General features: G+C 40.3%; 1 protein-coding gene across 8 annotated transcripts; it reads right to left on the bottom strand.

Moving 5' to 3' along the window:
* Positions 1–4315: 4315 nt before the first annotated feature.
* ENPP2 (ectonucleotide pyrophosphatase/phosphodiesterase 2) lies at positions 4316–59401 on the bottom strand. Of its 8 annotated transcripts, none has more exons than XM_030445398.1 (26): positions 59281–59401; positions 58721–58823; positions 54068–54223; positions 51909–52034; positions 49859–49919; positions 48533–48630; positions 47365–47444; positions 46093–46212; positions 37074–37129; positions 34796–34861; positions 33993–34065; positions 29369–29521; positions 26029–26140; positions 24730–24855; positions 22324–22355; positions 20427–20554; positions 18246–18333; positions 18020–18107; positions 16948–17120; positions 16641–16692; positions 14111–14247; positions 13494–13629; positions 12377–12454; positions 9611–9743; positions 8836–8992; positions 4316–4927 (listed from the first exon to the last, which is right to left on the bottom strand). In XM_030445398.1, exons 1-26 carry the CDS (start codon positions 59329–59331, stop codon positions 4757–4759), a joined length of 2754 nt encoding a protein of 917 aa, XP_030301258.1. In that variant the 5' UTR covers positions 59332–59401; the 3' UTR covers positions 4316–4756. The 8 variants fall into 8 exon arrangements, with proteins under 8 accessions (XP_030301258.1, XP_008503565.1, XP_030301259.1 ...); XM_008505343.2 differs by having other exon boundaries at positions 16641–16689; positions 59139–59333; XM_030445399.1 differs by having other exon boundaries at positions 59139–59333.
* Between the last annotated feature and the right edge of the window lie 12688 nt (positions 59402–72089).

The raw sequence follows: 72089 nt of genomic DNA on the forward strand, positions 1-72089 counted from the left end.
ACTACAGACAGGATAGACAGACGCACAGATAGTATGGCACCCCTTTGGAGACAAGGGAGGACTGTGCTAAAGAATGAGGCTTGTCACAGCATTTTGGTGGATGGGATTGATTGATTGATTGATTGAAAACTAATTCATCAGGATTTAATGTCCTCAAATGAAAGGTGTTTTGTTTTTTTCTTATATATAGCTCTGTATTCAAATTTCATTTCAGCCACATGATTCTGAGGCTGCTGCTTTACAAAACATACCTTGTGCTCTCCTACCCATAGCAGCCCTACTAGAAGTGCTTTAAAAATACATTTCAACCCCCCTGCTAGAATTCTGTGACCAGCTTGGCTGGGCTTACTCCATGCATGTCCTTAAACATATTATTCAGCCTCTCCATGCCAAAGTTTCACGCATGCCTGTGAGAACAGCCACTTCCCAGGAAGGCTGTGAAGTTTGATTTGTCTTTCCATGACAAAACAGCACAATAAACTCCACTGCCATGAGTGCAAAATGTGTTTGGAAAAAACCATACTGGAGCAGAGGAGAGGTGGCAGGGCTACACCATTCACACTTACCTGCCTTGACAAAACCTCATTTTCTTTTTGTCCCATCTTTCTCATGAGGCAGAACAGTGCATTTGCCCTTGCACTTAAAAAAAGAAAAAAAAAAAAAAAAAAAAAAAAAAAGGAAACAACAACAACAAAAAAACAATCTGCAATATCTCCTTTGACTCCTGCAGAGAACAGCTGAGGTAAGCTGCACAACTCTGTCATGTTCATTAAAGTTGTTTGAGGTGGACATGAGACTGAAGGAAACTGCTGCAACAGCAGCTTCAGCTGCTACAAATTTATTTCCCTCAGGTCAGACCCTGCACTCTGTCCTCACTGTACAGGCCCTCAGACTTCTAGAGTTCACGTGTTGCTCCTGCAACCAACAACACATCCGAAGGGGAACTCTTTCCTGAGAAATTTTGTGCTTCCTGTCTATATACAGAAAGCAGGGAGCTATTTCACCTGCTGTACATGAAGAATTCATCTATCGGAGAAGGCCGGATGCAGAGGGAGCAGAGACTTCATAAATCTGCCAAATAAATCTTCTGCAGCTCCAGTTCCTTTCTGGCAGCATCTCCTAGACCTTCAACCTGTTCAGCGTCTTCTGTCTCCTGAAGTGGGAGATTTCCTCTCTTATCTCTTTACCACTGTTTTTGTTTGCTGGCCTCTCCTACAAAAAGCACATGTTTTCATTTGCTAAAATCTCCATGCAATCATTTGGCCAGCTGCATATAAAGCACTGAGAGGCTGGGGACCCCAGCAGGATTGCTTTGGAGCAGCCTCCAGGTACACAGCAAGATTGGTCTAACTGAACTCTGGGCATTTAAATTTACTCATGCAATATCCCTGTGAATACTGGAAAACACTCACAGGATGGCAGACATGATGATTATATATTTTAATTTTCTAGTGCATCTGGAACTGAAAGTGCTCTATATAACTATACAAGCTGATGTGCTATTACCAAAACACTCACTGTTTTGAGTGAAGAAACTGTTGGAACACAGCACTTAACACCATCAGGGGACTAAAGGCTGGAAATCTCCAAGTAGCAGTAAGCAGAAAGTATCAATCTAATAAAGCTGCTAGATGACCAGGAGAGGATATAGTAAGTGGCAATTAAGTATGGCAGTCCTGCCAGTATAAAATGGTGACTTTTGCTCTAATTTTGTGTTCATAACTATGCTGCTGGCCAGGTTACTTGACCTGCTTTCAGTACTTACCTATTAAGAATTTTGTTCTGGTATGTGACTATGAAAAAAGGGTTAAAAAAGTAAGTTTCCTGTAGCAGCGATATTTCAGTTGAATAATAACCTCTGGAGGATTTTTCACAGAGCAAAAAGGACTTTGTTAGGTGTGCAGGGAACCTACAGCTTTTGTTACCTTGACAGTTGCTCAACTGAACTGCCTCGAACTCATTAAACATGTCTCAAATTTACATCACCGACTGCAAACAGGAGTTACCCAAACCCTCAAAACTGGTGTTTGCTCGACAGAAAAAGCCAGTGCTTGCTCTCCTCAATGGACCTCTTGCAAAAGTCAGAGTAATAGAAAAAAAAAGGAAACATGTAACAGAAGCAAGGAGCATTTCATCTTTTCAAAATGGTCTAATGGGAAGGGAAAGCAGGGGGGTTACTTCCTACACACTGCCCTAAGCTGACATTCACCCCAAGGAATGAAAGGGAAATTACAAGTTTCCTTAAAAATGGCTGTTGTTCTTGCAGAGCTTGTGTTGCTTAGAGGGATTTATGAGGCTTTAGCTTTGCACTGGAACTTCTGTGTTGATAAAGCATCTTTCACAGGAAAAAGACCCCATGCAGTTTACAGAAGTTACCACAAACATTTCTCAGCACGGCTACCTCTGCCAGTAGGGTAAAATAAAACAGCAATACCATACAAGAGCATGGGGGCAAAGGCTGAAGAGAAATAAGTAGAAAAGAAATAAATTCCTAGTATTTGATCCTACAGTAAGCAACTGAGAAAAAAAAAAATGAATCTGTCTACACACCAATGGCCATTCTTCAGTGAAACTGAGCCAGAGTTCAACTGTTTCTCCCAATAATTGATTTCAAAACTATTTCAAAAGCAAACTTCTCTGAAGACAAGAGGAAGGAAGAGTGTATTTCAGAGCTTAGATGTTCCTTTGGTAGAAATGTCATCTTATTTGGGGAGAAATGAAAAGAGTTACTCATTTGTTAGATTTAATTAAAAAACCAAAGAAAGCAAGACAGCAGTGGTGGTCTTTAGTTTTGTTTATGAACAGCCACATTATTTCATTACTAAAGTCAGTGTTGGAGAACTTAGGTCTTAACTGAAAATTGTTTTAAATCCAGAGGAAATACCCATTGGAGCACATGTAAGAACATAAAGCTTATCATGGCAGGAAGCCCTGCCAAAAGCTTACAGAAAAATATTTCTGTGCTACCAGACAACCACAAGAGACATTTTTAAGTTGCAAGAATAGGATGTTTCTCAGAGCTTTGTGCATTTATTAGAATTTCCATCCTAATATTTTGAGTGGATTTTAAAGCACTCAAGCTTTGTGCTCTTCCAATTTAAACAGAATTTGACACTTTGAATAATAAAATTTTGTCTATTGGTCACAAGAACCTTATAAATGTTAACATAATTAATTACTGTTTACTACTTTGTCTTAGATGAATACTACAGGGATGCAAGTTGCTTAAATCATGGCACATGAATTTTACTTGGGAGACCTGGCTTCTCATCTGTGTACATGGCTGAGATGCTTCCCAGCCCTTCCTGCATTTGCAGTGCTGTGAAGAGAAACCAGACACAAACTGCTTTGTAGAGAGGGAAATCTGTAACCCCAAAGGAGGGTTTCATAATAGTGGCAGTAGTGTGCTCAGCCTCCAAAGGCATTCTAAACAATAAATTATCTTTTACCTCATCTATGTGAATGCTCCATACCTTCTATAAAAACTGTGCAAGCCAATCAGGCCATTAGATAGGTACCAGTATACAGCAGTGTTTCTTCCATTGGCTTAAGGCTGTGCTATCAAAGTCACTCGTAGGAGCTTGCCAGGATTGTGAGTCTGTGACTGCAGAGAAGCAGCAAACCAACTTGAACAGGCAGGTGGTTGCTCTAAATCATGTGCAGTGTATGTGGTTCCCAGTACTGAAGTTACATAGTGCAATCAGGCCAAGGACTTCCCCTGAGAATGATGTCTGGCACTAAGCCTCAACCTCAGTTTAGGGGAAAACTGAAAATTCTGACCATTAGAACGAGATTAGGAAAATCAGTTCTTTTCCTCCCAGGTAAAAGCCCACTGCTGGGTGTTTAACAATGTAACCTCTGTCAACATCTGCCTTAGCTCAGCTTCCCTCAGAGCAAAAGATGATGGAATAGGAATTCCCAGGAACCAGGCCAGAGCAGTGGTGGTTGAGAAGGGATGCAACACAGCCTGACTGGTGACAGCAGATGTTACCTCACAGCCTCCCCATAGCTCCAGAGCAGGGCCAAGTGGCCTCAAGCATAGGACACCCCACATAAGGTGATGAGACCAACCAACCTTCTCTCCCAGCTCTGCCTCTGTGGCAAAACCTGACCAGTACTGACTGCTGTGGGTATCTGCTCTGTGCAATGGGATCACTGGTGAGTGCAGGACACCTGGGCTCCTGACAGTCCTCTTACCAGCAAACCTAAGCTCTTGATAAGGGATCTGCCCAGTGAGTGAGAGATATCTGGAAGCACTGTGCTGCCCGTAAGTCCCTCTGAATGTCCCTGTGGAAGGAAATCAAAACACATTAAAAAAACTGAATGTGTGGTTTATTATAGTTAAGATGCTATTTGTCTATAGGGTTTAAATATGTCTGTCACATAGTTAACAGTAAATGAATGTAATTTTACATGTTCAGTATTTTGATACACAGTACAGGACTACAAGTGTGGTAAAGGAGCACAGGAAATTACGATTTCCTTGATGCATGTATTATATCCTGCAGCACTATTTAACAGCTCGGGGTAAGGACTCAAGCTGCAGTACTACAAGCACTACTTAATAAATGAAGAGACATATCTATGTTAAACATTAGAGAAACAAAACAAATGACACAAGGGTTTAATATTTAAGATTTGATACAGGATTAAAATACTAATATTTTTAATGTCCTGGTTTCAAATTAATAAATATAAAAACAATATAAAAATATACACCAGTTGATAAAAGGATGCACTGAGTAAGGTTAGAAAGCTAAATTTCACTTTCAAACGTATGCAGGTATGTCTTTAGGGAAAGGATTTCTGTGTAGCTGCGACTGGTCTTCCGGAAGAAGTCCAAGCTTGTGAGCTGTTCAATGTCACGCACACGGGCAGTGTGCATCTTCAGAAGGTCTTCAACCCACTTTGATTCATCCTCCAAACTCTGAAACATTAAAAAACCCACAAACTATGGTTTGCATTGGTAGCTGTAAAATCCTGTTATTAGAGTACACGTATTATTCACTGATAGAGAAGATTTTCACTAAGCATTCATGCAAAAAAGTAAGCAGAAGTGTGCTGCTAGATTAGATTTGAGTCAGGTTGCTTGGGTGTAATCTCTCTTAGGGAACTGCTCCTGTTGCACACCTTGTGCCAGCTCCAGCACCTGTTGGAGCCATACACAAACTGATGCAACCCACTAACACATCAGAAAATCAGCCTTGCAAAACACTGCAGTTACTGGATGTCTGAGTGCATTACCCAGCCTGGTGACATGTTCCACGAGCACTGCAGCCAGCCCCAGAGACTGCTGGTCAGGAAGCAGATGTGGGAAAAGGACAGAACAAACAGGACTTTCCCCCCTTTAGCCTCTCAGGCTGGCACATCTACACTACTGTTGGTGAAGCAAGTTAAGAAAGGAGGGTTAAGCCTCTGGATATTTGAATCCCTTGTGTCTTGGGACATCTTGCTATTTCTGGTCTTACTCCTGAAAATGAGCCTCTCAGTTGTCTTAGCAAAGTCCTTCTACAAAGTGGTCCTCTCACTATTCAAGACAAAGCTTTAGCAATGCCAGAGCCTACCCAGCACAGTAGATTTGTCACAGACCAGGCTGTGGGCCAGTTCAGAAAGGCCAAAAGGGTAATTGTCATCATTTGCACAGGGAGGACACAAGGTACCAACTAGATCACAGCTGGCTGCTCTAAAGCAAACATACATGACCCAGTTAGCACTTGACTGTGTTGAAGCTTTTCAGCCCCAAACCAACTTTCAACTTTTCACTAGCAACCTGAGGTCCCAAACCAGGTCTGGAACATGAAAAAAAGGGTGTAAATTAAAAGGGAAGATGGCCTGTAGTGAAAAAAAGGGTGTAAATTAAAAGGGAAGATGGCCTGTAGTGCCCTGCTTCACTGCCTGGCAGCACGCAGCTAAAGGAAGCCTCCTGCTCAGTATTCAGCCTGACGATCATGGTGCCAGTCTGCAAACTGGCCTCAGCAGGGATTTTTGCTGCAAATGTGATCACTGTGATTCTTTTGTTGTCTTCAAGTCTTCCTTCTGTGCAGGCAATCTGCATTTTACAGAGCACAGAGTCCTCCCTACAAAACTCTCTATTTGGAGTTCAAGGAGTATTCCTTAAGATTTGCAAAATGAACAGCAGTATGAATAAATTACAGGACTTAGAACTTGGTTTTAAGCCAAGTCCAGCAAGACAGCATTTGCATGACCTCAGAAAATCAACCACCTGATCTAGGGTTGTTTTTTTTCCTTTCCACAACTGGTCCACGGAACCTCATTTCCAGTAACAAGGATTTTAAACACAACAGAGTGATCAGCTACCTTGGGATTATAGTACTGCAGAACAGTGAATGAGGTGTACACACTTAAACTAATAGTTCTCTCCATATGTGCTGGTTAATCTCACCTCTGCAGTACAGTGAGTCTTAGAAGGAAAAAAGTAGCAATTGACAACATGCAGGTAAATAGAAATAGGCAAATCAGGAGGGTAACCCGAAATCCACTGGAAAAGATTACAGATACTCTGGACAAGATAATCTCTTTGGAATTCAGATTATTACCTGGAAAGCTAAACATGATTCAGAGTGTAGAGTGGTGGGTGAAGAACTCAGTTATTAAAAGAGAAATACATAAGTTTTGCTGAAAGCAAATACTGGCCTGGAGGAAGTTTTTAGTAGGGTTCCTCCAGCTTTGGTCTTGGAAAGGATTTTTTTTGTAATGTTTTCATACATGCTGGAGTACTTTCTTATTCATGTTCCAGAAAAGAAATAAATCAGACTGGAATGGTTGCATAGGAAAGCTACTGAAATAATCACCCTCTCCTACAAGAAGAGCGAAAAAGATCATGGGTCTCCCATGAATAGAGGAAAGTATATGCCTTGAGAATCATCATAAATCATCTCTAGGGTAAATCCCAAAGAAGCCCAGTGAAGGGCTATTTAAGCCATAGAAAAATGTTGACATAAGAATAAATGGATATAACCTCACCATGAATAAACACAGTTTGGAAATGGAAAAAATTCAAATTAGAAGAGAAGTGGTGTTCTCCAATGGCCATGTGAAAAGGGAGAAAGTGTGCACAACAAGAAAAGAGCAGAGGGAAAGTTAATATTTCTTCAGACCTTAAAAGAAAGCTGTGGAGAGGTTAAGGAAAAATTCTTGTATTATACCATGCATCTCAACCATGAAGTATTTGAGCTTCTACACAACCACTTCTTTGAAGAAATCAGATGGAACATCATGTGCAAAAGGAAAGCTGACGCTGTATTAGAATGTCAAAATTTTGCCTGACTGTATTTTCCTTTAAGAGCCACATTTACATACGTTTGCAGTAGTTCTTTGCTATGTAAAAAGCATAGACCAATATCTGCTAATGACCTTGTAGTAGCACTGAAGTTCCTCCCAGAAGAGTAAATACTTACACCACAAGAAGTATGAGCTACAGAGAAGTTGGATATAATACAAGAAATTAAAGTGTAAAAGAGGCCTTTGTTTTAAATAGTTCATAGAAATATCTTGGCAGTTTAATAGGATGATGACACACAATATAGGGAGGAAAAAAATTGACTTTGTCATAAAATTACATATGGGCAGAGATACAAGGACAGAGGCATTAAAAACTGCCAGATTAGTAACTTCCAGTCACTGACTGGATCTTGATTCAGAGGAAATCAGTCCAGAGAAAAACCACAATGAAATATATGTAGGACTTTCCGAGACTTCAGGTGGATGACACACTCTGCCCAAAGTGGTTGAGTCTGAACAGGAGGAAGCCAGACCTGCTCAAGAGAGAGGGACACTGCTCCAAAAGCATGGTTTTAAAAAGAGGGACCTGAAAGCAGGCGATGTTTGATGAATGAGAAAGAGACAGTGTTCCAGGTGAATTGTGTACAGAGTCGGAATGACTATTTCTGCCTGTAGCTGGAATAGGAATCTTAACTTTTTGTGCCAATACAAAATTCATAACATTAATATGTTCATTCAGTAAGCAGTCTCCTGGCAGCCTGTACTGAAGTGTCTGTGTGCAGGAATCCACACAGCTGTGTAATGGGAGAACAAGTTCAGGCGGAAGGACAAGTCTAAATCCAGCTGCCTAAATCTCTGCTGTCCTCACAGAGAGCTGGAACCTGTGGGGACTCGGCTGCTCTCCTGCCACACGTTGAGCTGCCGAGCACGAATTTTACTTTCTGCAGTGCTGAGCAGACTGAAGACTTTGTACTTCACCAAGATTCTTACGCTATAGGATCTTGCACCCTAAAGGAAAATACAAAAGGAACCAGGAGGATGCCTGGTCATTTCTGGTAATGAGAATCCAAACTTATCCCTCAAATCAAGACACGTTCTGGAAACAGGAAGAGCTGGTACTCTTCCCTCAGCAGGTTTTAGCAGAGAGTTGTAATACTGTGTGGGTTGGATGTAATCATGCTTTCTGATGCACTCAGACTGCCATGGCAGACAGACTATGTTGTACTTGCATATGGAAACAGATCTCAATGAAAACATCAGGATGGCTGCCAGCACAATTCACCTATGCACACAGCCTCCCCCCATTCTGCTCTGAGGTTACATTGGCAGTGTCTGTCAAAACACAGAAGCCCAGAGGTTGGTAACTGCCAGCTTACTGTATGTCAGCTCTTCCAGACAATTTCAGATGCAGTAATAGTTCCATATTTCCTCTGATATTGTGAAGAAGAGCTTTTGTCTTACAAGTTGAACATGACAGTTAAGTCCTGCTTTCATTCAAGACATCAGTGAGCACAAGTATCTAAATGTAATGGGGCTTCACATGTCCCAGGGACAGCATTTACCATGAGGCTACAGGAGTGCAGCAGAACTTACATTGCAGCTCTCATCATTGTCAGGCCGGTGGGGAAGGATATATGAGAGAACAGAGAGTGGTCCATCACACTTGTCAGCTGGTTGAGTGAAATCTAAGCAGCTCGTTATGATGGTGTAGTAATGAGTAGGAACAGGGATGGCACTGCCTTCCACAAACCTGGGGGAAATAAAGCAAACATTTATCCACAAAGGATAAACCTGTTTGGAAGGTTGCAGAAACAGCCTGGTATTTCCTCCCCTACGTGTGAGTACACACATACGTTGTTGACATGTGTTTGATTCCTAGGCACAGCCTGAAAATGAGCACTCAATTAGTTAACGTTTTGATATTGTATTCTAGAAATACCACACATCAGTGCTGAAAGGCTTCTTGAGTTCAGTGACACAGAGCAAGCATTACTGAATTAACAAAAGACTTGAGTATGTAACTCAACAGCACTGCTATGGTTTGCTCTTGTATACAGTTATCAACCCTTAAGTTCTGGAGAACTGTATAGAAAGTATTATATGGAAAATAATTCAGCTTTGTCTCAAGGATGAACACATGCTTAATTCTGAAATCAAAGTAAACAGCTACTTGCTGAATTGTTATTCTCTTATTTTTACCACTGTTCTACCTACAGGGGCTTTCAGTCTTGGTGAATGATGATTTTAGAAAGAGCTAGAAAATTTCAGCTTCTCCCCAAAAGTGAATAATTTGCAGATAATGAATGGTTTAGGATAAAGCCATTATAGAGACAAGCAACAGCAAACTAATTTAAAGATGAACACTTACTGTTTTATTTTGTCAGGTGTGTCATGCAAACCATCATAGTCATAGTCAAAGATTGGTCCACTTATAACATTGACTCCATTTCGTTCAGTGGCATATCTCTTCACCAGAACCCTTTGGAAATAGTTCCATACCTCTGCGAAGGAAAAGATAAAAAGAGACAAAACACAAACCACACCAAAATTAGGATAGGCCAAAACATGTCAAAATTATAAATGTTATTATAAACCTTTTTTTTTTCCTGAACATAAAAATCCAGTGGACATCATTCACACTATGGCAGAGGAAATCAAAGACTAAGCATTACAGATTTACTACAGCTTCATTCAGTTTGGTCAATAAAGCCTATTCAGACTTCTTTGTTCTCTATGGATTTTTTTCTCCAGTCAGTGGTAAATGAAATGCATGGTACCACTCCCAGGCTGGCATTGCCATAGGCATTACACAGAGAGCTTGCTGTTCCTTCACCATGCAGTAGAAACAGCTATTCATACACTTTTGCTATCCCTGTAAACACCCTCTTTGTCTTTCTTATCTAGTTACAGGGAAAAGTACTGTTGGTTATTTTCATCCCAGCAAGGAAACAGCACTGAGATTAAAAGAAAAAAAAAACAAAACAAAAAAACCAAAAAAACCCCAACCAAACCAAACCAAACCAAAAAAAAAAAACCCCAAACATTTTAAGAGAAATTGAAGTACAAAGGTTAAATATAAATTCTATTTAGTCTTTCAGTTAAATTCTCCATGCATACAAAATATCTAACTTTCAATTAGGTGGCCTCAAGGATTACCAAGCTATGTCATGGCATTTCATTACAGCCTTTTGGGAAGAGTGTGATCCACTTTCTCCCACCTCACCCTTCTCAACCTTAAGATGCTTGAAGCTACAGGAAACACACTGGAATTACATCCAATCAAATTACATCATTCTTTTCCTTTATATTTTCCCCCTTTTTTATTTTAACACTAACATAAGCATGCAAACAAAACACCTCAAACTTGCAAAAGTTTAATTTTTGTCTTCCTAGCTCTGCCCATTCATTTCACGGCTCCCTGACACTGATGGCAATGCCAGCCTCAGCAAGTTGCCCAGTAAGCCTTGTCCTAAGGCTGCTCAGTGCCACACGAACTCCCTGTTCAGTGTCACACAAACTCCCTGCTCTTTCTGATGCAAAGGGTCCCACAAGCAATGGTCTAACCAGAACCTCAGCTGTGGTAACTGCTTGGCAGCACCACTCCTCCAGCTGCTCTCTCCTCCAATATATCAGCCTTAACAATAAAAATAGCAAAATACCCAAACTTTTTTTTTGCTTTATTTAATTAACAAAAACTGATTCCAGCTGAATCAGTTTCCCACTTGGGTTCCCACTGCAGCCACAGAGACAGCACTGCCAGTGCAATGAAGGGCCAGCCCAGGGACATCATCTTGCAGCTCTAGCAAAGTAGGAGTTGCATAAACCAGACTCACTAGAGAAAAAATGGATACAGAACTATTGCCAGGAGGGATGGGACAGTGAATTAAAAAAACAAAGCAGAGGAGTGGGTCGCTGCAGTCGTCACTGCCACCAAAGCCAACATAGTATAAAATTGCCAGATTGTATTTTTCCTGTTGTGGAAAAAGTTCTAAACAATGAGCTTATAATCGTCTCTCTACGCTGCAACCTGCACTCATGTAGAAAACAGTATCAGTTCCAACATTTGTTTTCAGGGAATCCTTCACCCACCTGTGATGAAGAGGAAAAAGCCACAAGACAAAATGAGCTGCTGATCATGGGTTGTTCTCCTGTGATTTGCATCTTGGAGAATTTGCTTAGACTAACGTTAGCATAAGGAACATTTTTATGAAGTGAGTTGGGAGTGGGAAATCCTCAATAATTTTGCACTCTGTAATCAGTTAAGTGCCTTTGCTCAAATTTCCAGCAACCATTACCACTTGTTCCTACTCAGAGGTTTTTCAGTTAAAACACTCTTTTCTGGTTAAAAAGAAAAAAGCCTCCCATAGGCTTTGATGCCTATCCAAACCTCTCTCGCCTAAAATCTGAATTGGAAATCTCACCAGAACATGCTCTTGAGATTCTTCTAAGGCTTCTCAGTTCCTGCCAAGCCAAAAATGCCACCAGAATAGTCTGATGGTTTTCCTACCTCTTGGCAAAACTAGAGAGAAAAGGGATGTGCAGACAAAAGAAATGTTAATTTACATCCCTGCAGAGCTGAAAGTTTCAGCCAGGTTAAAGTAATTCCTCATTTTCCATAAATTGGTCTCCTCTTCCTTTTTCTTTATAGATAATAAATATGCTTGGTCTCCCTCTAAAGGCATGAATAGAAAACAAAAAATAATTACTTGTCCCTGAAATACAACATGCTATGAAAACACTCCCAGGCTTGGGCACACACTTAAGAGGCTCCAATTGAGAAGTGAAAACATGTTGCCTAATTATATTCTGGACCAGCTTGGGCTACAGAAAAGAAAATCTGAATAGTCTTGCACAAATTGAACTACTGTGGCATGAAGCAAAATTACTGAACTACAGCATATCCTGCCCAGCACCAAAAAAAAAAAAAATTTCTTAAAGCTTAAAACTTTCTTGTGGTATTTTAGCTACTCATGCCTTAAAGTATACAGGTGCCCACATGTACTAAAACTGCTGGCTATAGGTAACAGCTTTATGTTCTGTTCTAAACTTCTATCAGTTCATTCCACAGTCCAACACATATATTAAAAAAAGAAAATATTGGGAAAAAATGTAAAGCCAGGGAAACAGCACTTACTTTTGAAGGCAGGATACATTGGAATGATATTTGTTATTAGAAAAGCATCATATTTTGCTTCTGCAGAGGAACTTAATTCTGAAATCAATAAACCAGAAAAATATTGATAAGATGAAATATCAGAAATTCAAGGAACATAAAAATGTTTTGAAAAAATTGGCTTCAGAGAACAACCAAAGGGAATACTGTCATCAAAACAGCAATCTGAATGCTGTATTCAGAAATGCACGTACAGTGTCATACGGTTTTTCTTTAATGTGACAGCTGGACATGGAAAGTAAGGATTTTATCTTTTTATTTCTTTCTGTCAGCTATTTCAAAATATTTTTATAGCTTTTTTTTTTTTTCTTTTTTCCTTCACTCTCAAAAATCTGAGAGCTGCTGTCCAGGTTTTTACAAAAGAGGTACAAGTGAGAGGTTTGTGGGATTATCTTCTAGTTCTGAGCAAACCTCTGCACCAGTAATTCTGTATCAGAAATCTACCATAAATTATTTCAGCCACTAAGGAAGGAAGGCAGAGCAGTGAAGCTCACTGCTGAGACAGTTATGTCCCTTGACCATTTACTAATTGCAGATCATTCCTCCAAGACTGAACCAATGTAATTACAACAGAAAAGTCCAGGATACTCATTTACACAGGCTTCCCACATGCATGGTTCTATAGGATGGTAGAAATTTTTACAGTATGCAGGAGTTTAATATGGATTTGTAAAATAAATGTTTATTTTTCTGATGTTTGAATTAAAAATTAAAAATTCTGGCAAGGTTCCCAGTTCATACAAACTGGTACCTATTCATTGACTTTACAGTCAACTTTCCAAGTCTTCTAGCTTATCCTTCCAGCAAGTGCAGCAAGAATAATGTCTCCAACCCGCTTAGCCCTATGTGCAACAACAGTGCAATAGCAGCTTCTCTGAGGAGATCACAGCACATACAGGAAAAAATCACCTGGGAGTTGGGTAAATTAGACCATTCCTATCTATATCCTTTCCTAACAATGTCAGAAAAATCTTAGCTTATTTAGATCCATGGGAAGTTTTTTCATACCTAAGGTTTTCTCTAACAGAAAAAGAAAATCACAAGACCTCTATGTATTAAAAAAGCTATAAAAACTTACGGGGAGGGAAAAGGAAGCCATAGGAGAGCTGTTTGTCTCCTCTGTAGGCTGTGCAGCTCTGGCTGTTTCCAGGAGAAATGCGTAGGTCAGGCCTCACACAGCCAGCCAGGTGCTCTGGGACACCTGACACCTCTGCCTGCATTGAGGAACATCCACAGAAATTACAAGAAAGGTAAATTCAGCATTTATAGCCAAAAGAAAACAATTTTGTGTAGGTGACAGACCAGATGGAAAGCCTTGTGTAAAGTAAAATAAACCACCTCGTTATACCACCAGTCCTGCTCCTGTACCTACCATGAACCTCTCCCCTTCAGGTAGCAGCAGTCACTACAGCAAAAAATTCAAATGAAGTCACTGATTATCCTACCATAATGAAACAAACCTGTATCAAGCAAAACTTTGAAATAAAATGAAAACAGGAACAGAAATATGCAGCCCTTCTGCCTTAAAACTCTTTTCTCCTGAAAAAAAAAGGGATTTTGGTGTTTATTTCAATGGTATTCGATATAATTTCTGGTGGGAAATACTGCTTGCAGAAGGGGAATTTAAGGACTTCAGGAGTAAAACTACCACACAGATTTCCTCAAGATTTTTCCAAAAGAAAAGACAGCACTGACCTGTTTGGAAATAGTGTAGGATGTCCAGAGAGGCATCAGGAATGTTTCACTGTAGCCACTTTCAAAGTCATGGTGATGCAAGATATTGTATTTTGTGCGGTACAGGACTGCAGGGCGCCCATAAAGGAGATGCTTCTCTACAGATCATAAGAAATCACATTTATATTTAATTATGGGACCCTTAAAGATGAAAAAAAGGGGTGGTTTTCCAACACATACTGATTTTAATTATCCTTAACAGGGTACTGACTCCGAATATCTGCTAAGCAAATCTTGTAAAGGAGAGAACAGCAGTTTTTAAACAGTTTTGGATCCCAGTTCCAGTTAACCACTTTCTTCACTTGAAAGCTTTTTGGGGTCAAAGCATGAAGATAGGGTGTTTTTCCAAACACAGGAAACTCCACAAGGACCTATGTCCACATTTCAGTCACCTATGAGGTAAAAAGCACTTCTTTTTGTAGCTTTTAAGCAGCCCCTAGTCTATCACTCCTGCTACTTCAGCCTTTCTCTCCCTCCTATGTTTTTGGTAAAGTCCCTTGCAAAAGGGAGGAATAAGTGCTCACTCTCTAGAAAAATAACTTTTTTTCCATTTGGCTTATACAGACAATGTTCTGAAGACTGATGTGTTACCTTTTGTCAATAATATGAAAGCAAACAAACAAAACAAGCTCTTTTCCTAACTTTGGCTACAACAAGATACCACCAGCTCCAAGAAACTTGCTTTTCTTCTGTCTTGGTGATTTGCTATGGCTAAGTGTCACCAGGTATCTGTGACAAGCTTGATATAAAAGTCAAAAATATCATTGAGAGATACAGAAGAAAAATTCCCTGGCTAATCTTTCACTGTGCTCCATAGTTCATTGATTTTGACAACCATTTGGCAAACACACTTGGCTCACCTTTAGAAACCCAAAAAGAAAAAAATGGCATGTTTTATTAGTGTTGGAGTCCAAATAAAGGCAGAAGAAAGAAAAGAAGAAAAAGCCTTGTCTAAGAACCAATATTATAAACTTTCTGTATTTAATAATAGATGAAGTAATCTTTTACTTCTGTGTGTGAATAAAAACATCAGCTAAATATGCATGGTAGCAAGTGTGGCAGAAGGGAATGACAAACTAACTGCAGGAAGATGCATTAACAGGTGCTACAGACTGTCATAAAATACAACAAAATAACTTGCATGTAACAGAACTCCTTGCTGTTTAAATAAGAGACACTTCATTGCATTTAACAGACAACTTACAAGCAAGTAAGTGAAATTGGTTTAAATGCTTCTATCTTAAAATACATCAAAATAGTATTTTTATGCTACTGAAGTGAAGAAGCATTAAAACCTGAAATCAAAATAAAGACGTTGAGATGCCTAGGAGTACAACAGTGAAGTTGTTCTGTGCTTATGCCAGAAATTCCCACAGCAGGTTGTAGCTCTTCACTAACTGGCAAAATTAGCTTAACAAGATGAAAGCTGCAGGAAGGCAATTTAAATCACAAAGAAAAGGAATAATTTCACCTCTAGAAACTGAAGAATAGGTTGGATTGCCTTCACAACAGAAAAACTGAAGTAGCTTCACAAGGGAATTTTAAAATGAATCTTAGTTATCTGAGGAGTACAAGTTTAAGCATCTCTATCTAAACATTTCAGACTTTGCTAATCTGGACAATTGACTCGGGGAGGTGAAGGATGTGAATTATTATCTGAATCAGATCATGGTTGTGGGAAGAAAAGCTCTGCTTTGGTGTGCCTTTAAGACAGCATTGCTATTCAGGACAGCAGTTCCTATCCCATCCCATCCCCCTCCGGTCTGATTGCTGTGTTTTTACCTGGACCACAGCCCTGAGGCAGCTGCAAGCACAGCCACACAGAAGTCAGCACTGGCAAACAGCAGGGAGGATGCAAGAAGTACTGACCAGGAGAGCAGAGGATGCTTTCTCCTGGAAGTATTATTTTCTTGAACACTGATGAGGGACAGAATTGCAGAGCATACAAGAACTAGCAAAGAATTTCTGCACTTTTTTCAGTGGACAACCTGTACTCTAAAATCCAGGCACTAACAGCCAAATCAGGGACTGTTAAAGCAGCTGTCCCATCTTTTCTATCACTGACCTGGTGACATCTAAGTCTGAACAATACTGGCAAAACACTGTGCAGATGTGGTCTGTTTTTTACACTACTTACTGCTTGTGTTTGAGTGGAACTACCTCTCCTTTCATCATCTCTCTGCTTCTCCAGCAGAGATTAAACACTCCTAACAGTGATGGAAAGGAAGAGCTAAATCTCTATCACTTTGAGTAATACTTTAGTCCTGGTTACAGCAAAAGATAGGGCACAGTTCCTCACATAAGCAGCACTTAATCTTGCCCAGGTATCTCATGTTTGTCCGTGCACTGTTTTGACAGTCATTTGAAAAAACAGTTTACTGTACACTGAATAAAGCAACACAGGAGTTTGTCTGCTATCAGTGATAAAAACTAGCTTGCAAAAAAAAAAATACTAAAAAAAATTTCATTTACTGAGGCACCAAGCTCTTACCTTCTGTTCCCTTAACATGAAACCGCTTGTTGAGCTCATCCAACTTGTTCTTCTCAAGAACAGAAAAAAAGGAACAGTATTAGAACCACTGAAGCATTCGGACATCTTGCTTTTAATAGGCATTTAGCAAAAACTAGTTCTATAAAACCATGATGTTTCCTGCTTTACAAATAGCAAAGGGCACATACATTGCACAGGTAGGATGTGGGAAATTCTCACAGATAAAACCCCCTCAGATTAAATGGCTACAACTTTACTAGGCAACTACTGCTAATAGCAGAAGCATCAGCAGATTCTAAATACCTACCTTGTCATCACATGTACATCCTATATCAAAATCTGATGCAGAAGGTAGAGCAACAGGATAGAGTGGTTTTGCAACTTCATCTGGCACGGTTGGTTTATAAACATTGGCTCTCAGCAGGTGATTTAAGCTTCCATGGGTACCATTATTGGGAGCAGGCTTCAATCCAAGCAGATCTGTGAAAACACCAAAGATAAAGCAGTGATGGGTGAATTGCAAATGTGTATGCAGCAACATCACTACTGAGCTAAGACATCTATTTGCAATACTGTTTACACCCGTCATATGTAATGAATGTTTTTAATGCAATAAAAATACTAACCTTTTGACTAAATCATAAAATTGCAAATAGTGACTGAATAGCATGGTGGTCTTTATACCACGAAGGTTAATTTGCAGCAAGACATTTAAAAACAGTTTCATTATCCCTACTCCTGCAGCTTTCACTGCAAACCTGAAGTCAGTATGTTGACTCACATGAACCACTAGGACAGTGCTATTAGTCACCTGCTTTAGAGATATGGGATAATTACATTTTTGGTATTTCATGGTGGAAAAAAAGAAATTAAATCAGTGAATTACACCTTCAGCTAAGAAGTTTTTTACTCTGGAAAATCAGTATTAAAGAAAAAACTATGATTAATATCTGTATACATCATCAGATTCTGCTTTATGGCTACAGCAGGAGTTTATGAAGCATAACCATACTGGGAGATGTCAGAGAAAACTAAATCATGACCCTAAGCTGCTCCATAAGACATGCAGGTTCAGAAGCTGTCCCTGCAAGGAAACCTCCTTACCAGACTGCTGAGGTATGGACACCATGCACCATACTGGTGCATTTTTGATCTCTGCCAAGCTGCATGAAGCAGAAGTATGGTAACCTTCTTTATTGGCCAGCTGCTACAGTAGAGCAAACTGAGGGCCCTAAGAAGGCCAAAAATAAGTGTTTGGGAAGGGGGAGGGGAAAGTGACACTGTAAGGGAGTCAGGGCAAGAATTCACGGGTGTCTAAATGAAGCCCTGTTAGCTAAACCAGTGTGTTTTTCTTGCAATTTCTCAAGCAAGTGGCTTACCACACATGACGTTGTAAAGTTCAATATTTTCAAAAGGAGGTACTTTGGTCTTGTATTTGAATGTAGGGCCATAACCTATAAAGACAGTCTTAAAAAAAAAAAAAAAAAGAATACAAAAGAAGAGCATTAAAAGGTAGGGCTTTTATTTTTTTCAGTGAATATTTACATTTTAGAGACCTTCAGTTTCTTCTGCCTTCAATAACCCTCCCACAAGGTTGCTGCATACCTGCATGCTGTTTATCTTGTTGTCATAGCCATGGTCTCCATGGAAGAAACATTTTCCTGTTGGTTTCCTGTAAACATCCATAGCTTTCCTAAATTGAAAAAGTATTAGAAAATTTCCTCAAATATGTAGATATGGTGCCTGACAATGTACTTTGGGGGAAGAGGGGCTAAGGTTACAAGGGTACATTGCTCATCTGTTTGAATACTTGTATGGGGACTGCAGGCTCATCCAACAACCCCCTGTACGCTCCCTCTACTCCCACTAAGAGAGTGCCAACCTAAGAGCCAGCTCTTACTCATTGATAAAAACCTCAGCACCTGTTTACCCATTTTCTCAGATTTTCTCATATTACATCAGTGCCTACCAACTGGAGGTGTTTGGACCATACCCTTTCAATCCACAGAAGGCCAATGGAGGGAAAAAAAAAAAAAAAAAGCACTTTTGCAATGCTACAGTGCTGCAAGAGTCAGAGAATTCTATTAAGTGTTTTCACCTGTTTGCCTTCCACCTAGTAAAGAAAAATTGGGAGTAGAAACAAAGCTTCCCAGAAAAAGAAAAAGGATTGTAATGAAAAGAGAAGGATTATAACAAAGAGAAACAGCTGAGAAAATAAGCACTGAATCATAGGAACAGTAATTATCAGCTTGTTCCTGAGGGTTGGTTTTTTTACATAATATGTGGAAGAGTAAGTATTGTGTCATAGGAATTATAATTACCAGCTTGTTCCAGTATACTTTTATACAGCTATATGAGGTCCATGTACAAGCAATACATGCAGTGGACTGGATTATCCTATGAGTTAATTTCTTCATCTGCAATAAAATTATGTTCTGCCAAAGTTTGATTTCATCCTTGTAAATTACTAGTTACAGCAATAGGGTATGCAACTATGATTTTGCTGGTTAAAAAAATACAAGGAATTACAGATACATGAACAAATTAATTATTGGGGAATGAGATTTCTGAAAATCTAATTAATAAATAGGCCAAAGAAAGTGTGCTGAAATTAATAAGAAACAACTAAATATAAATTAACTTAGGCCAACCCGTCAGGTCCTGTAAAACTCTTAAAACTGAGACTTTTATAGGCCTAAAACTCTGAGTGGGATTCTTTGAAATGTACATGAACCCTAACCACAGAAACTGTACAGGGCAGCCAGCCAGGCAGCTAGTGGAGTTATGCAAGAAAGTAATTGGGGTTTCTCATTCAGTGCTGCAGCAGAGCCATCCTTGCATAATGCACAGAAAGATAAGCACAGATGTCAAAAGGCACTTACAACACACCCTGTGTTTGCCTGGCAGCTACATGGGCAAAGAAACTCTACCATAATTTAAAGCTTTTAACAGACTACCATGAGCCAAAAGCTGTGTCATCTTCCAAAAACCACTTAGTCAGCTTTATGCATAAAGACCCAGCCGTTCTCATGCTATACATTACATGTGTCAAAAGATCAAAGCAAAAATATATATTAAACCAGAAAGGGGTGCACAACTCATAAACAAAGGCTACTTGTCACTTTCTAAGTATGTCCCAACTTCATTTCCTCACTCAAGTTTTAGCTAAGAATATTAAAAATTGCCCAAATTTTATAACTGAAAATCCAGATACATATGAGAAAGAACAACCCAAAACAGGGTTTTCTCTGAGCTAAAACTTCCTGGCTTTCTATGGATTGGTTCAGCAACATAATATGCTGCTACCACCTTGGTGACCACTGTGTCATCCCCTTCCACATGTTCTCAGGTATTCACCCACTCATCCAGTATCTCTATTTTCTTTCCATGCACCCATTGCACCCACTCAAGCCTCTTCTTCTTCTGATCATAGATGCCTTGCCTTTCCTCCTGTACTCCCAGCTTCCACATCTCATTATAAAAGCTTATCAGCTCTTATACTTAAGCTAATCAGGCAAAATATACACCATTGCTTGAGGAAATCAAATTTGGGTTTCTGCCCTCCATCCAGCTACTGGTTTCCCCAAGCTTTAAAACAATTTTGTGTGTTCTGAGCCACATCCCCCTGCATCAGCTGTAATCAAACACCTCACCAAGAGGTGTTCCAACCTCCTCTTATTCACCACGGGTAGGACCAAGATGCTGACAGACAGGATAATCCCAGGTGTCTCAGTTCCTCAGAAAAAGAGACTGAAAATCAGGATGGAAGCAAAAGCAGGAGTTTACCTTGCCACATGCCATTTGCGATCCACCAGCAAATGGACATCCTCAATTCTTCGGTTGTAAGCATAGTGCAAGCGCTTGGGCAGGTGCTGTTTCAAGTAAGGCTTGAAGTGCTGGTCTGGCTTTCTACACTGAAAAATAAATGGTTGGAAATTAATCATAGAATGGCTAAGGTTGGAGGGACCTTAATAAATTACACTCTTTTACTTAACTATTATTTTTGCGGTTGCTTAAGACATGATCTTGCTGAACCTGAAATGAACTCTACTGAATCTCAAAACACAAACTACAGGCTTATCAATTGCAAAAGTGTGTCCACAGATCTTGAGTCAGTGTCATCAATGGGAAAACTGAGGAGGAATAATCACCTAATTCAAAGCCCTCTGCATGGGCAGGGACAGCTCCCACCATATCAAGTTGCTCAAAGCTTCATCCAACCTGGCCTTCAACACTTCCAGGGAAGGGGCAGCCACATCTTCCTTGGACAACCTGTTTTAGCTCCTCACCACCCTCACAGGAAATATTTTTTTCCTAATGTCTAGCCTAAATCTCCCCTCTTCAAGTTTTAAAACATTGGCCCTTGCCTTCTCACTACACATCCATGCAAAAAGCCCAACCCCAGCTTTCTTGAAGGCCTCCTTCAGATATTGGAAAGCCACTATAAGGTCACCTTGGAGCCTCCTCTTCTCCAGGCTGAACAGCCTCAAGTTCCTCAGCCTGTCTTCATAGGGGTGGTGCTCCAGCTCTCCTCTGGACACACTCAAGGAGCTTTATGTTCTTGTGCTGTGGACTTCAGAACTGGACACAGTACTCCAGGTGGGGTCTCACAAGAGCAGAGTAGAGGGGGAGAACCACTTCCTTCAACTATCTTTCTATGTTTCTTTTGATGCAGCCCAGGACACAGTTGACTTTCTGTGCTGCAGGTGCATACTGATAGCTCATGCTAAGCTTCTGGTTCAGCATCACCCCCAAGTCCTTCTCCTCAGGGCTGTCCTCAGCCCTTTCTCCTCTCAGCCTGTGCCTGTGCACAGGACTGCCTCAACCCAGGTGCAGAACCTTGCATTTGGCTTCGTTGAACTTCATGCAGTTTGCACAAGCTCACTTCTCAAGACTGCCAAGGTCCCTCTGGATGTCACTGCTCTCACAGTTTAGATGCACAAAACACTGAACTACAGAAACCAAGCTGCTAAGGTCATTATTGATGACGTCTTAAAAATAAGACGTGCAGCCCTTTCTGTGCAGTATTAGGGGATTCGAGGGCCCAAGGAGTCATCCAAAGATGTATTTGGAAAGCTTCATTCACATGACAGTCTTTTAGAAAGCGTCATGCAAAACATTACACTTACTTAGGTCACAGATGAATAATGTTATTCTAAAAGGATGAAAGCTTAAGTTTCAGAGGAAAGCTGAATATTCAAAATACATCTTGTCTGCAGATATATTTAAAGCCACCTGGTTCCAGTATTTGATTATTTTTTTAAATCAGCTTGTATTTAAAATACTTTTTTTTCCCTTAAAAACAAGGTTATAGTTGAAGGCTATCAAATGAACATTTTCAGCGTCTTCAAAGTGCTAGTAAAATATTTACCCTAAAAGATTACTTTCCATTTCTGAAGCAATGAATAAATAGACTCGATTCAGGGAGTCAAGATGGTCAGGATGATTCTGGCTCTGTACTGCCCAAAAAGGTTATAAAAGCTACTACAGTAGCAAACAGTGGAAATTATGACAAACATTAATCTGTACTCATGAAGAGCACCATTTAACATTCTTTATTCATGTTTATGGTTGGGTTTCTTGCCTAAAGATTAAGGAGAGAATGCTGAATAATGCCCCATGTTAAGATGTGAAATGAGCAGTGCAGTATAGACTGAAGTACCTCCCAGTGGTAAATACTTACTGTAAGGTTGGCAACAATCACTTTAGGGTCATCTGTTAAGCAATGGGAGAAAAAAGGTAACAAATAAAAAATATTAACAATTGTCAAAAGAAAACATAAGGTAATAATGTAGTTATATAGAAGTGTTTGTCCTAGAAGCTGGCTGACCTAGAAGTACCTTGTATATATCAGATAAATATCCTGAATATGAACTCACATTTAACTGTATACTCTTTACATAGTGGTATTTAGTTTCTTAGGTAATGTTGCTCACTGTTCATTGGTTCGGTCTTAATATTTAATATTTATTCTATAGTTTAATATTTATTCTATTTTCTGAAAACATAATTTCAAGTCTTTTGACTTCTTTCCCTTAAAATAAAAAAATCCCCAGACATAAAGACTTTCCTCGAAAGATTTTCAAGGCACATCTGAATGCAACTGTGCACTTCCTTGGAAGCAGTAAGATAAATATAGTGCACTTTTTGTCTTTATTTAAACATACTATGTATTTCACAGGCTACTACAGAGTAAGTAAAAAGCCAAAGTAAAATATTCTCAATGTGCCTTTGGACAATTAAAGGGGCATGCAAGATGCAGAAAGCCCAAAACCTGCAACTCTCCACACTAACTCTGCTTTCCTCCAGGAAGGAAGGTGGAGAGGCATGTGGGGGAGGAAAGCATTTTTCAGTCCTGACACAAAAAACAGGCTAAGAGAAAATCTTTTTGAATTACACTCTCTTAACTATTATTGTTTTGGTTGCTTAAGACATGATCTTGCTGTGCTTTAAATGAACTCTACTGAATCTCAAAACACAAGCTACAGGCTTATCAATTGCACAGGTGTGCCCACAGAGCTTGGGATAATGTCATCAATGGGAAAATTGAGGAGGAATAAAAAAGCTGGTAATTTGCCATTTAAGGTGACAAACCTGAGTCCTAAGCCTAAGGAATATGTTTCTTTGTTCTCTGTGCAAACTGTTGATTTAGAAGCAATTGCAAATATTCAAACTAGGAAGCTGTGGAAAGAGACCAAAGGAGGACCAGGGTTCTGTGGGAACACCAGGAGCATGATTCAGAGGTCAGTCAGACCACCTGGGTCTTTTTGGAAGATATGCTCATTCATCCTCCAAAGAGAAGTAATTTTTCTCACCATTTTGGAAATTCAGGGATTGCAAGATCTTAAAAAAAAAACACATTTCCTTGGAAGAACTAAAATATAAGTTTTCAGTAGACTGTGATGTGCAGGAATTCAGTCTTAGTGGTAGTCTGGGAGGTTTTATCAATTTATGAACTATTTTCAATGGACCTTTACATACCCATCCCATATTCCTATAGGAAAAATATCCAGGGAAGTTATTTTACAGTAAAATAAAAAAAAATATATAAACTAGTATCTAAGAAAGTTATTATGATTTATACTTTTAGAAAGCTTCAAAGACAATCTTTATATGAAATTTGTTCTCAGCCAAGTACACCCCAGTTGTTATGAGGGTCAGTTATCTGATCTTCCTGACAAAAAGTAATAATCTTTGAAGCATGCATTGCAAAAAACATAGCTACTTAGATTTAGAGTTTCACAGTTTATAGGGTAGTTTAAACTGCTGGCAAAGCCATGTTTGCCCTGTTACATTGAGCCAGAGCAGCCATGGTGATGGCTCAAGCAGCAGCCCTCAGCTGTTCAGTAAGGTGGCAATTGGGTTTGGAATGCTTTAAATCACAGGGACTCCTGCCCAAGTGTCATCGAAGATCAGCTAATCTCAAACACCAGTCAGGGTGAATTTTTAAGAGCATGCTACAAAAAAGCAGCAAGTTTTACTGTCAACACTGCCCCTGAATACAGCTCCCCTATATCCTTCACCACTCCAAGCCTGTCACTGTTTAGCAACCCATGCTGATTCTCATCTGTGCCAAAAGTATGGAGAAGCTACTAAATTCATAATTAACAATTAATTTCATTTCTACTGGGTCAGAAAAATACCAGTTTTGGGTTTTTTGCTTTGGTTTGTTTTTTATTTGTTTATTTGTTTTTTTTTTTATCCAACCCATGCAGTGCTGAGCTCCCTTAAGTCACATTTTCATTGGGAGGGGAGAAGTGTGTGAATAAACTCATAACATGGATGCTGCCATGCAAATCTAGCTTCAAGAATCCCCACTTCTTGTCATAAAAGGGTGGATTTTAGCCCAGAACATTTCAGCCATGCACCTGACACAGCTCTGCCACATAGGATCTGTGAGCTACAGACTGGGAAAGGAGCAAGGCAGTTGCTCTTACTGAGCATCCCTCTGAATGTTCTGCTGACAAACTTACAAATTTCATATAAATTTCAAACAAATTTCAAACTTACACATTTCATACAACGTCAGCCCAAGGAAAGGATGGAGTTTAGTTCTCAGGACATAAGGGGTGCAGTTAAATTAACTTACATTTTAGGTTATTGCTGGACCTAGGGCGAATTCTCCCTAAAGATCCAGGCAGCAAAATTATATCTTCCACATTAGTCAAATAGTTGCTTAAAAATTCAGTTCTTTCACAAGTAGTGTCTTCCATCCCTGAAGAAGGAAAATGCAAAATTAACCCAGCTTGAAAATAAAGATATTTTCCAAAACAACACAGAAAGAGACCCAAAACAATCTATGTATTCTTTTGTTTTGGATGATTAATTTTACTCTTATTCTTTCTAGTCATATAATTCCAACCAGAGATTGGTAGGAGCCAAACTAGGGGTGATTTTAGCACATGCCTACACAGATAAGTACTAGTTTCAGTGTCACAGAAACAGACACTACACATACCATGTGTGCACTGACATCTCCAAATTAAGCTCATGGAAAAATCAAAGTCTGTTTCTAGTTTAGTGTACTACTTTGGGGATTATTTTTTTTTAAACAGAGGATTTTAAGAGAAGTCACACACAAAAGGTATTGTCTGCTGGTGGTCTGTTCTAAGGCAGCCACAGATTAACAATTCTCTCCTACAGCCATTTGTGGCAGTGAGGAATGTATCACCAGTCACAGGCAGCTCTCAGCACAAAGCCACCTCCCCTAGAAATCCTTCCTAACCCTTCCCTCCCCACAGCAGGAAGGAGGCAAATTCATTTCATTGCTAATGTACCAGTTCTTGGGTGACTTTCATAGATAAAAATATAAGCGAACAAGACCTTTGGTACCATTGCCAAAAAGTTACGTACAGACAAGTTTGTCTCAAACATGGTCACATTTTTCTTCAGCAAAACTTTCTGTCTTTGCTAGTATTTACTATTCCTGTTGTAAGTGTCCTCTGCTGTCCAAAAGAATGAGATTTACCAAACAATAGCTCTGCTTTTGGATTACTCTCCATTTATAATTTTATAATTTTCCTTATTCCTCTGTTATTTTGATGGCACTTTCCATCCAAACTGGATGCAGTCCCTTAGATATTCCAGCAATTCCAGCCTCCCAAGACATGCAAGGAGAGCTGTACTTGGATGTGATATAAAAAATGACAACTTTTGAAAACTCTGAGTGGGGATGTAGATAACCAGAACACTTCTATGCAAGAGAAGAGTCCTCCAATGACAGTTACCAGGTGAGCTGTGTGGCCAATCTACACCATCTGTCAGGGTTTGGGGACTTAAACTGACCAAAAAAAATCAGTACTCCAGTATCTTAAACTGAACTTTCATTTAAGCCACCTGTTACATGCACAAGCTTTTATATACTGACAAAGCAAAGTTTTTGTTTTACCATGATCACCAACAAAGATGACATTGACACATCTATGTAGCTTCAACTGTTTTAGTCCATCCATGAGCTGTCCTACTGTCTTGTCAATCTCTCTCAGGGGATTCACCATCATCTGTATGAATATGTGGAAAGTAAAAAAGTTAATTCTGTCGTTGCACTGTTCTCCCTTCTAAAAATGGAGGTCCTTTGGCAAAAGTCCCCAGAAATTAACCATCCAGGTCAAGAGGCAAAGCCTTGGCTGAGATGTTACACTTACAAATTTCACACCACTTCTTTTCCTGTATACACAGGGTAATTTCATCATGAAAAAGCCCTGCTGAGAGGCTGACACAATACAGCAGCAGATATTTATGGCCTCCTATGGACACATGTATTTATAGTAAAACAAAGTATAGATACTAGAAAAACACATGTGAGCTTGGGGTTCAGTTTTTTTCCTATAGATAAATAGCAGTACTTTTAAAAGGCTATTTTATGTGAATGGTTTGAATGTGTATGAACAGGAAGTTTTGGACTTGGGATTCATATACCAAGTCAATGAAATTCATTTCAGAGAACATCTGATAATAGGATGACAATATGCCAGTCACGAGCACGTGGGACTCAGAGGATTTGGTCTTCAGCTTCAAAGCCAAGAGTTTTGAACATCTCAAATGACAGTTTTGACAAAACTGTCAGCAAGTCCAGAAGACATGGATACCATACTGTGATCTCTTTAAGTTTCCTTTTCATTAAGAAGCAAAAGAAAGTAGACCAAGACATGTTCACAGGATTGTGCTTTCAGCTCTAACATTTTTTTACAAGATGTCACAAAGACAGGAAACATTTTAAAGTAAGATTTTAGGCAGAGGATTCAGATTTTGTTTTGATTTAGAGAAGAAAACATTTCTTGTCACTATATGTAAACTTCTTTCTTATTTGTCTATTTGATTTGGCTGGCCCAAGTATCTGCAACAAAATATCCTCCCAGCAACAAACAAAGCTAAAAAATTTTGGATGAGAAGTAAACTAGATTTTGGCTGAGTTTTCTGAGAACAAAAAATAAACACCGTGTTAGTGTGACCCAGAAAGAGACTGCTCAGAAATTCTCCCTCTGCCTGAGTCACTAAGGGATGAAAGATAAGTAAGACTGAGACTACAGGAAGAGAAAGGAAATGTTATCTTCCATATGGCACTTTAAGTAGATGGGAAAGATGCTACTGATAGGTGGAATTATGGTGGGAAATAGGAAAAACAAGAAAAAGTGGAGGCAAGGGACAACAACTTCCAGGATTCCTGATTGATGACAATTTCATTTAGCTGGCCTCTTCACAATTTCATCTGTACTGATGCAGAGACATTCTGAAGCTGTAATGAAGTTAATATATACAAAGAATCCTGTTTTTAAAAGAGACAAAAAACTCACAAGAAGACTGAAAGAAAGAAGAAGAACATTCTCAAAAAAAGAACCCCAAAACCTTTCAACTTTCTGGTTTTCAGTGCTTGACTGTGTTTGAAGCAGCTCTTAGAAAGACCTTCACCAGTATATCTTTATCTCATTTTATCATCTCTCTTCAATTTTTAGATTCAGTTAGCTTTTATTATTCTATACAGTGCTCAGCTCAAGGTTTTGCCCAAATGGTCTTTACAATGTAAGGCTGGCTGCAGGTCGTATATTCAGGCAAGAATTTTTTGTGTGGCTGTGCCATTCCTCTGTATGTTCTGTCCCAGATGCAACTTCAAAATGCTATTGGTAAAAGAGTGAAACACTTGCATAAAGCTTTCTTCACCTAATATGCTGATATCAAGATCTTGGAAGGCTGTACAGAAATTTTATCTTGCAAGATATGTAGATGCCCAAGATGGTGCAACCATGAAGTGGTACTACTGTGAAAGCTCAGGGTATAGGATCTGAGACATACAGACCACAACTGGATTCTCTCATGAGTTTTCCATTAGAAAAAGCTTGTTTAGAAGCAAAAAAGAATTTCAATGCATTCTTTAAAAATAAATAAAGAAATAAATTGTTATGATCCAGCCTGTACTATTCCATTGCTCTCAAACAGCACCAAAAGATTAATTTGCAGATATGACTGAAACTATCATCTAATATTAGGATGGGGGTTTTTTCTGAAATAATTGTGATAAATTTTAAGAGCTGTCTTATCAGGGAGTGTTCTTTAGGGATAAGTGTGGATGACTTTTTCATCCAGAGAAATAAAGGAAAAAGAAAGAGTCACATATGCTCCCATCAGTAGGAATGCTATAGGCTATTTACTACACCTCATGCCAGAAGGGTATAACTTAGAAAGACAAAATAATAGCAATATCATCAATACTAGTTATCAGTTTTCCTCTTAGATTAATCTGCATTGAAAGTTCTCTGGAAAATCCAGTTTTCTTATATCTGATAATTTTGAGTGTGTCTCTGTCTGCCATGGCTTTACACTTAAAGAATCTGTCTCAAAAGCAACTGGGTTGAGTTGAATCATGAAACAAGTTAAAAAGCACCCCTACAAAAAAGCTACTTAGAACAGTGTTTACATCCTCCTGTAGGATACAGTGGAGTGTCAAGGCTTTAATTTAAAGCCTAAAGGAGAAACATTTGCTTATTTAAAGAGGTTTTTAATTAGTTAATTTCTGAAATGAAAGTAATATTGAAGTGGTCTATAATATCTCCCACTGTATGAGTTAGTGCCAAGTGGGGAAAGACAGTATACTAAGGAATACCCTTTCCCTCAAATTCTATTTGACTTTTCTCCTGAAAACAGACTTATGTAGCACTTCTATTGCAAGTAAAGCATTCAGAAATATGTAATCAGGAATCCTCTACCATCCAAAGTCACAAATCGGTTTTAAAATATATTTTTCTACACAACTTTAAAAAGTTCTTTCCCTTTTATATTTTATGAGTCACATTTTCAGGACTTTTCCACAACCACAATGACTAGATACAGAATTTCAAATAATCACTAGCTTCCCAAGTGCTGGGGAGTCCAAAAGGCTAAAATATACTGCACATTTTGTAGTATCTCTGAAAGGTTAGAAACACTGCTAGAGTCTTTGCAGGGATTTATTGGACATTCCCTCCAGCTGGTGGCTGGATTTAAAAATATAAAGGGATTACAAAAGCAACCTTCCCTAATACAAACAGAGTCTGAAACAAGAAAAACACAGCTCCCAGAACACCTGGTCCAGTTTGGCTGCTCCCCTTCAGATCTTTCAGTACATTTATAGAAGCTTGGTCTGCAAAATCCCAAGACGAAGCTTGGAGTAACTCCCAAGTTGAGAAAAATAAAGCTAGAGCAGTGCCTAAAAAGTGGCACTTCCATCATAAATTTTGGAACATATGCAAACTTACTTTCTTCCGACGAGCTTCCGGAGCATATTGATCCACTCTATGTACTTTTCTTCTTTTCTTTGGAGCTGCAACTGGTCTTTCCTGTCTCCTCTTAGGAGGAAGCTTTCTCTTAGGTCTCTTAGGCGGAGTAAGAGGGGAGCCATAACTACTCTCCTGTGCTGGCGGGGAGAGATGTCTCAGAAAAAAAGCCTGCCTCAACTCACATCGGATAGCAAAGCTACTCATGCCAGCTAATTCTGAAGCATAAGTACCATGGCCATTTGAAAAATTTAGGTATTTGGACAATTTAGGATATTTCTCTCAGGATCCCACCAAACTGTACTGAAAGCAGAGTAGCAGTTACAAGAGTGGACAGCATAAAAGCAAATGAAATTGGTGTTTCAGAAGATAGATGGGGCTTCTGGTTTTGAAAATACATGGTTAGGTGGGCTTTCTAATTAATTCATTATTATCAAAATTTAAGCAACCTTAGTTTAAGTAATTTTTTTCCACACAATTTAATGAGTGTCTGGGGTAGACTGCTGGTGAAAATGCAGCAACTCACTTGGATTATGGTTCAGGTGGCTTTCTGCAAGGTTTCCAGCACATACTTTTCGGCTCACCATGAAAATAGGTACCTTTATCAGTATTAATAGCAGGTGCCAGCAATATGTGCAGGCCATGCACCCCACTGAAATCACCAGAACCCCAGTAGCCACTAACTGGGGGCTGCAGCACAAAGCTAACAAGGCAAGACTCATCATGGAGTCATCCAAATCATCTAGGCAGGGCATGTTAGGGGCAATGCATCAGAAAGCTGCACTGCTACCTGCCTATTACAGCTTTATGGGCAACTTGAGGATTTTATTTCCTAGCACTTCCAGTGCTAGGTATCTTACTGCGTAATGGTATTGTTCATAAACGCACAAATACCTGGGATGGACTTAGAGAAGGGAAAAAAAAAACATTAAGATGGAACTGGAAAAAAATCCTATCCCATTAATCAACTTGCTCATAATTTTAAGCTGTGCCACTCACTGACATTAACACAAGTTGCAGGCTCTGAGCACTGCTTGGGATCACATGTGAAGTGTTCATAGATTTTCCTGCTGTGAGATAGTAACTACGATACACTGTGTATAGTGGAGCATGCTGGGTGGACTTGAGAAGAGTCGGAGATTTATGATGATATTTTACTTCTGTGTACTTAGGCAGCTTCTCACAGTTGTTCCGTTACAGAGTTATGTAAACAGGGGAGGGAAGGAAGGGGATGTTACCATCTGCCATGCTGTTTCATTGCTTCCAAGGCAAGCATCTGGAAAGGAGATTCTAGTCCAGTCTCATTCGTCTCTCTCCAGAAAGGCATTTTAATAAAGCAGCACCAGAGTTTTCTGTTTTTAAAATGCTTCAAGCTTTGTGCAGTCCTGATGAGAGGAGCAGCAAGGAAAGGAAGGATTCTTGTTTTACTGTCTCTGAACCAGCTCACACAGAGCTCCACAATGCCAGAAACACGCGAGCGCAGGAGACCCAAGTCTGAACACTGAAACAGCCGCCTCCAGACAGCGAGTTAGAGGAGCAGCAGAAATGGCTTAGCAGTGCCAGATTTCAATGTGTTTTAGAGCTCTTATGGTAGTATATTTCTACAATATTTTAATTGAAAAAAAAAAAAAAAACCAGTTAGCTAGGAGGAGGAAAAAAAAAAAAAAAAAAAGCCAAGTTCTTATTAACCAGCCAAATCTTAGTCTTGCTTGAGAAGAGTCAGAACAGTTACAGAGGAGGGAAACAAATCCCTCCCTGCTTACAGAAGGGAACTGTAACATCACAAGGGTAACTAGCCAGCCAAAGCTCTGCTTCTTGACCCGGAGGGACCAACCTACCAGAGTTCAACTGCAGAAGCACAGAGGGAAAGAAAAAAAACGCAGAAGTAAATCAAGAGCAAGTTTGATAACTCTCATAACTACTACTGGAAATGTAGTGGAACCCACTACATTATTTCCTAAGAAGTTTATTTATCTCCCACCAAAAAAAGCACCCAAACCCAAAACAAACAAAAATCCCCAAACCAGCTCCAAAATCTAGACAACCAACTCATTTAAATTGAAATTCATAATGTTAGAGGACATAGGAAGTTATACTAGTGGACTCTGGCCATAATCTGTATGCTATATCAGCAACACTAGCAGTTCACCAATAAATTTTGAGTGCATCTAAGTCCCTTCATTTCTAGCTTTTAAGATGTTCTACTCATAGGCTGTTGTGCGTGTCCTGTGAAGCTCTGAGTGCCATCCACTGAAGTCTGGAAGCTGAAAATGATCAGTCATGGACCCCATTAGACCATAAAACACATTTAGAACACTACTTTGCATAAGAAACCCTAGTAAACACCCACTTTACTCTGATATTTTAGTATCTGGAGATATTCAAGTTGTATATACTCAAGCTACTAAATGCAGCGAGAAAAACTCTGCATAAAAACTTAATTCTTCAAAAGAATAAATAAGCCCAGATATGTAACACAGAATAGTTATGAGTTTGTTTTCAAACATTATTGTTTGGCTGATCTGACTTTATATGAAGAAAAATGAAGTTGTCAGAACTACTTCAACCACTTAAGTACTCCCAGCTGTGTACAAGAAAAAAACAGTTTCACAGGGACATTGTCTTGGTATCAAGGAAGCAAATGAAAGGGGTCGTCCCCCCTTTGAGGACTTTCTTCCCAGCTGACTTATGTAAGTTTCATAGCTCCTAAAAATTATATTGAAAACAGTGAAAACAATACTGAGAAACAATATTAAATACTTCCTATTTTTTCTGTCCTGAAACCAGGGCCCTAGCAAATCTCAGCATCTGTATACTTACACAGCTGTATTCATTTATTTAAATTTCCATTCACGAAGTTACAGCCACTGTTTGAACTGCAAACCCATACATGGTATCTGGTAACTTGTCTGTTCTCAATTTGCTAAAAATCTTTTTCATACTCTTGTGTTTAACACAAATGGCATAAATCTATTTGTAAAACTGTCATAAGGTATTAAGTCATGCTTACTACAAACATAAGCTTTTCCTTGCAACTAGAGGTCAACCTTCAGATAGCCATCCAGAAGAACTCAAAAAATAAGTGCCTCTGGGGGGCATTTTGCTTTTATAATGACTTTTTCTACAATGATATTGATACAATTCACTTTTTAGACACTTATAAATAACTTGGAACTAGATTGTCACACTGGACACTAAACTGGTTTGTTAAGAGCTACAGTTTCCAGAACAAATGCTAATCATCATCTTTATATGCTCCCTAAAGTCCACAGAGAGAGCCTCACAACTCTGTTCAGAAGAAGTGGTTGTCTACAGATAAATAAAATTAGAATCATCAATCATAAACCACACATATCACTTGTAAGACTTGAAGTGGATCTCTAAAGCATCATTGAGTACTATATCCTTGAATCAGAGAGCTCTCATTACAATACTTTGCCTCAAACTCACTGCTCTGGGACCATGGCTCTAACTGCTTCAACAAGAGCGCTACCCACAGCAAGTTCTTAAGAGCTGCAAACTCATTTAACAGCTGAAGTAACTCAAGCATAATAAAAACAAATGAAAAAGACCTAATGCTTCTTCTCTTTGATCTTTTCTCTGACAGAGAACAGCCATCAGATGTATATCAAACAAGTAAGAAACTATTGCTGGGTACCTGGCACTGGGGAAATGTGTATTATTTTCCAATGATAGGTATCCGATATACTCCTCAGTTTTCAAATATCTGTTTACTCTTTAAAAAGCATGTATGCAAACTCATCATGTCTTATAATGGTGATGTGCAAGCATACATTCACAATGAAACATTCTTGCCAGATGCCAGTGATCATTGGAGATCAGTGGAGCATTCAACATTGTAGGATATTTGGGTGGAGAATTTGCTTTACCATCACACAAATCCCAGACAAGTGCATAATCCTTATGCTCTTGTCACCCGGACAGTGTGAGCAAGGAATCAGTACCTAAAAGCCCCAGCCAGCTACCCAAAGCTCAAAGAAGGGGTTAAACTACTGTAGTGTTTTGCACATAACTTTTCATTGAAATACCTTGCAGTGCTTCAAAATTTTTTTCCAAACTCAGCAATCCAGCCCTGAAGGAACAGCACTGGCAAAGCTTTCTGAACCCCTGTAGGGCCTGTATGAAACTGGAAATAGCATCTTTTTACAGTTCACAACAAACTAGAATTATTACTTTGGCTACTTCAGGCTGTCAGCTTTAAAGAAAACTTTCTTTGCATTTTTCCTCTATGTTTTCTGCATTATATTTTTATTACTTTGAACAAGGATAAATTTTTTGAGGAAAGTTAAATTATGCTGTTGCACTCAAATATATCCCTGTCTTTCCAAATAAATCTTTCCATTTGCATTATCATATCACAGAAATAAATAGCCTCCTGGAAGGCATGGGCAGTTCTTTCTCTCAGAAGTGAATCTCACATGATAAATCCTTGAGACAGCAACTTTGCTTTCTCTGGTAGAGGGGAAGCATTCTGCAGAAATGGATGAAAAATAAATGCTAAAAATATTACTCCTGAGCAGTGGCAAATATTCCCGCAATGTTTTTGAGCCTTGTGATTTTTCTGCAGAAGAAAATCTATACTAACCTCTGAGTTGAAAGGACCATATCTGTGCCCAGCAGCATCTGGTTGTTCGGAGTAGAATGCATAAACATAAGGCCTGAAAGAAAAAGAAAGGAAGGTCTTGTTCAGGACAGCTTCCACCAAAAAAATCTTCAGACCTGTTAGGTCAAGTCGAATCAAATCAGCCTTTCAATGAGAGCTGGGCTCATGGAAAAAGAACTATTTCTCAGTCATATTTTTCCATGGTATGATTAAGAAATTAGTTCGTCTACAGTTTTATTAAGTCCAAGAACACATGCAGGCACATGGAGTACCTGTACCACCTGAGGACACACGGTCTTTCAAAAGTCTTGGAGGAGAGATCACAACAGCAACTCCCCTGTGTGAGCATGTGGGAACTTAGGTACTAAGAAGTACTCATGATTAAAATCTTAACATTTTCCCAGTCCTCGGGGTCCAGTTGTCCAACTGCCACTGCCTGTAAGGTTGTTAAACCATAACAGACTCAGTAGGATAAGAAAAATCCAAGTTAATCCATGCAAATAAATGCTTCCTGATGAGAAATAAATTCATGCCATGCATTCATTGAGAAGAAGCAAAATGCTGACTGTTAAAAGCCTAGGAAAAACAAGCAAACCAACCAAAACAACAATCAAAAAAAAAAATCCCCCAAAACCCTAACACAAGCCCCAACAAATCCTTAAATCTGTGACAGCGTGTAACAGACAAAAATAATTTTTAGAATTAAATTTCCCCTTGCTCTACCAGCTACTGTTAGGGAAAAGACAAGCTGGAAAATACCCAAGAGGAGATGATAAGTGAATTACCTTTCATTGTCTGGGAGCGTTAGCCACTGCAGTATTGTTAATATTCTGCGCTCGTGGGGGATGACACTGGACCAGAAAACACAAAAATGTCCCTTGTTATCACAGAATACAAAAAAAATCAACCACTGACTTTGACATGATTAATATCAACCATAACAACATCATTTCTTTAAGGATGCTTCTTTCTTGCTTGCTATTTTGTACCAATCTATCAGTTTTCTGTTGTGGCAAATAGATCTCTTCAGATCTCTTGGGTGTCTACACAATTCAAAAGAAAGATGATTAAAAGTTTGTACCTGGAGTCAGAACTCAAAGCAATAAATTTAACTGTTCTAAACATGGATGAATAAAGAGCCATTCTGGTAACTTTAACCTAGGTGAACCTTTTTGTATGCACAATGGTGCTACCATCAGATAGCTGGCATGAATAAAAAATACTAAATTGCTCAGATCAGGAAAGGGTTAAACAGCCACCCTGCTCTGGCAGTCTTGAAGACAAGAAATGTTTCTATTGACTTAACAGTAACCAAGCTGGGGGTTAAGATGGTGTAAATCAAAACAGTCATCTGAAAGACCAGGCCATCAGAACTTGCAAAACTTTGACAGCTTCTCACTCTGCAGAACAGACTTATCCTATTTCACTGCTTGTATCCTGGGACTTCTCACTTGGCTGCTGAAACTACAAGAATGAGTAACCTCAAACAGCTGCTAAACTTCCATATATCTCATCTTAGGAAAGATGTGCAGGTCAGTGACCACACAGTTATTTTAATACAATATCATAGTTAGTCCAGATTCCATTAGATCAATAGCAGAATCCCAAGGCAGGAATCAAATACAACTCTCTGGAATTCACCATGCTGAACTCAATTCAGCTCTCTTTGGAAACATCCAACAGAGAAAGAGAGGTGCCAGCAACAATTCTGAAAGAAGTTCATTTTTAATGCCCTGTATAACAGTGGTCTTCAGTCTACAACTACACAGAGAACTTTCTGTTGTAAAGCAACTATTAAAATGAGAATTTATGCTAAAATTTGCGAGCAAGGCAATATCATGAAGTAGAATAATAATCTTGGGATTTGCTCTATTTTTATATTTTCATTAATTATGAAATATGGAAGAAATCCATTGTTTCAATTAAACCATTTGGGACTAAGATGTTTTAAAAACTGCTGTATTCCTAAGAGGTAGGCTGAAAATTCTCCCAAAAAACATTCTGTGTTCCAAACTAAATAGTATAGTTTTAAGGTATATATATATATTTCCTCCATAAAAAAGTGCCTGTTTCCCTCCTTCACTAGTGCCATTTCTATGGCATATCCTTGGTTACCTTCCGGACTACTTAATATCCTCAAGCATGCATTGACCAAGGTGTTCATGGTGACTACACATATGTAGGGGCTACAAATCAGATTTCTTTGTTTTGTACAGGACCAGATTAAAGCTCTGTCAGGCAACCATCTCGTAAGGCTAAATCTATCATCACTTTTGTAATGGGTATATTTTATTATGCTCTCCATATGCTATATGGTATTTAGAGTAGCAAAGAGCAGCATACCTAATGGAATTACAAAAAAGTAGGCAAGCCCCCTGAATAGTTGAATCTTGACAGTTTGTCTACAGTTTGCCTATTTTTTTTGCTCCTGCAATCCTGCCACGAAATGAGAGATAGGTCCACATGAATTCCTCAGAACTCAGAAATTATCAAAATTCATCCATTTTTAGTTAGGAAGATATTTCTTAGTTGAGACAAAGGAAAATAATTTTGAACCATTAAAAAAAAATTAAACAGCAAAGACCCTCAAGGCTGTCTCAGCAACAATTAATATCTTGCTGAAGGGCCAGACTGGACTGTAAAAGGAGTGGCTCAGTTAGGCTGTTGATATCAGATGACATGAGGACAATGAAAGAGTACCCCATAAACACTCAGAGGACTAGAAAACATTGCTAGCGATACTGAGGAAGCAAAACAACGCACCAAAATATAAAAAAAAGTCACTTTTATATAATCACACATCTTTTCCTCAGATAACTGAAGAAGCAAGTTCATTTTTTAATGCCTTGTAATACAGTGGCTGTCCTCACTGTATGAACTTAAAACAAACTGTAACATCAGCTTCAGTTACCAGAAAAATTGCAGAAATGAAATGAGAGGGCCCTCAAGAGAGGGCTGCAGTTATAAAGTCCAAGCTTCTAAAAAAAACAACTTAATAAACACTTCCATGAAATTAATATTGAATTATTATTTACAAATCTCCAGAAAACATAGGGCACTTACACAGACCAGAAGAACGTGCCAGCTTTCACCCCTTGCTTGGCTGCAGTAATCCAAATCTAATGAGGAAAATATAAGAGGATTAGTATGTATTCAGATCTTTAATGACCCTCTGAAATCAAAAGAAAATGTTTTCAAGACACATTCTTCTATCCTGAGCCTTGACTAAAACTGCAGCCTTCAGCCTGTGTTCCTAATTAGAGCATGTGGAGAGACAAACCTATGCAAATCCTGGAGCATGCTGCTGTGCTGTAGACTTTCACCCCTAAACCTTGTGTTGGTTTTAATGGAAAGCAGCAAGATTCATGGCCAGGAATTCCTGAAGTTATTCCATTTAATTTTCAAAGACCAGCTATTACTTACCTGAGCCTTTTAGTATTCTAGTAAGTATTCCAGTATTGGAGGGCACACAGTTAACAGAACACAGCTTAACACTACCCAGTGTCTGAATAAATGTCCCTTTTCCCCCATATTTCCCATCAATTGACATCAGCATAAGACACCTTTGGAAAGAGTACCTAAAAAAGGGCACAGAAGAACGAGAAGGGGTCTAAAGAAAGCAGAGAGGGACACTTTTCCACCATAGATTTTTAAGAGCATTTTGAACTGACTCTAAATGGTCATTGATGGAAAAGATCAAAACAATCACCACAAATTTTTCAAATCCTTTTTTCAGTCCCTTGAACTCCATATATTTTTCAGGTTAAAACCCAGTCTGTAGCAGTAAGTTCCACTGCATGTGTGTTTTTGTTTGGCTTATATCCACCAATTTCACTGTATTTAGGGTACTGTTCTCACACTAGGATAACAGTTTACTAATTTGTTCTTTTCCTACTTCTATGCAACATTCATGATAATCCCCTCTAATTAGTCCTTTTGAGAAAGAGTAACCTAGGTTTGTTTGATCTGTCAGTATTGAAAGCCATATCATACCCCTGGTTACCTTGCCTCCCTCTCTCTTACCCTCCCTTTGCCCTCTTTGTCTTTTCTATTCTATGAGTTTCTACACAAGGCAGGAAAATGAGGATGACCAAACATCAGAAAGGTCCATAACCAAGGAAAGCAAACAATGTGAGTTTGTAGCTCTACACAAATAAATTCAAACTATCAGAACTACTCAAACCTATCAAAATTGTCTCAAATTACTCATTTCAATAGTAGTAATGGCTTAAAGGCCAGCATTATGTATACAACTAAATTATTTCTTCCCATTATTTATGCATACTGTATTTTTTCCATTTCATAAGATGTTAAGCCACTTCATAGATCCCTTACGTAATTCCAGAATCTTTGGTTTCCTTTAATTATATTTTTGAAGATAAATTCAAGGCCCCTCTGCCTTGCTCAAACAGGCACTTAAAAACTGTTATCTGGGTATGCATTATTCAAATGTCATGTCTGAATTATTCATGCATCAGTCTTAACTGAAATAAATTTGGCAGTCTGATGAAACTCATTTGCACACTGAGGCAATAGTAAACAGTAAATCTTTGCCTTTCAAGTGCCCTGAACACACCTCTCAATTTACCTTTCATTTTCTACTCTTCCAAATCTTACTGGACTCAACCCAATTAAATTAAAATCACAGCTATAAAAAATAATTTGTTTTCATTGTATTCTTTTTGGTAATGTATTTTCTTTTTCAGGAAAGAATACATCCTTGGTAACCTTGTAGAAACGGTGCTTTACTAAATAAATGCAGCAAGAGCAGGAGCAAAATGCCCATGGATTTAAACTGCATCTTTCTCTGTTTTCAGGTACTTCTCAAGAGCCTGATTTCAAGGTTGGTTCATATTATTCTTCACTGCAGTTGCCACCAAACAGGGAGTCCCCAAGCACCTATCTCCCCCAACCTCTGCAGACTTCTTTCCAGCAGCACTGGGGTTTGCACAGGGACAATGACCAAAAGATGATGTGGCTCTGAATTTATATTGGAATTTGGGTTTGAATTGTTGAATATGGATGAATACTGGTTTTGATTATTCACAATATACAAGCCCTGAAAAGATGGGACAGAAGGATGTAGGTGAACAGGAGAGATTAGGAAGTGTGCCTACAACTCCCTGATCACATCACTGAACACATTCACTGCAGCCAAAGGTGTAGCTGCAACACAGGACACATCCACAATCTCATCTGCATCATCTAAAGCAGCACAGGGTATATAACTTACCGTGTGTGTGTGTGTGTGTGTGTGTATATACAACACCCATATTCATTAGTGGTCGAGATTTGCAAGTGAAAAAGGGCCCACACTTAAAGAAAATTTATTTGTCTTTACTCTACAGATTTATTCCTAGAGCAGAACCCTATCACTGCAGAGAAAAGAGGTCAAATACAAATTCAGCATGTGGAGTGTCAGCTCCACTTCTGTTATCCTCTTTGGTCTTGCTGTACTTGGAAAACCATTGTCCCTACAGACCTGCAGCAGATTTATTTTTCTTTGAAAGTGTTTGTATTCCTGCAAAGTTTAAATTATTTTGCAGATATCTTTGGGAAGATACCAACAAACTAAGTCCAGGGAATTCAGTACTTTAATTTTACCATCTGCTAACTCTAGTCTGACTTTCCAGTGCTTCGGCCTGCACAGATCCAAATGGTCCAGCTTGGTCCAAGTGGCCCAGGCCAACCTCCCTGGTTGGCCAAATCAGCCCAGCCAAGTTCCACCCCCAAGAGCTGAAGCTGCCCTATGCTGCATGACTCTTAGCATTGCTGAAACCACCCCTGACCCTGTCTATTTTAGGCAGCAGTTTTTACAATGTGCCAAAAGACTCTCCCTCTGGACAAGCAAGGAAAACAGTAGTGATCTTGGCATTTGAATAAGTAGCCCCTATGTACATTGCCAAGATACCCAGCAAGCCTTCAAGAAGGTAGTAGCTATTTTTTTATTCCTGTCAAGCATAGATTGTGCTTCAGGAGTGTCCCATGAAAACAGCATTAAGATCACTCCTAAATGAGCAGTAAGGGAGAGAAGTCCAAAGCACTTGGAGTGGCTTCAGACTGGGAAAAACTGCATCCTCCTTGCCTGAGGAACACAGCCATTTTACACTGGCGTTAACTGTTAGGATGAGGACTTGTGTCTGCTGCACTTGAAATAAGCTCAACAGCTAAGACAATGATCTGCTCCAGTCACAGAAGCTAATGAGGAGGCACATATCTGACCCCAGCATCTGAGGAGAGAGTCTGAACCATTCCACCCTGACTTTGCTGGGACAGAGCAAGGTTCAACTCAAAGTTACAACAACTTACTACCGGACCCTCCCACTTCCTTCTTAGAAAGGGGTGGGTAAAACAACAAAAAAAACCCCCACGCTTTTGTTTCTTTAAAACAAAAATAAGAAAATTGAACACCATCCAACACTATACCTGGTGGTACTCATAGCAATACATCTGCAGAAACATCTTTAAGTATGCAGAGAAACAGCAGTGGACAAGCTTTAAATCAAATGTTCAGTGTATTTTAGATTTGTGGCAGCTATTGCTGGTGAATCTAGTGGTAGCAGTCTCTACCAGCAGTGTCCCTGGTTAGCCAGACCCTTTGCTGGCTGAGTAAAATTAGACAACAGTCTGGAGGCAGCTGATAGGAGAACGTAAGTTTCCCCACTATCCTCAGCTATAGGACAGTAGCAGAAAAGTAAGGAAACTCTTACTGCAGCTTAATCACCAGCGAACACCTCTAACTGCCTTTAAATTAAATTGTCTTACAAGTCATACCTCTCACAGGCTGACAGGAGCCTGTCAGTCAGTGTAGGATAGAAAAAAGTTAGCTGATGCACTCTCAACCTTGGCCATCAAAACCAGTAAAGTTAAGAAGGACATAAGGGTTATTGTTCCATTTCCTCTCTGTTGGTTGGAGTCAGTCTTTCAGCTAATTAATCCTAGATGTTCCTGTACTGAGCATGCAAATGCAATGTGTTAAATACACTCTATGGCTGATCACATCTGTTCAGGTCACTTACCATAACGTTTGCTGCGTTAGGCACTGCAAGGTCAGTACCATTTGTGAGCTTATGTAATTTATTTGCCATATGTAAATACATTGGTTTTAACTGTTAGGAGTGTTAGACTTCTACAGCCAGATGTTTTAACTATGAAAGATGGGCACCCATGGTTTGCATCTAGGTCAAGCCTCATATTGCAAGCTGTGTAAGGAAATAAGTTATTTCAGAATTAATTTGCTTAAGCAGTGATGAGAGAAATAAATATAAAAAAATACCAACAAAGATTAACTACTCTGTCTTTATAGCATGCCAAAGAAATAAGAGAATATCTGACTTTTCCAGTGCAGAAAGACCTGTTAAACTACAGACATAGAATCAACCTTAGTACACTAGCAAGTGTCCCAAGAAATAATACATTTTCTAGATGTATAAGACATATCCTGTAAGTTAAACAACAATTATTTTTTCCTCTGTATTGAATGACTACAAATCTTCTCTTATTTATGGATAAAAATAGAATGGCTTTTAGGTGGCAATGTCATACAGAACATCAAAGTCTCAAGTTCTCCCTTCTTGAACATGCTTGCACACAAATCCTACATGCAGAGTCATTCAAGAGATGTTGAATTGTCTTTGAAAACCTCCAGAGAAAGTGGGGCCCCACTTCCCTGCTTCTCATCTTCCATGAATAAATAAGAGCTTATTACTTTGCCAAAGCTGCCCTGTGTTTGTTCCCCTGTGAAAGGACTGGCAGCAGCACACTTCAGGTCAGGGCTGATGGAAGGGACAGCTCTGAAGTCCTGCCCATGGCCCAAGTTGTGCAAACATCCTCCCACTTGCCAACCAGGCAAGAACTTTCATGTCAGGAGCAGAATAATCACGTACATCCACTGCAGCAAAGAGCTGGGAATGCATGAATGGGAAATCCCTTCCCACATCCAGGTAAATGTGGGAAAGGGGAAATGACAATATTTCTTAGGTAAAAAAACATGTCCATAATTGGTGCAAGCATGTAGGATTAATACCATGGTGGTGTCAATTGTTACACTCCTGTATTTTACATATATGCAATTTTCTGCCAAGGTAAAATGTTGAGTATTGCTTCCATGCTCCTTACTCTTTAACAGGACACAGATGATCTCACAGCCTTGACAATTAAGCATTGCCATCTTGCTCAGACAGAAGATTTTGACATGGGAAACCCCATTAAATTAATAGAGACTTAAATAGCCCTCCAGCTTTTTCGTGGCTCAAGACAGGGAAAAACACACAAACAAACAAAAAAACCCAAAACTGATAAAAAGACAATTATAGACATGCTCCCTTTTGCTTCCTCAGGCAATCAACAAAGTGATTGCAAAATCACTTTCAGCACAAAAAGATGACAGCTTGCTGCAGAGCCTGGGCTACTATCCTGCAAAGGCTAACCAGGCCTGCTCAGGCTGACCAAGCAAGAAAATTAAAATAAGTTATTTCTGCAATCATTAGATAATCAAAATCAACAAAATCCCAATAAGCAGGAGATCAAAACTGTTTTATCTCAAAGGTTGATACAGAATGTGAAATTCAGATAAAATCAGGACTATGCAGCTAGGATGTGTAGTGATGATGTCTAATGTCTACAGACTGTAAAGACAGCCTTATGACATGCTGACATCTCATCTAGGAATGTCATGGCCCTTTTCAAGGATTATCTTGGCATCTCAAGCTTGGCCCTTTCTGAGGGCTGTATTCTCTTTAAAAGGCTAAGAATGAAAATAAAGCTTCATACATGGTACTCTGACAACCTTCAGTACTTTCCTAATTAAGATATTTCTGAAGAAAGAGGCATGTTTGGAGCCAAAGTCAGATCTAAGCTGGGTTACCTTCTGAAGGAGCCCCTCTGTCCCGGTTAACAACTGATCAGCAGTTTTGTACCTGTGATTTTCTGACTTTGGAAAGGCCAGTGAAGTATTTCTAAGGATCATGAAAGACCACTAAAAAAAACCACAAACATTGTATTGTCTGTAGTGTAGGCTTAAGCTCACTACATCAAATCAAGAAATGGAAAACTACTGACAAAGGAAGCTAGGGCCTAATTTAGTGCTTAAAGTTACTTGGGATGAAAAGAGAATCAGTGTTATGAAAAATGAGCATCAAACTTAGTTTCCCCTTTTGGAGCATGGGCCCTGATGCTCACCATTTCTGTGAGCTGCTGTAGCAATATGAGGAGTGGTTTTACAGCTGTTTCCTGTCAAACACACTTATTTTGAAAACAAGGTGGTTTTAAGCTTATATAATAAATCAAGGTTACATACTAAAAGAGAAGTCTGGATTTCAAAAGGTTCCTCAACCAGCTAGTGCCCCTCAAAACACTTGCAAGCCTTCTCCCCCTTTCTCCTTTTCCTAATGCTTTTAAAATTAATTTATCAGAATTCCTGGTGTAGAAACACATCTGCCAAGTCCCACTGATGTCTATTGTAATGTGTTGCTGTTTCCCAGCAAGATGCTGAGTATTAGAACAAGTAATTACAAAAAAAAAGAAACAAAAAGAAAACAAAAAAACTACCACACACACACACCAAAAAAACCCCTCCACATTAGAGCAGTTTCCAGGAGCAAGAAAGTTTTTCAGAAAGTACATTAAATTACATTTTCTTCTAGCCAATTATAGCCATAATATGAGTTTGGGGGTCCCAGACACTTATTCTTCCTTCCTGGACTTAAAAAAAATAATTCACAATTCTGAGCAAACCAAATACCACTCTGAAGTTGAATATTCCAGATTGAGACCTAATATCTATATTGAGACCTATAAACACCAGATGAATGTGATATGACAGACAAGACTTCTATGATAAACAAATCAGATTTGCCTTCCTCCTCCCCTAATTTTATCTTGTCTTGCAAGACCCAGCTCTTTTTACAGTCTATATGAATGCAATATGTAGAGAAAACTAAAAAATGCATTAGAAAGGGACCACATCTAATCCATATATGGATGGAGATATTTTTTCTCTTATTAAGCACTGCAGTTCTCTTATAAAATATATTCCACATGCAAAGAGTATTGTTTATATCATACTTCTGCAAGAGACCCACTACCTCCTTACCCAGCCACAATGACCACTCCCTATCAGGTTTACCAAACTAACAGGTTTCCTTTGCAATAAGTGGGGAAGGTGAAATTCTATCCCTTATATCCATGCATTTGTTTCCAATTCTCAATAGACATTTCCAGTTTATTATAGTATTTGCATGGTTTTCCCTTTTTAAGGCTTTTTCAGATCCAATGGTTTATCATCCTACCATCCATCATTCTGTCATGTAGAAAACACTCCCCCCAGTCCTCTGAAGACTTCACCCAAGGTGTGCTCATCCATAGCTGAGTAACTTTCTTGAACTCCCCTCAGCTGACATTTTTCATGACTCTTGTTTACAGTCAAAAAAACCTTTTATTCTCTGCAGCAGTAGAGGTGTTCCTAATGGATGGGTCTGAGAATTAACAAAAGGTCCCACTCAACACAGCAGGTGATTACGTCTTTGTAGACTTATACTGTACTTTAAAAATATCATCATTTACAAGTAGAGACATTTGAACAGTCCCCGATAGTTTCCCCCTAATTCCTTCTGAGCTGTGATTAAGGTAAGATGCACAACTAAATTTGCAATGCATAATTCAATTACAGCTGATTAACAAGTTGTCACACAGCAGATGAGCCACACTATTTACTCTGAGCTCGATGCCTGTCTGCAGCAAACAGAGTTTAGTAGCTGTGTGGCTCTGGCTGTAGCTGAGGTGGAAGAAGTTCCTCACTGCCTCTCTTTCACTGCTCCTAATTTTGATCCTGCTTCTCTGCTCACATCTAGGAGGACAATAGCTAGACGTGTTCCTCACCTTCTCCTCTCCACACAAACCATGCTAAAAGCTAACCAAGGTTGTAGTTGGGTGAGGTATTGACTACACTCATAGTTACGCTGACAGATTTTACAAGAGCAAAAATACCTCGTTCTGGCTCAGCCACAGCTGAACACATCTGCCTGCCACACATCTGTCTGCAGCTCTGAACTGTCCTGGCTCACATCTGTTGGAGACTAAAACCACATGTAGACAACTTGCTAACCCTAAAACCATCTGAGTAACTTCCTTTAGTCTCTTGGGATTTTTTCTGTTTTAAGAGATTTAGAGGATGACTCTGATCACTTTATCAAAGAGTAATGACAGATTATGGTGTTTCCAAGCCCTTTGCCATCTCTCTCCCACCTCGATCACCCCACTCTTTTGTGGGTTTAACTGCTCAGGGAGCTCTTAAACTAGAGCTCCCAAAGCAATCTATGCAATTAAATGTATGTGCACCTTGGCTGCTTGCACAACCCCCTTTTGTTGGCAAAGCAAGGCATTAGAGCATGCACTAACAGGGGAAAGCACAGCAGAACCAAGGGGATCTTAACTCTAGTAAAGCAGAATACTTTGAAGGAAGCCATTTCCTTGCCCAGAATAAGGATTTAGAGGCAGAGAAAACAGTAAGTCCAACACTAATGTAAGAGGGAGGATCTTGTTCAGTCACTGCTGCTGTGCTAGAGGCAGAAATTAATTCACAAACTTCTTCAGTCTCTGCAGTAAGTCAGGTAACAGTGATCACTTGTGGACTTAACAAATGATAATTATGAAGTGCCATGCTACATTGACAGAACATTAATTCTGAAACTGCCACAAGAACATTACTAGGATGAAAACCTGAGAAACTCATAATGAAAAGGAAACATTATGCAACTGTGACAAAAATACAGTCATTCACGTTAAACTGCTGCCTGAAGTGAGCTTTTTTCCTGGCCATATCTAATTCATACTTATCAATGCAAGCACCTTTCCATAATCAATGGCTTTATTATTCTGAAAAGCAAAAGCCAACTCAAAACATTACATTAAATTGATAGACACAGGGCCATCTGGGGCACGGGGGAGGTTAGGTACAAATTGTTCACAGATGTATTTTTTAAATTATTATTATTGGCTATGTTCCACAGTACAGGGGGAGGGAGAAGGAGGAAAGAGTGGGGGAGGGAGGGAGAGAGGGAGGAGAAGGGAATCTGAAACTTACTGGTTGACCTCCCCACCATCTGTGATTGAATTTCTCTCGCCCTCGAAGGCTGAAGCTGGCATCAAACACTGGGTCATACATCGAATTGCCAACAATTCCATGTGATTCAGGATAGAGTCCCTTTGTACAGAAGTAAATTAATTAGTAAAACCCTACTGCACATAAATCAAGTTCTTCATAGCTATCTGCAAATACCACTGAATTATTTTAAAATAAGTATCTTTGTAACTGCATACCAGAAAAGGCTTTAACTTAGATAAACACATTTAAAACTGGCTGCAGCAATGAAAGCAATTGGAGATGACTGAATTGCACTAAAAACCACAAAAACTGCTATTCAATACTTCAAAGTATTTCACACTGGTTAAAGCTTAGATGGAAGCCATCAGAAGTAAAATCTGAACTTTAAGTTCCTCTTCATGAATCCCCTGTCCAGAAACAGTAATTTATTCTCTAGTTGCAAGAGTAACACTTAGCATTTCCATTTTGTTTTATCTTCACCAGAGACTCTGTGAGATAAGAGGTATTTCCAAGGAAAAAAAAAATCAGGCAAGTCACACAAAGCCATGGCTTTATATCACTTTGTCCTGAAGTAAGGACAATTTACAAGGTTTCTGCTCTTCTCCCTTTCACTTGGCCTCCTCCCATTCCCATACATCCATTTCTACATCCCCTTTCTTTCTCTTCCCATTCAACATCTGAGGAGAGGCTGCGGGAAAAGGGGAAGGGGGAAAAGGCAGCTGCCTGTAGGAAGTCCCTTAGCCCAGCTTTGGGAGCTCTGTCACACAGGAGCATTTGCATCCCAGGGTGGGGACATCCTGGCTGCCAGCCATGCCACTGGAGTGCACAAGTGATGGTTCCTTTTACTGCAGGGCCAGCACAGCATCCAGACACACTCAGAAGCTGAAAATTGTAAAGTGGTTGCTGAGTCAGCCCCACTGCCTTCGGCTGCTCCAGTGAAGGAACAACTGCTGGTTGTATTCTGGCATTTCAGGGGTGTTTCTTTCCCCCTACAAAAACTGTGACCTGTTAGTTACACAGCAGCACAACTCCAAAAGCAGGCACAGAGCAGCTGTAACAGTGTATAATGGTGAGATACACTTTATCTCAGAACTTCAAAATGATGAAGAAAACACTGAACATAACTGAAGGCTGAAAAGGATGGACAGCAAAGTATCTTTTAAAAAAAAAAAAATAATCTTGTTTCCCATAACCCACATTTCTACTGCAATGCAACATTTTATCATCAAAAAGTCGTTCCCAGGGACTTACAGTAGCAAGGGTGTACAAGTTGGGAAAGGTTTTTGTAGGGTAGACAGGTCTCATGTAGGGAGAATGTGTTCCACAAGATCCTGAAAAATCAACAGGGAATGCAAACATTAGGAAGTGCAGCTCTCAGACACAGAAAACAAAACCAGAGGAAGTTATTTGCTGGGACTCAAAAATGCTGCAGAAACTGGTTAAATTATAACCAATTTAGATGAATGTTGTGCCACAAGACAGTAGTAAATCCACTCACACACTCTTTGTACTTCAAAATAAACAACTGAAATAATGCAGAGGACTACAGAACCAGCTCCATTTCCACAAACTGTTTTCCTTTCTGAGCTAACCTCCTTCCAGAGCCCGGAGACATTGGAAGTATCTTGCTGAGTAAAACAACATGAGAAACTGGAGGCTAATTTTAAGTGACAAACATACTGAGGCTGCAGTTTCACAATGGGTTTTGGCCACAGCTCCCCAGATGGCTACACAAATCCAAGGGCCAGCACACACACACCAAGGAAAAAAAAACCCAAAAAACAGACACACATGTTTCAAAGGTATAGGCACACACACAAACTACCATGCTATACACCAAGAAGGCTCAGTTGTGCTTTGCAGTCAGTGCTCCACAAACCCAGGTGGATACCTGCATTCCCAGAGGTGAGTGCAGGGCTGTTCATTGCTGAAGTGTTGCCATCCCCTTATCATGCACTCACTGCAGCTCCTGCACCCACTTACCCACAAGTTCACCACTCTGAATCAAGTGGAAAATTTTGCAGGCACCTCCCAACTACCCTGTAAGAGTGCATGATACACATCAGGTACTGAAGAAGCATTTCTTTCCTGAAAAAAACATGAAGGTCACTAATTTTGTGCAGGGTTCCCCAAAGCAGCAGCTCTCACCCCTCTCTGATTGCTGTACACTGCTTTAGCCAGGCTGCCTTCAAGCCACCAGCTGATGCCACCTAAACCAAAGAGGACTTCTGTCATTTCATTTTAAAGGAGAAAGCCTAAATCTTCTGTTAGACCTCTCTAACAGTCAGAGAAGCCCTGGGTTTTGTGCAGCCTTTCTACCTGCCAGCTCCATGCTGACTTCTGTTGCTCAATGAACAATGACAACACTGGGCTGCAAGAGACCATCTTTCATTTATTGTAAGAAAATACATGTACTCACTCAGTTTTTCAATATTAGGCATGACCTTGTTCCCTTTCTTCATGTAGGATGCACGGAAACCATCAACAGAGAAGATGATCAAAGGAGGACGGACAAAGCTAAAAGCAAAGGCAGCAGCAGTGTAAATCAGCATTTCAACACGTTTTTTTTTTTCCTTTAATTTCCACTTGCTCATTTAGATTCCAGAGAACCTAAAATACAGTTACCGTCTGTTTGTAAGTCTGGATTTTTTTCTTACTTAGCAGATCAGCACAAACTCATAACCTTCACACTTAGTAGCATTCAGCGTTTGCTCAGTCAATGAAAGGACTGAGCTCCAACATAAAAAAATCTCTTCTCACCTGAGCAACTTAAAGCATACAGCCCAAAAAGGCAGGTGCTTATAGAAGGAGATGAAGAAGGAAGAAAAATATTATTCATGAGTACCCTATCATACAACATATAGTTAAAAAACATGTCTCATGACATCTGGTTTTTTCACCAGGACACCATGTAGCTTATTTTGAGTGAGCTCTGTGAGGCAGATCTCATTTTCACATACTGAAGATTACAATATTTAATTTTATTATACTGGTACCTGACAGGCAGAGATGTGTCCTGGGTAGACACACCTGGACTTTTAATGTAAGTCACCTGCTTCAGGGGTAAGCAGCCATCACTGTCATCAGGAGAAGCAGGGACTCCTATCTCCTCCATTTTATCCTCCTAATAGCACAGACTGAGCTGCAAGTCAGTGCTGTCCCAAAAGAATACCTGACATCACCAGCACCTAAGCAGATGCTCAACTTAAAGCATAATAGTGAGCTGACTTCTTTCAAAAATGTCCCTTTGTCCATGTGATACGTGCTGAAATATCTCACTAAATCAAATCTGTATCCCATTGATTTCGAAATCCTTTCTTTAGAAAGACAACACTAAAAGTCCAAAATTCAATTTTTAAAAAAGGCTTGAACTGTGTTCACATATGGCTCAGCCTGATTTTCATTTAAATCAGGAAGACCTAAACCTTTCTACTGATTTCAAGGGAGTTTGGTTACCTTCACTGTGCAGGTAAGTAAAGCAGTCAAGCCCATCAGCTGGTGACCAAAGACCAAGATGAGTTCAAGCCCTTCTACACCACTATTCATCCCTCATCTCAAAGGTAAATGTGTTACAATATTATCAGCCTAATTATACAAACAGTGAAGAAAAGGAAAACATCCACACACAGCCATTCAGCCTGAGTGAGAGGGATAGTGCAGAAAAGTGGTGTTCAGAGGTCCAGACAGAGCCCGAGACCACTGCCCTTGCTGCATCTGACTTTGCAGTTGCAAGCAAAACACTTACCCTGCTGGACATTCAGGAGCCTTTATCTCTTCACAGTCATCATCCACCCAGTGGGTTTCTCCTACCAGAAAAGTGACAGTGGAGTTGCAAAAAAAAAAAGAAAAAAAAAAAAAGAAAAAGCCTACCCCCAGGTAATGGACTGTTTTGTTGTAGTTCCTAAGAATAAAAAGCAGGTCTTTTCACAAAGCTGAGCGCATGGTACAGTTATATTTTATTCAACAAGAATATCCAAACTAGCACTCCTCAAAGTAGCTCTTAAAACTGGATATAAAAGTGTCCTTTTGACTGCAGGAGATGTTGGTAACACTCTAAGCACAGTGGTCATCTATTTTTTTATTTTCAATCTGTCAAAAAACGGGTACTGCTGCTTCTGGCTCTGAATTCCCACCCTCCTCCTCTCCACATCTGGTGTCTCCATGAGCTGATTCAGCTGGCTAAAGACACAAGACAAAATTCATTCTGGGGAAGAAAAACAACCCTAGATAGTTTCCAGCTGGTTATGAGAGCTGATCAGTTCATGGATCAGGTGAGACTCAGACACAATTTTAAAAAAAAACTAATACATTTTCAGAGCTAAATTAGTTAAAATTACTTTGTGCAAGCTTTCCACTGCTGAATCCTGACTATAGAGTGGTTCATGACTTGCACTCTCAATTCAATTGAAAAACAAATTATTAGGTATTGAGGCTTGATTCCTGAACCTGACACTGTTAAAGGAACTGCAATTCAATTAAAAGAACAAAACAAAAAGCACCACAGAAAAGATCTGCAGGACATTTGTCCTGCAGCAATGCCAGCTGAGCATGACACAAGGTGGAGGGACAATTTCCAAGGAAAAAAAATGAAAACAAAAGCCAACAACCAACAGGCTACCCTCAGATAGGCAAAGATGAACAAAGTGGAAACACTATTCTCTCATCAGGCTTCCTCCTGTCAGAGTGCCAGGGTCATTGAAACTATTTGCTATTAGCAAATTAAACAAAGATTATGTGCATTGAAGCTGGAGATATGCAACTTCCTCTGTCTTGACCCTTGTAAGGTAAAGCTCACAAAAAAAAAGACAAGAACTGAAAACTATAGCACCATTGAGTAGTCTCAGCCTTGAGTTTGAGAAGGGAAAGAATTTTATCTATGGGAACTTGCTGGAAGTTACATACTACATTTGTATTCCCAACAGCAAAACTCAAATAAAGAAGAAAAGAAGTCAAAAAACTATGGATCTGGACTATTATGATTTTCTGAATATATGCAGTTAGCCAAAATAACATGGAAGAAAAAACTCAAACTGTAACTCTACCACCAGTAAAGTTAATGAATGAAAAAAAACATTTAAAAAAGAAAGAAAAAACTATCTGAGATACAATGGCAAGAACCCATAGTAAAGTTGGTTACCAAGAATCAAAAGACCTGCTCTGAATGGAAGGCACATTACACAAGGCAGGACTCACTCCAAGAGATTTGGGTAGAGGATGCAAATTAAGCTTTCACAGCCAACCCACCCACCAATCGGTGCAGGCTATACTGCTCTATGGTGTGTCTAGAAGGTGACACGGTCATCTCCAATGTGTCAGCTGTAGCCCTTTTCACCTTCTGCAAAATACAGCCCTTTTGTCCTCAAAATCCCTCTCCCACAAGAAACAAAGCCTAGAGATGTAAGGCCTAGTATTCTGAGCAGCAGCTTTTGTAGTGGGAGTGGGAAGAGGTTTTTAAGACGGAGATAACATATCTAGGAATGCTCCATTCCTTCTGAGACCATCAGATATCTCTGCTTTCTCTGTGATGCAGTCAATGCATCTGAACAGTTTTATGTTTTGTTTTAAACTCTTCTTTGTCCACCCACACATTCTCTATCAGTATCTCTACAGGCAAAAATATATCAACAAATCTATCCACCTCTGCTAGTGCCCAAAAAATTAGAAATGTACTGGAAAATTAGAAATTCTTACCCCCTCCTCCTAAAAATCAGAACAAAGGGAAGAAAATTCTCTACTCACAGGGCTGCCTTGTATCAGATTTGGAAAGATAAGAGGTAGAAAGACCAAAGTCTTACCTTTGCAAATGACCTGGTAGTTAGTACAACAATCTCCTCTACTTAAGCAGTCTTCAGAGCAGTGACAAGCATTGTCATCATTCCTGGTTTCTCCACAGCGATCTTTGGTGCATTCCCAGCCCCGAGCTAAAATATTCACCAGGTAAACAAGAATGAGATTATAATCAAAACCAAAAGTTCTCACTCAAGCCATAATGACAACACTTCAGTCGTTAAAGTTGGATGTAAAGTTTATGGCCCCCTTTTAGTGATTTCAGAATCTCTGAAGTAGGCATGGCAACCAGGAACAAAACAAGACCCTGGTGGCCTACAGGTGCAGGAGGGATCCTCCACTCTCAGGTGTTGCACTCCAGCCTTTGTACAACCTGCAAGCCAGAAAAAGTGTGGAAAGACAAGAAAGGATCATGGTAGGGTCTAGAGCATAAACTAAGGATTCCAGTGTTTCTTGGGTAATGCATTTTTTTTTCCTCCCAGATAATTGAGTCACTAGTTCAAACCATAGGAATAAGTTTTTAAAAAAACAACAATCATTTTAATATGACTTGATGCTTTACTCCTATCAGTTTCTCACCCATAGAGGGGGATTCAGCACCTGCTGCAAATCTAAGAGAACAAGAGCTGCTCTTCAAGGAAAAGCCTAGCATGGCTGCTGTAAAATACTCAAACTCTTCCATTCCATCTTCTGAAGAAAGTTAGGACCTCAGGATCTAAGTTAGGGTGCTCTCTCAAGGGCTGTACATTGCTATGCTTTGGAATAGGACCTCAGGATCTAAGCATATGCTTGCCTTTCCATGTCTTGGCTGCCCAAGCACTGAGAATTTTTAAAAATCACTTCAGACATGCACTCAGTAAAAACCCCATCATATCAGAACAATGTCTTTTACCTCCTTTTCTCCTTTGTTTGGGGCTTTTTTCTATAAAAAAATATTTACATATGGTACATGTGATTGCCTTAATATATGCAGCAATACATGGCAATCCACATAGTCAAAATGAGGTATTTATTAAGGGAGTATGTGACAATTTACACAACAATTCCAAGGGCCCTGCAGGTATCTATACACGTATGTGGGCATGGTGCACTGTGGACAAGATGCTGAGGAACTGGAAATCTGCCCTTTGGCAGCAAACATATTGTCCTGGAAGTCTTCAGAGAGTCACTCTGTCTGCAGTCATTTACACCAGGAGTAAAACAGCATCAGCCTAAAGTTCAGAAGTTTTTGGCTTAGAACCAAAGCAGCTTTTCATACCAGTTTAGCCTGACATTTTTGGTACCAATTTAAAATTATATCTATAAACAGAACCGAAGAAGTCATGACTCTCAAGAATGGCACATCAATGGGCAATGGTATTTTAATTCTTTGATAATGCAAAATAACGTTTGAAGGCAAAACTAAGAGGCACTTGTGTCAATTCTGCCCAGTGTGCAGAGAGCTAAGGGTACAACTTATAATTTAAATGTACAATGCTAAAAAAAATAATATAGCCCTCTTTAAAGTTTTCCTTGCCTATGACTTATTAAGAAAATTAGGAAAAAAAAAAAAGCTCCATCAAACAAGTAAAAAAAATAACCCAGTGCTGTATTTCCATTCCACAGGGTCCAATGAACTTAAGCCAAAGATTTTCACCATTGTGTTACATACATCCTGACATCTGGAAATGAGGGCATGGGGAAAGGGCAAAAAGCTCAACCTGTCACCTGCAGCTCACTTTAACAGGACCTGTGCACTTCCAGCTTCAGAGGCATATTCACAAGTAACTGTAATGCACAGTCCACAATCAAGCAGGAATTGCTCCAACGTTATCACCTGGGAGAGAGAAAGATGGCTGACACGGAATGACCAACCTCCAGCCTTTACCATGCCTCTTTCAACTGTGACTTGGATGCCAGAATGATGTTTATTGCTTTTAATTGAGTATCTGAAGGTTTATATTTTGTGTAGTATGAAAAACATCCTGTGTTTTTTTGGGTGAGCCATGGCTGAAGCCTTGCAGTGTGAAACTCCTTACAAGGACACCTGGGCTGAGCTGAGCCTTCCTGGCAGGGTGAGGTGCAGGGGAGCTGTATGTTATGGCAGGGAGCACTGGTGTCTCTTGGCAGGTTCTGACTGCTGGCATAAGGCAGGCACCAGCAGTGCAGGACAGGAGACCCATCCTACCTGTCTTTAAGCATAGCTCATCAAAGTCGAAGCAGCAGCTGTTGTAGCTCTTGCACAAGTTGTCACAACGGCAGCCAGGAGGCTCTGCCTCTTGAAGTTCAAAGCATCTGTTTTTGCAGGAGCCAGAGGTGCTGATCCAGGGGGAATCTGACAGGACTGTGTGGAACAAGAAACAGGGCAACATCTGTGAGGCCAGGAGCAGTGGGATGGGATGGGCTGCTCAGCCCTGAGCCACTTGGATGAGCAAAACCTCAGCTGCCTGCTATGGGGAAAGGAAGGGAGCAGGGAGAGTAAAGAGCTGCTTGAAGAAACAAAAAGAAGGGAAAGAAAAAAAATTCCAAAAAGGTAGTCCTTTTTGGAGAAAAAAAAAAGTTAAAGGAAAAAAAAAAAAAGAAAAAGAGGAAGCAGCATGCTATGATACTGTTCTGCAAATAGCAGCCCTGGGTTTACCTCTGTAACAATCAGGAGATCATTAGCAGAAATGTATTGAAGTCTCCAAGGCCCCGTTCCAGGAGCTGCAGCTATTCCTCAGCAGCAGACCTTTGTTTTCAGAAACCAAATGACATTTTCATGGCTGGCTGGGCAGTTTGCATAGGAAATTAATCTACATGCAGTCAGCAGGACTTGGTTTGCTACACTGGAAGGTGTCAAATCAATGTCAAGTGTGAAAGGAAACTGTAAGATGCTCTATAAATTAGTGGTGAGACAAAGCAAGACTTTGTGGTGGACTTCTACAAATCATTCAATTATAAAAATTTAATAAAATACACAAGTATGTTAGAAATCAATGTATTTGATGTGTATACATAAATGCAGGACTGCCAGTCTGAAAACCATGAATAATGTATCAGACTTCAATCATCTATTAGTAAGGGGCCTTACTGTCAAAACTGATATGTACTTTTGTGCTCTTTTCTCTAAACTTGGTATTTTATACTCTTTATGTATTTTATATATTTTTCTTTATTAAAGAATCCTACCTAGTGGCTTACATGAGGCAGAAAAATTGTGCTACTCTCCAGGGTAATTCATTTTATGAAATAAATTAACAAATGCATGTTAATCTCTGAAAACAGAGGTGTTCCAAGGAAAATTTCACAGTGCCTTTTGTTCTTTGACAGCATTATTAAGTCTTAAAATTTTTCTTGAGGTTTGTCTTCTTTTAGAGCATGGTTCAGTTTTGATTTTGGCAAACCTCACCATGATCAGCAATATGATTTTTAAGAGGACTAATACAGTGGTTCTTTTGGAAAACAGTTGCTCTGATCCTAGATTTCCCCCCTACTCTTTTACATAGATGAAACTTGAGTTTCCACCTAGAACTGGAGAAAATCTCTTCAAGATGGTGTTATTCCAACAAGTTTAGAATGAATGGAAAAGAAGATGGAGAGGGAGATTGGAAGCAATATTGTAGTAGCTGATGTTCCATCAGCTCCCATCCCTAGCACTACTTCTCCATCCACCTCTCTTGGAGCACCACTAGTACTGGCTGGATGCCAGCATAAACCACAAACCTGGCAGCAGGTCAACAATACAGCAAGATAAGGTAAGGAAACCAAACCTGGCATGGTTGCAGTCATGCAGTGGCAAGGCACATTCATACAACTGCTGGAAAAGGTTGTAGTAGACAACTACATCTCTCTCTGGTTTTGTGTTTTGTTTCAATCAGGTCAGGAATGATCAGAGCAACCAACATCACACACACAGTGAAGTTTTGCTCTATAGGTATGTACCTTGCAAGCACTCTTGTAGTGAGCCACCAATATTTTGGCCATCTGGAGTTCCAAGGAGCCAAAGATTGCAGAGTTATGCTGGCAACACAGAGATCAGTATTGTCTTTCCTGGCATAAATAGGCCAGAATGCTACCACAGAAATTTATCACGTGAGAATTGCCCCCAAGCATGCTAACACAGACTTGCAGTTCTATGAAATCATGATCCTTATTCTTAATGACAGTTGCTTCCTCCCAATGCTTCCAAAAATCTGTTACTAAAGAAAATTTCCATGTTATTTTCCTCTACTACTATTTTATTTTTTGGAAGCCAGGTAATAGATAATTACAGATCCCATAATCTGGAAATGAAAGGTGCTACATACCAGCATGCACTATGTATCTCTTACACTGGCATTGCCCTCTTCATTTCAAAGGGATGAGAGTGAGAGCATTTCAGAAGGTAAAAAACCCCATCAACATGCATTTAGGAAAAAGAAGGTGTAAATCTGACTGTGGATTACATAAGAGACAGTCAACTGCAGCTCAAGGAATGTCTTGTTGTAAAGAGCCGTTCATTTATCAGGAAACCATTGGAACTAATTGCTCACAGAGGCTGTGCAATCTCTGATCTTGGAGATTTTAAAGAACAGGTTAGACCAAGATCAGTCAGGAGTACTTCAGTAGTAACTGACCACTTCTTGAGATATAGAGGACTGCATAGCTCTCCCCAGTGTCCTCTCCATCTCCATCTTTTAAAACTGCAAGTAGGTTACCATTTCACATCAGAAAAGTTTATCCCAGTTACCATTTCTGCTATTTTTTAAACATCTGTTGATAACTGCTTTATTACTGATGTGACAAATTATCCCAAATTACTTAGCAAATTCAAGTCACACCTCCTGAGTGTGACATTGGACACTTCTCACACAGCAACAGAGAAGAGGATTTGGTTTAACTCCTCTGATCTCTGAAAACATGAAGACTTTTCCTTTGTTTACCATGCTTGACCTTGCCTTTGCAGCCAGACCGTGATTTTCAGGTCGTAGACAATGCCATGGCATGGGTATTGGTGCATGCAGAATAGTTTAAAAATATATCATCAGGAGCTCCATCCTTGGTGAGCAATTTCAAGTTAACAGAAACTGCCTCACAGGAAAAACCCCATTTCAAAATCCTTTTCAAATTTCCTTGCATCCCACCACAGCTCCTGCAATCAGACCTTTCTTGTGCATTCTTTTTGGCCAACTAAGCTCAAAACAACTATCTAAGGACTGTTTCATGACCTAAGTTAAGAGAGAGAAGTTACATAGGCCTATAGTGCCTTCCTAATTCAGTCCATGGATGTTATTACATTTCCACTATGATAACATTATATTTACCTACTGTTTCATAACATAAAAGGGACAAAACCCTCTGTCACTTTTCTGTCTCTCATTGTTACATCCTGTACTGGACTACTTCAATGCCAGGTGCTGGTCCAAGACTGCCGGAAGTACCCCATCTCCTGCCCTCTTGCAAGAGATCCTATATTTCCTCCTGTTGTCTTGGAATGCTGAGCTAAAGCTCCTGCTACAGTACTGAACAGTGCTGGCTGGCTCAGCAGAGCTGGCACTGACTGCAATGGGTCCCCAACATCAGACTTTTGGGACCTCAGAAAAAAACAGCTGAGCACCCCGGCCCTAAGCCCACAAGGGTCACCAGCAAATGCAAAGCAAATGGCAGGTGTTGAAGACATAAATGCAAATCCTTCAGGTCACTATTACACATACTACACAACTGCTTTACAGCTAATGGACTAGGAGATAAAAATAGAGATCAGTTTGCTTTTCAATAATTTTTTTTAGTTCTATAAAAATCAAAAGCCACAGCTGCCATCTTTTTGATTATCTAGAATGCTTTTGTACAATGATAACAGCCTTGATCGTAGCTGTGATTAGACACCAATTGCTGTGAAAGATGGGGGAGAGAAAGACAGATACACACAACAAACTCTGGCCACAGTAAACAGTTTTATAATTAAAATTCACAAGCTATCATTACAGATGGGCATGGCAAATGAAACCCTTTCACTTGAGTAATATTAACCAGCTTTATGTCAATGACCACAGCCTTCATTTCCCTGCCAAAGGAAGGAATAGAGACACAAGTCAACCCTATTTAAAAAAAAACAAAACAAAACAACAACAAAAAAAATACCAAAAAAAAAACAAAAAAACACAACAAAAAAACCCCCCACAACCTTTTCAATTTTATATATTTTTCCACTTGGGCTATACTTGAGTTTGCAAATCCTATACTTCCCCAGAACACAAACAACAGCCCTTTCTGTGGCATGTTCTTGATTTCCTCCAAAGAAAAAAGCACAAGTTGAAAGAAAAACAGAGGAATTGGTGAGAGCAGGTCTGCATCCAGGCAGGACCTGAACACCTGCTCTCCTCTCCCCAGCTCCCTGCTGTCTTCTCTTTAAAAACCAACATGACCTCAGGAGCCACAGAAGTCCCGAAAGCTTTTCTCACCAGCCCCTCTTGAAAGCATTAATCAAGTTTCTAGAAACCACTTCAATAGCTACCAAAATAAAACCAGTGTCCTTAAATCCATCAGGGAGTTACACTTAGCTGTAGAGGGAAAGAGTGTGGAGCACAAAACATAGCAAATGTTATGCAGGGGCTGACAAGATCAGTCTCTGTGAGACTGTCAGTGCTCAGTCCTAAAATAAGCTAGGTTTTCCATGTCACATGCACACAGAGCAAAAGTTTAAGTAAATAGGAGACCTATAGGTGAGTCCCAAAGGTCAACTGACTTGGACTCGCTGAGTTATTTATTCTTCTCTATATCCTAGAGGGAAAAGGAACAAGCAAACTACTGTTTCAGAGTAGGAGTGATTTCTAACCACAGTATAAAGGGTATTACGATGTAGAAGTTATGTCCATTACTGTACCTGAGAGAGGGCCCTCATCCCATTCTTCAGATCTCCTAAATCGATTTGCTGTAAATCCCATGCAGACATTTACTCCAAAGGCAAAAGCAAACAAAGATATAACCTGCAAAAGTAAAACAGCAAAGTAAGCAAACTGTACAAAAACCAGGACTTTCCAGCAGAGAGCTTTACAATTAAAGGGTCAGAGATGGTCTGTACATTCAAGCTCCCCAGCGCAGCAGCTCCCAGCGCTGCAGTTCCCATCACTGGATCTGCAGCTGACAGCGTCACCGTTGGAGAGTAACACAAACCAGAAGGGGTTTATGAATAAAACATCTCTTTCTGAAGCTGAAACGCTCCTTTTTGTAAGGACTTATTCAGGAGAGACGGGCTACTCCTCCTCTGAAAGCAAACATGCTCCTATCCTCGTCTCCCCTACCTGGTGCGAGTGGACGCAGCCGTTCTTAGCCATACTAAAGAATTCTTGAAAAGCCTCAGCAGCTCCGTCGCCTTTTCTTTATAGTGAGCGCAGAGCTCTGGTTGCTCTGGGAGTTCGGGCTATTAGCTACAAGTAATCCCACCTGGGGAGGTTGACAGGCTCGTGTGATTTGTCCAGGGGGTGATTTCATCATGTTTCACTCACAAATCGCAGCTCCGACTGCAAGAAGCTCCAGGCATCATCCTTCGCTGCGCCCTCCCCCCAAACACAGAAGCACACGGGCGCACAAGCACACAGAGACGCGCACACAGACGCACACACACACACACAAGCACACACAACACGCACACGAACGCTTTTATGTGGTTTCCCTCTGGCAAAGCAGCGCTTTCTGATGTTGCTACAGCCAATAGCTGTTCCTGCTCCTTTTATTTATTCTCCTCGCAAAAGTAACATGGTTAAAAGAGAAACCAAATGCGTCTCCATCTGGCTCAGAGCTTAAGCAGGGTCGATGTGGGGGGGAGGGGTGGGGGGCTGTAGGAGTTGAGGGGGTACCTAACTCAGGGCTGCAACATGAAAATATCCCGATGCCACCCACAAATGTCCCGCGGCGTGGCGGGCGCTGCAGGGCAGTGGGCTCGGCGCACGGAGCCAGCACCCATCCGGAGCCGCTGCCCTTGTGAGGGACGGGTGAGGTTTGGAAAGTCGGGCACCCATCTCGTTCTCCAAGGGTGCTTTCTGAAGTTCCTAACTAGGTTGCAGAGCGGAGCCCCTCCCAGAGCTGGGGACACGTTCAGAGCGGGGAGATGGGGGAGGTATTTTTTTAATGCCGTTCTCCTGTGCTGGTGTGGCAGTGCGGGCTCGGATCGATGGACACGCCAGCAGTTTTATCTGAATAGCTGGAAACCGCAGACTTCCAGAAAGGAAGAGAACTGACATGTTCGCTCTGCCCCACATTTTCCCATTTTCATTTACAACAGAAAGCTCGGCTGCTTGGATAATCACATCTATTTACAAAGCAAAAGATAATTAGAGCAGAATTACAGTTCGAATCAGTGGATTAAATTTTATTTGCCAAGACAAATTATTTACTAGTATAGTTTGCCACTTTTTTCCTCGGATAAAAGCTTCTTTCAGTAAAGTGTTTACTAACAATTGCACTTAAAGGGACAGAGTTAAGGTTTGTTAGCCCTCGGGTGGACTCGAGGGTCCATGGTTCCCGTGGGACCTATCCCATATTCTGTACTGGCATCTAGAAGCACAGTACGGTTGTCTTTAAACTGTCTTGCAATATTAAACACGTACAATTTTGATCTTCGTTCCAGAGGTACCTTTTACCTGCTGCAGTGTCTCTTCCACTGTGTAGCTTAACAAGGCAGAAGGCTCTTTGCTACTCACATCTTATCAAAAAGCCTGCCAGCCTTTGCTCGGAGCTGATCCTTTTTTATGCAGTTCCTTAACCAAAAGTGGCTCCATTGTGCAGCTGCACCTTTGCACTGCAAGCCTCGGGGAAATGTAATTAGCATGAAAAGATGTACATCTCAGCTACACCACGGACGGTTTTTTCCTGTTCTTTGCACACACCCCGGACTGTGAAGTTAAAACCCATGTTCTAATGTTCACTTCATCACTTTCTGAGCTGAATTAGGCTGTAATAGGCAACATTTGTCTAGCAAAAACCAAACAAAAAACAGCGCATTGTCTAGAAAAAGTAATCACCAAAATTTTTACTAGCTGTTTCTATAAAATGTTTCACCTTTAGCCTCTGATATCTCCTGTGGTTAAACAACTTCACCTTCAAGTACTAGGTAAGTACAGAAGTGTGTGGCAGCAGCAGAAGGGAAACCAAAGGTGTCACTAATAAAATTGTTCAAAAGCATTGCCTGTGTATCTCAGCAAATGAAGTTGGTGATTTCATGGGCAAAACATGAGAATCAGCAGCTCTTCTCCAGCCTGATCACCAAGTGACCCAGGCAAAACACAACTGGATTTTCAAATCTGGTGGCCAGTTTTGAGTGCTGAAGCCAATACATCTAGCTTCATTTTCAGAGGTGCTGAGCCTTTTCAGAGGAGCCTGAGGTCCTGCCATTTCTTCTAGCACACAGGTGAGCAGTTTTTTTTTGAAAGAATGTTCCTATAAAAGCTATGACTACCCAGAAAAAATGAAGCAAGCATCAAAACAAAAAAAATACAGCATCATGGATGATTTAGAAAATACGTATTTTATTTTCCCATTCATGTGACCTCTGAGGCTTGTAAACTGTACAATTTCACAGAAATGAGTGCACTCATTCATTTCAGGGTTCCCAATCCATGCTGTGTTGTATTAATTAACCTTTGTAATATCCCTTAGAACTATAGATAATGATTACTCTGAAACTGCTAATCTTTTTCATATGTGTTATGTAAGACACATTTTCCAGTAGCTCTGAACTGACCGCATACTCAGATGCACAATCATCTTTCTGTCACGAGGATTCTGCCTGAAGCCATCCCACAGATGCACAAGGAACTTATTAGCAAAAAAAAAGGTCTAATGATCTTGTTCAAGCAAAATTTCACTGCTTGTATCACTGTCAATTAATCTTTTCCACAATTAATTGCCATTTTACAATAACAGAGTAGGAAAAACTAAAGCTGAACATTGCTGCCCCAAGTTATTCAGTGGTTCAGTGCAAGTTTTAGGGCTTAAATGAAACATATTGAAAAAGAATATTAAGGAGATCAACAATTTGAAATGCCTCTGTCGGTTTTTGTGCATAAGAATTGGCATCTTGCTTTTATGATGATATTGATTTTTATAACTTGGGATGCAAAACTTCCAACCATCCACTAGGTGACGCGTTACATGAGAAGTTAATGCTATAACATTTCCAGTTACCAGGGTTCCGGGGCTGCGATTGCAGAGAGTTAACATAAGACAGGCTGTATTTACAGTTTTATATAAAACTGGGGTATTTTTGAGCAGTTTTTTTAGTGAGAAACTAAAATGCAGAGCCATCGAGTATACTGGCTGAGGGGATGGTGCGGGCTCTAGAGAAATCAGCCTTTTTAGCAAACTATCTCTGCTTTGCACTGCTGGATGCAGCCACGTTGGGTGACCAGGGAGGCAGCTGCCCTAGTGAGAGCTTCCAGTATGCTTGAGAGCAACACGGAAGGCAGAAAGAGAATGAATTCTCCAAAGTCCCAAGGCCCCAAAGCATGAAAGGCAGAAAAGTGAAGGACTTCTCAAAAGTGTTGCCCGCCCCCCCCCCCAGCCATCCAAGAGGGGGTTCTAGACCCCCAAAACACAGATTCCACATTCAGTTGTATAACAAGAAGAGTTGATTCCCATCTATAAAGGACTTTAAGTCACATATTTCTGGGACTTTCTAGATCAAACCCAAATATCTTTGGCACTAAGACAGCACAGTGATTGATAAAGAAGAGGGAGAAGGAAGGGAAGCCAAGTGTGTGAGGGCAAGGACAGCAGAGCAAAGCCAGCCAGGGTCAGCAGTCCGATTACAAAAAGAGAGGTGAGAAAAGTAAGTCAGTGTAGGAGGGTGATGACTTGTGATGAGCAGTCCCTTAGCAGAAATCAGCCCAGGATGGCCACATACCAGAACCTATAAATGTGATTGCACAGCCTCAGTATGCAAGAAAAACACACAAGAGTTCCTGAAGGATGAGGGACCTGTATCTGCTCAGTTTGTAAAAGCACCATTGAAGACCCCACAACAGTGTCACTGAGAAATCCTCCTTACCTGATGGAGGTGAAACACTCCAACAAGCCATAGATTTCAAACGGCTGGCAAGTTGGCTTGGAAACAAAATATTATGATCTGATCATAAAGGTTAGGAGAGGACACAAATGTTTGCATGGATGCATTAAAGAGGCAGGCACTGTATAGAGGGTAAGAAGCTATTAGCACAGACAAGGGTTAGACTGTCCCTTCCTTGGGCTTTAGGGCATGTTGTGAGAGTTGCAGCAGCTTCTGCAAGTATCATTTTTTGTTGCACATATAAAAGCTGTAGTTGGTCAAGAAGGTGATTTCCCTGGCAGAGGGCAGGGGACTGCACCACCTGGCAGGGCTGAGGAGCTGCACCACCATGCCCACTGCTACCCTTTACAATGGGAAGACCCACAAACCAGGCTGTGCTTAGGAAAGTGAACCCTCCACACCCCAATGGCTCAAAACACCACCCAGCAACACCTTGAGGCTTGATGAACCCTCACCACTTACCTCTCTGCTCATCACTGCCCTGAGGGGAATGGTATGCAAACCATAATGCCCAAAGCACTGGAGAAGTGTGCTAAGGATGTCTTCCTTGGCCAGAAAGATCCATAAAGGAGTGCCAGACCCGCAGGGATGATAATGAGGAAATTAAAGTCTTCAAAATTGCAGTTTGCTGCAGCTCAACCCCTGAGGCACCAAGTGCTTTAGGCACCTGTAGGCCCATCAGCATTACTGAGCACCATGCATAATGCCCACAAGGTTCACAGGGCTGAGAGGTGAGCATCCAGATCCGACCTAAAGCTCACACATTGCATTCCTTCTCCCCTCACCCTCCTGCAAGTGCCCTCGCAGGATGGTTACCAACCCATGTTCTACACAAAACACAGGTGTATCAGACACACAGTAGTCCAAAATGGAGCCTACATGCTCTGCCTACCCAGAGAGAGAAGAGAGACCACCTTCCAAGGGAGGACCTGAGTCCCAGTCTCTGCTTTACTCACAGAAACATTTGTATACTCACTGAGATAAGGACTGAAATCCAGGTGGGCAGCCTGGTGAAAAAAAGGACACATAATGCAGTAGAGGAATAAATTCATCCACACCACACATCAGGTACAGCAGCTTAGGTGGTGAGATTAGGGCTGTGGATTTGGTGAAAGCGCTGCAGCTCCTGAGGTTGCCTCTGGTACCTGTGGAGGGGCCTTAGGACAACCACATCATACACATGCAATCACCATTTGTGTCCATGCACAAGGAAAGCAAGATTTATAAGCAAGGTCACAACTTCTGACAGAGCAGTCAGGTTAGCTGGAAAAAGGAGAGCAGCTCTCAGTGACGTGGGTAACATTTTGTGTGCCTGAATGTCTTTCTCTCTCCTGCCAGCAGCACTACAGCTAACACAGCAGTTTCTCCAGCACTGGGAATTACACCTCTCCCAGTCCTTCAGGATAAGCTCACTCCATGGAGGTCTCTTCCTCGGGCTGCTGGGGAATCTCTGCTCCAGCACCTCACCTCCTCCTCCCCTCCTTCAGGACCATGGTGTCTGCAGGGCTATTTCCCACCAGTTTCCTCTCCTTCCTCACAACCTGAACAGTGTTTTTTCCCCACTCTTCAATACATTTTCCCAAAGATGCCATGACCTTGGCTGCAGGGCTCAGCTGTGCCCTGTGGTGGGTCTGTTGCAGTCGGCCGGAACCGTCTGGAACTGGCTGGAACTGGCTGTGTCCAGCATAGGACAGCCTCAGATGGTCCTCATGGAGGCCGCCCCGCAGCTCCACTGCCAGCAGCTGAGCACAGACCCCCAGTACACATGACAGTCACAGCATTCATGCCAATCCAACATGTAAACCTTCATCATCCTCAAAGAAACTGCCATTTTCTCAATGAGTTTTCTGGACAGTACTATTATTATGGAGCACCATAGGTACTTCACTAAAATGACCTGTGTTCAGAACTATATTTCTTACGATAATCACATCTATAAAAGCCTAGCACCCACAAAAACTATTCCATGATGGAAAATCACTTCTTTATGGAAGGGCTGAATGAGTGAAACACGGAGCCAAGGAGCCCATATGTGTTGTTAATGTAGCCCATGCAAGGCCAGGCATGTCTTCAGGTTCTCATCCTTCCTTCCCACAGTTTGAGATGGTGAAGGGTATCACACGTTCCAGTCAGTGGCTTTACATCTGTCTTTTTTAAGAGTTGTAGACTTCAGTGGTGTGGAAATCACCCACCTGCCCCCTGATAGTAGTCTGGAGGTTTCAAGGGCCTCTCATGGTATCTTGTGTGTGCCACACAGAATCACTGCTAATTTATTTGAATTTTACAAGTGATGCAACCTATTCTGTCCCATGAAAACCATAGCCTTTCAGAAACAACAAGTTAGAGCTAAGAGATTAAAAACAAAACAACACATATCTAACATCCCCTTTTCCCCGCAAACCAGATCAAAAAGCTCCTTAAAGATGCACTAAAGCATGCTTTCCAGACTACAAGTCATGTTCCTACTTTCTTTTTGTGTATGAATATCCTTTACTGTGTTCGAGCCTTTCCAGTTGAATATTAGCTTTGAATTTCCTGGGTATATAAAACTTCTTGTGGGGACTTCTACAATAATCTTGTAACATATCTCTCCTACTTAATCTCATTTACCCTCAGCCCAAAATCCATTTTGGCAAACTTTTCAAGCTCAAGGCTTGGTTATGATTAAAAAATTTCCAAGTGCTAATCCCTCCTCTACAAGTAAAATGTGGATATAATTAATACTGGTTTGTTTACTTTGAGTTTGTTTTCTTTGCCAAATAAAGTTTCTGTTTGTTTGGTTTAAATATTTTTTAAATGGTTTTGGCACTTGGATCAAAAAAAAAGAAGTATTTTAATTAATATTTTTCTTCTCATTAGTCTAAAAAAAAAACCCCACCAGTATTTTCTAAAGAGCAAAACCCTATTTGATTTCAGTTTAAAGAGATATGTCACTAGGAATATTGTTCTCAGCTTGCCTGCAGTTGTGGCTTTGGACATCCCTGTTCTATAGCACCAAAACTTCTTCTGGGTTCAGGCTGGACACAGAGGTTTCCATTGCAAGAGCCAGGGACATGTCTTCAGGTGGGCACATTTTCCTCCTGTTTCTATGCATAAGAAGGCATCTCAGCAATGAAGAACTGTTGGCTGCTGTTTCAGTGACCTATAGGTGTCTGTAGTTATGAAAGCTTTTTTTGGCACAGAAAATGAATGCAAGAACATAGGACAGGCTGTGACAGTGTTGTAGTTAAGACCAAAAAAAAAATAAAAAAAAAAATGCTGAGGGCCTTTCTGGCCTTGAACCTACTTCACATGGTGAACACAACTCAGATTCAAGTGCAGAGCTATTTTATTTGCACAGGGACTGCAAGACTGAGACTGCAGAACTAAATTAAATCAGTCCAGCATAACGAGAAGGAAATACGCTGTTAAAAAATTCCTGGAGAAATCAGGACATCGTTTTCAGATGTCCTCTGAAAAAGAAAAAGAGCAATTATTAAAAGCTGCCTAAACTGCCTGATCTGACTCATTAAGTGGCCCCATGAAGAGGATACAGTACAAACTGCACAGGATCCATAAAGTGCATATAGTGAGGACACTGCTAACTTTCACACTTAGTCCTGTCCACAACCCCTTTTGGGGAATACTAATTTATTTCAAAAATATATCACAGCTTTTGTGAGGTGTAAGGTATTTGAATAGCTTGGAAATAACTGGATTTTCTGCTCTCCTACTTTAAAAGATATATAAAACCAGGCAGTAGATTCCACGTACCAAGCATCTACCAGCAGCCCCGGCAGACTGGCTAGTCCTTGCCATCGCTTCCATCCCTCTCACTGCAAACAACCATCCCCAGGGCCATGTTGTGAGTAAGAACAGGTGAAAAAAAATCCCCTTCCTTTCCTGGGCTTTGCAGATGAATGAGTTTCTTGGTCCTTAGCTCCAGAAGTACCATGTCTGGGAGATACAGGGAGATGCAAACTGCTACTGCTTCCAAACCCTGAACCCTGAGCTGGGTACAGCAAATAAGCAGCATCCCACGGCCAGGGAGGCAGAGGGCAGAGCACAGGAAAGTTCTTCTCTTCCCCCACACTTAGAGCTCCCAGGGGAGCAGTGTCACCAGGGCATGCGCTCAGCTCACCACATTTCTCAACATGCATCTGCTGCTGCTTGTTTTAATGGCAAGGCACAAAAGCGTAAAACAATTGCATATTACTTTTTAGGTCATTTCAGACAGATGGGCTACTTTCCAAGCCTCACAAATTTTCCCAAGTTGAACCATGTCACCACCACTTTAGTTGAATGCCAGCTTTTTTTTCTTTTCTTTTTTCTTTTTCTTTTTTTTTTTTTTTCTGATTACAGCTGAGTGCAAAGATGACAAATGTCAGTACAAAGGGAAAAACATCCTGTTGGAACAGTACTCCCTGTTTTCTCCGTGTGAGAAAAGTTTAAGCAACATTTCAACAACAAAACAATGTGATCCATAGCTGGATTTTTTAAAAAATCATATCATAATGTGTAACTGAACAAATTTCAAGCTCTGCAAGAATGTAATATAAAAAAAACCTAGGAAAGTGCTAGAAATCAAAAATATGCAACTCTGTGCTATCATGACCTTGCAAAAGATTATCAGGGATTTTTTTTTATGTGAATACTTTTTCCATCGTTTTAGTATAAAACTTTGAAAATTAATAAAGAATCATTTTTGTGATGGATCCAACAAGTAGACTAAGGAAATTCTTCAATCTTTTAAAGTAAATAGTCTTACTCAGTTAAGTTTTGTTTATCTCATTTATGTAATTTTTTTTCATTTAGCCATACAAGATTCTCAGAAAGAAACAATTCCTCAGTGTACTGATTGCTTACTGCTATAAAACAAAAGCAGCTCTGCTTTGCTCAGTCTTCACAAAAGGCTCCTCCCTCCCTGCCCCCCAGTTAATCTTTTTCACAGCAGACAAGACTCAAGGCAGTTTGAAATTATGTTTGCTGAAATTTCTCGGGGCAGAGACAGATGTTCCTGGGTATCCACAGAAAGCCTGCAAAGCAGCTGGGGCTCTTTAATTCAGTATCCTTTCACTGTCTATTGCTGCCCCTTCCCCAGGACACCACAATCAAGTGCCTTTGAAGGCAACCTCTGATCCAATACAACTTAAAAAGAACTCGACTAAACTACTGGTCTGGTGAAAAGGGTGGAAAAGCCTCCTTTTCCAGCAATATATTTGCCAGCTGAAGGGAAGGCCTCCAATTCCTGGATTCAGCATTTTTTTTCTTTCAGGATTTGCCCAGCCCCACCGTCTCTCCTTGTCCTCTTCACAGCCCTATACTGACCATTGGGATTTCACAGCTTGGCTGATCTTCCTCCAGCCTGGTGCTGAGTACTAATTACATTATATGACTAAATCACCTTAAAAAAATAAAAATACAAAAGCAAAACCCAAACCAACTTACTTTGGGTAGGGAGGCCATCATGGGAGATGGAAACAGGGAGGGAGCAGCAATATGTTCAAATGACACAGCTGAAGTCAGCATAGGAAGAGCACCTCTTCTCTTGGGGCAAACTGGGTTCACTGTGCACTAAGACAGAACAGGAGCATGTACAAGCTCTGTGGAGCTTAAGCCACAGCAGCCGATTTGAAAAGCAGTAATGAAATATAACTGCACGTACATACCCCTCTGTGTAGGCAGCCTGCTGAAACATCTGCTGGACTGATTCTGCAGATAATGCAGCATGGTTTTGGAAAGCATTGCATTAAAAAATGACACTAGGAAAGCTACTGCTTTCATTGCTTCCTACTCTGACACATTATAAATAAAACAAAATAAGCCAACCTCAAAGTACCATTGTGTAAGGGCAGGTGGAAGTGCAGTCAGGACTGCAGAGAGGGCACAGGGCAGGGGCATGAGAGCCTTTTGGAGAGGGAGCAGCTTCAGAAAATAGACCAGGCCTAATGCTGCCAGAAGCAGCTACCAGGACTGCACAGTAGATGAAGGGCACCTAATATCCTAAGACTGTCAAAGCCACCTCCTGCCATCTGTGAAGAATGATGAGCTGGCTGAGCAGAGCAATGGAAGGGCAGAAGAAAATATCTTAGTGTTGGAGGTAAAAAAAAGAAACATAATATAGAAGGAGAACAGAGGTTTGGAGACTCCAGAGGGGAATATTTTCTTCTTGTTTTGAGGGAGGAAACCAGACTTACGATCTCCAGTTAATTCTTAATGTTCTGTCTCTGTTGTACCGCCAAGTTCAGTTGTTAAGGCATATTAAAAAAAATAAAGGCTGATTAGATGATTTGAATTTATCTGATCAAGCACAAATGACCTAAGTAATGAATCCTTTTAACTTTGCAGACAGCTGAAACCGAGACCTTTCAATTTGTTTCCTTTTAAGAGAGGGCTTAGACTGTGGCATCAAGATGATTCTTTACTACAACCCTGTCATTTACAAATAATGTAGAAAAAAGTGCTGCTTCCCTTAGTAGGAAAAGGAATCGTTTTGTTTTGGGTGTCCAAGAGGCATTTAAAGGCTTCTTAAGTTCACCCTGAGCAAAGGGCCACCATTTCCAAGGGAAAGTCAAACTGTAGGGACAGCCAGGTACAACCAACACACAGCTGAGACCCAGAGCCGAGCTCATGGCTCCTTTGGGAAAATGTGTTGAAGAGTGAGTAAAAACCACTGTGCAGGTAGTGGGGAATGAGAGGGAAATGGTGAGAAACAGCCCTGCAAACACCATGGTCCTGAAGAAGGAGGGGAGGAGGAGGTGAGGTGCTGGAGCAGAGATTCCCCAGCAGCCCGAGGAAGAGACCTCCATGGAATGAGCTTATCCTGAAGGACTGCAGCTCATGGAAAGGGCTGACACTGGGGCAGGGAGACTGTGAGGAGGAAGGAGCCTCAGAGGAGGAGCTGCTATGGACTGATCACAGCTCCCCCCTCTCTGTGTTGCCTGGGTTGGTAGAGAAAAAGTGGAAGAATCAGCAATGATGGGGTGAAGTTGAGCCTGGGAAAAGGGGGGAGAAGGGGTAGAAAGTGGTGGTTTAATTTTCATCTTTGTTTCTCACTATCTAAATCTATTTTAGCTGGCAATAAATTAAATAAATTTTCCCAAGATGAGTATGTTTTACTCATGATGGTAATCAGTAAGTGATCTCCCTGTCTGTCTCAACCCAACAGCTTATCTTATGTTCTCCCTCTGTCCTGTTGGGAAGGAAAGAGAAAGCAGCTGGGTGGTAACTACAGCTTCCTATTATAAACCTCTAGAATATAAAATTAGATATAAAATTAGATTTAAAAAAAAAGGAGAAAGCTTCTAGATGAAACTTCTAAGGTACATCACAATGAAAAGAGTGTACGGATGGCATGAAGTCTCCCACAGAAATGTAAAAGAGTTGCTGGACATGAGTTGTGTTAGGAGGCCTCTGGGGACACAATTTCTTCCAGTTATGGAAATAAGGAATATCATCTGCAATAGAAAAAACCCACTCTTTGGCTCAAACAGGGTGAGGAGACAGGGACTCACTACTATTATGTACTATCTGCCACTATTATGTATTTTTAATGTCTTGTGATCAAATTTTCATGTACAGCACGAGTAACTGGAACATCTAAGCAATCCCTCACTTCGATACTGTGAAATGTGGAGCCTGCTAGGACAAAACACCATTTACCATGAATCTGCCTCATGGAATTTAAACAGCAAAATATTTCTCTGATGCCCATATGTATTTATTTCTATATTTACAGTTCTTTGTGTATTGAAATGAGTGTGACCCTGCCCTCCCTTCCTCTATGTGAATGGCATGCACACAGTTTCATGGGTTTTGAGACAAAGAGTGCCTGTGAGATCATTTGATCTCACACCCTGCAAACGTCATTGTCATTTCATCTGGTGATAAGCCCAAGGGAGTGTGCATCCCAGCTGGGCTGGCATGAGCAGCCTGGGGACAGCAGTGCTGGGAGGCTCAAAAACCCCCATCCAGCAAGAGGTGACAGAGGTCACGGGTGCCTTCAGTTTTGTAAGTACATGAAAACTGGTGTGTCAGCAATGACAAATTTTGCTCTATTTTCATAAATGACCCATTAATTTGATGAAGCACCACAAACAAGCTGTCAGAATAGTGCACGTGAATTCAGATGAGGTGGTGCTAGCCCCAGCACTAATTCACTTCTCAGAAAACTCACTACCTCCATTTCCAGTACAACTAATTTCAAAGGATTATATTTGGTGTCCTCAGATACAGGCTGCTACGTGAGGACTGCTGTTAACAGATACAGCTTTCAAGAAATGATATTAACATATCTTTAGCTATCTGACATTCAAACTCAGATGGCATCCTTTATGAATAATTGGAAACATTCCTGTTTCAGTGATTTTAAAGTCATAATTTAACCATCATGTTACATCCTCTGAAATAAGGCAAGATTTTGTAGAATAAATATTGCTATACAAACAGGGCACTGTTTTGTTTTCTTAACATCTTATGCAGGCCAGCCTGCTGGGAGTAAGCATTTCTACAGTCATGTACTCCATGAGAAGCTCCATCTTAATCTAAATATGCCTGTAGCCATCCCTGGACAACACAGCAAGTCATTTGTGGGCAGCCAGTGTTAGGAGCAGAGTCAACATCTTACTTTTAGGTACAGTAAGCTCCCTGCTACCTGTCCATACCCAGCACAGCCAGCGCTCTCTGCCAGACACCAGCCCACCTTCCCAACACCCTACGACACTTTTGTGTAAGCTGCAGGCAGAGCCTCAACACCACTCCAATAATAGTTCTTCAAACCTGTTTCACAACAGAATGCCCATTTCCCCATTGTTTTGAATCCAAAAAGCCAGCATCCCACTTTGACTTGCAGAGCTCCACATTTCCATCTCAGATGTAGCAGCAATCGGGAGCAGCCTGCACAGCACTGACACATGCTGACAGGAAGCTTGAATAGATCAGTAGTAATGAGAAGTAAATTACAATTAAAATCTAAGCAAATTAGAAGCAAAAGAAATTCAAAAGAAGGGACCTAGTGACAAATACTTCAAACTGAGAGCAATCAAAACCATTAGGAGCCCAACCATTTTGAGGGGATCTACAAGTCATGTCCTGTTGTATTAATTCCTTATCAACTTGGCTCTCTAATCAGAACTTTGCATTTGTGGCATAGGGAGTTATGAAAAAAATTACAGAGCCTTGAGGTGTTACTGCCCTGATCAAAGAAATCCAT

Source organism: Calypte anna, chromosome 2, assembly GCF_003957555.1.
Source record: "Calypte anna isolate BGI_N300 chromosome 2, bCalAnn1_v1.p, whole genome shotgun sequence".
In the NCBI taxonomy this organism is placed as follows: domain Eukaryota; kingdom Metazoa; phylum Chordata; class Aves; order Apodiformes; family Trochilidae; genus Calypte; species Calypte anna.

What these genes read in the sequence shown, in the direction of transcription:
- ENPP2 (XM_030445398.1), bottom strand. Translation starts at nt 59,331, where the DNA reads ATGATGAAATCACCCCCTGGACAAATCACACGAGCCTGTCAACCTCCC. An exon ending in GCTCCTGAATGTCCAGCAGG is followed by an intron (nt 48,631 to 49,858) that starts GTAAGTGTTTTG and finishes CTTTGCTTTTAG; the next exon opens with CTTTGTCCGTCCTCCTTTGA. An exon ending in GATGGTGGGGAGGTCAACCA is followed by an intron (nt 37,130 to 46,092) that starts GTAAGTTTCAGA and finishes TTTCCTCATTAG; the next exon opens with ATTTGGATTACTGCAGCCAA.